The 72,089-nt window shown below is 39.4% G+C and overlaps 3 protein-coding genes across 3 annotated transcripts; 1 reads left to right on the top strand and 2 right to left on the bottom strand.

Annotated features, from left to right (window-relative positions):
• Positions 1-29,084: 29,084 nt before the first annotated feature.
• LOC146557078 (serine/threonine-protein kinase pim-1-like) lies at positions 29,085-33,021 on the bottom strand. The gene is made up of 9 exons (XM_085249903.1): positions 32,662-33,021; positions 32,064-32,306; positions 31,777-31,929; positions 31,561-31,655; positions 31,388-31,435; positions 31,066-31,284; positions 29,874-30,054; positions 29,617-29,787; positions 29,085-29,527 (listed from the first exon to the last, which is right to left on the bottom strand). The coding sequence occupies exons 1-9, from the start codon at positions 32,720-32,722 to the stop codon at positions 29,436-29,438; spliced, it is 1,263 nt and encodes a 420-aa protein (XP_085106029.1). The 5' UTR covers positions 32,723-33,021; the 3' UTR covers positions 29,085-29,435.
• LOC146557079 (uncharacterized) lies at positions 32,169-44,847 on the bottom strand. Its single transcript, XM_085249902.1, has 7 exons — positions 44,720-44,847; positions 41,865-41,984; positions 41,156-41,573; positions 40,578-40,737; positions 34,743-34,816; positions 33,626-33,751; positions 32,169-32,306 (listed from the first exon to the last, which is right to left on the bottom strand). Exons 3-6 carry the CDS (start codon positions 41,495-41,497, stop codon positions 33,680-33,682), a joined length of 648 nt encoding a protein of 215 aa, XP_085106028.1. The 5' UTR covers positions 41,498-41,573; positions 41,865-41,984; positions 44,720-44,847; the 3' UTR covers positions 32,169-32,306; positions 33,626-33,679.
• On the top strand, positions 39,030-39,882 carry LOC146557080 (zinc finger BED domain-containing protein 4-like). Its single transcript, XM_085250079.1, has one exon. It carries the CDS (start codon positions 39,042-39,044, stop codon positions 39,438-39,440), a length of 399 nt encoding a protein of 132 aa, XP_085106205.1. The 5' UTR covers positions 39,030-39,041; the 3' UTR covers positions 39,441-39,882.
• Positions 44,848-72,089: the final 27,242 nt, after the last annotated feature.

A 72,089-nucleotide genomic window follows, 5' to 3' on the forward strand; every position in this document is an offset into this window, starting at 1 on the left:
TGTAAACCCAGTAGACAATTGGCTGTGCACAAAAAACCCACTCAATATAACAACCATGCTTCAGTTCAGCCCATTTTGTGCACTATAAACACTAATAGCACCCAAAACTCCATTAACAGGATGTCAGGGTAACAGTTAGAGGATTATTACATATGGTAAAGTGCCAGGGTGATGATTTTCTGATGAAAATATTATACAATTATTATAGTTATGATTCCTGAGTGGGATACCGCTGGGAGAACTGGGAGAAAAAGACTATCGGGTAGAGTAAGCCATCTACTAATCAGAAGGCTGGTGGTTGAATACCTGGGTTTTCCAATCTCCAGTCTGTATGCCTAAGTATCCTTGAGCAAAACAATAAACCGAAGTTCCTCTGTTATACTTTAATTGGAGTTTGAATGTTAGAAACCACTGAGGTGTAAAAATTAGAGATGGCACGATACCACTTTTTTATGTCCGATACCGATACCGATATCATAAATTTGGATATCTGCCGATACCGATATGAATCCGATATAGTGTTTTTTAATCAACAAAACTGTTTTTTAAAATATCTTGCTGCATTTTGCAAGTCTGCAAGTTCATACTCAAGTTTAAAACAACAACTACACTAAAGCTATTCTGTTATACCTGTATACAAAAAAAATATTTCATAGTTCAGCAATACTGATCAATCTAATAAACTTAGACCTACACCATCCTCCCTATTCTGGTATTTTAAAGAGTACTTAGCGTAAATATTAAGCAACCTAACTAATAGGGTTCCAACTCCCAGCAACAACAAACATAAATAAATAAAAAATAAGGAACCACCCCTCACGCGCCACCTCATGATGCTTAATCGACGTAATCAACCTTAATTTGATGCAGTGTGAAAAAAAATGCACAGAAATCAATTATTTTTCAAGAAATATTAAATAGATTCAACATCTTTCTTCAACAAAATTGCAGACTGCACAGATGGTACCTTCCCAAAGTAAAAAGTACTATAGCTTACTAGGGTATATATTAGACTTAATAGTCACTATATACAGTAATTGACTTCTATTCATTTTACATCAAATTAAAACTTTGGGTGTCAGATAATTATTTATTAAAAGCTCGACATTTTAAATGAGAATAAGAAAGAAAAGTATGTCTTTGTGCCCCCTTTTCCCTGTTCATGCCCTATCGGCCCCCCTGGCTAAACTTTGCTAGATCCGCCCCTGCACAGTTACCAGCGTCAGCTACGTAGAAAAAGATCCTGGTGTAGAAAGAAATATTAAATAAATTCTAACAACAGCTTATCAAGCTTAAACGTGCTGCTGTTGTTCAGCCGCTGGTTTCCTCTTTCTGGTGCAAAGTGGGCCAAAAACAAACAAGAGAGACTCACGACAGAAAAGCCGATCAGCTGATCATTTAAGCAGTTTCACGATTGAAGTAGCAGCCGGAGAGCGAGAGGCAGTCACTTGTTAAGCTTAACGTGGGAATGCTTTACAAACATTCAGAGATGGACTTACACACTTGCTTTACTTCTCTCGGGGATAACTTTGTCGGAGATGAAATGCCAGGTTGCTAGCGAAGCTCCACATGCTATCCAGACCACCGACAGGTCCCACATGCCACAGCTGCTCTATCACGTGATGCATACTGCTCCGACTGCTAACGTTCTGAGGTGAGTTACGGCGTGTTGCAAGTTTTGCGAGGTGCTTTCGTGATATTTAATGGATCGGATTACATTTTTTATTTTTCTCCGATATCCGATCCAGTAATTTAGGTCAGTATCGGACCGATACCGATACGTAATATCGGATCGGTCCATCTCTAGTAAAAATGTTCTGTAAAGTATTGAGTGCAAAGGAGAGCAGAAACGTGCTATATAAGAATCTGTCTATTTACGGAATTAATGACTCAAGGCCCACTCACCTGTCATTCAAATCTTCTGCTTGTCAGGGACAACCAATCAAAACAAAGATGGGAGGAGCTAAAACAGCTGAATAGTCCCACATTAACATCTCTTCAGGTTTTCTGATACTACCAGAGATATCTTATATCTTTTCAATCAAAACCCAGTAGATAACACATTGTTTTCCCATTATGCTGTTAATGACTAAAAATATATCAGGTAGTCTTCAGATTGTTCCAGCCTTTATAATTCACTCTAACTGTACTGCATCAAACTGTAGTGACTGTTAAACCAGTCAGAACCAATTTAAATATATAACAAAAAACATTAGCTAAAGCACAAAGTTCACACATAAAGGCAGTCAAAATAGCAAACATTACAAACAGAAACCAAGAGAAAAGGCAGAAATCCATATCTACACATTAACAAAAGAAAGCCCGTCTTCGACCTGTGTCTCAGCTATGGCAAAGGTCAAACACAAAATGAGCAGACAGCTCAACTATTACGAGTACAAATACATTCTTGCAAACACAGGAAGTACACAAAAACTGGGATGCATGGAGATGAGTGATTTCAAAATAAAGCAGGAAATAACAAAGTCTGATCACATAATCGTACAAGTCAAACACTGTATGCAAACTGTAGCCATGATGTGGTACAGTTACAGTCAAAGGTGTAGAAAAAGTGTAGGAAGCTAACTGGCCAGTTATAACTAATTAGCTAACATTTGCTTATATTAGCTGTAATTAGCAGAAAAAGATTTGTTTCATATTAAAAAAAACTAAACTACTAGGAGACACTTAATAAAAGATAACACAAAAGCAGCATGATGGAAATGTTTTTTCACTTACAACAAACAGCATACATGAGGTGTTAACAGTTAGTTTGTGTTTTGTGCCACTGTATCAATTCTTAAGAAAGAGTAGTTCCTGCCCTGCTGGATTTAATGTACAACCAGGATAACCGGTAATTACAAGATCTTTTTTGTCATTACGAGATAGCAAATTGTAATTAAAATGATAAGGAGTTCTTTGTGGATGAAGTGTGAGTCAACTAATGTTTCACCTTTTGCAGTAATTTAAAAATATATTTTAGGTTTTTTTTTAACAAGTGAAAAATGAATGCAGTCACTCTAACGTCTTTGAGCTGAGTGTGAAGCTGAGGTTTAATTGGTTGGTCATGACGATGCATCGATAAAATGTATGTATGTATGGCAACAGATACCTGTTAATTAACACCCAAGTAACATTCAAATTAAATCAGAAATTTCATTTTGAGAATAATTCTGAGAATCATGAAACTCGCAAAGTAGCAGATTTGAAGATTTTGATGCCTTACTAAGTTTTCTCTCGACTTGTGGTCAGTCAGTTGAAAAGAACAATTTGTGGGGGTTTTATGTTTAATCCCCATATCTGATTAAGGATTTTAAAGTAAGAAGAAAACCTACCAAACTTATATTTGATTCCCAAACTGTAAATCACAGTGAAGGACACTAGTACATATTCCTATCTCTGCATTTACTGAAATCAAAAAATGTCATAAACCCAATTTTTTATCTCTTTCCTCCAGCTGTCAGCAGAAAACAACAGTAAGTATTTTTGTATCAATTTTTGATTTCTTCTGCTGCCTTTAAATAACTCAAATCCAAAGATTAAAACATGCATCAATTAATCTTTACAGCATGTCGGCTGTGTTAAAAGAAAATGCCAAGAAAAGCATACGTATTTAAGGAAATAACCCAAAGTACCCATCATGGCTATCAGCTGTGTACTGACCTGTAGGATGGATCTTTCAGTAAAGTGCCTGTGACTTTATGAGTGGTGTCTGGCAGGCATGTCAGAGTGCCAGATAGCATCAGTCTGATTTCCAGATTTGATATTGTCTTTTCTTGTGGACACTCTTGGGATAAAAACTGTTTTCAGCTATCAGCTATCTCACAGAGACTGCAATTAATCTCAATGTCTAACAAATCCAGATGAATTTAAAGGGAAGGTCTAAAGAGAAGCAGTAATAACTGTATTTATCGTCTCCTTCAGCACCATTGGGGTATTGCTGTAAAAAGGTGGTGGGGAAAAAAACAAGAAAAAAAACCCACTCAGCCTGAGAAAAGGCAGAAAGTTTGTTTCTTGTCTTTTATTTGCAGGTCCAGCCTTCAGGCTCACAGGCCTAGCTGATCTTGGAACGCAGCCACCGTGTCATTAAAACAGTACAGTACTTTGCTCGTCCTGGGTGGTGCCATCACACGAATCATCCTTTGAGGCCTAAAGAATAACTAAACAGTCTCTACAGTGGTTGTTATTGCTTTTGAGATTCATTTGCCATAGTGTGACGCAGGAAGCCGTCCCTGTACCCCTGACATACTGCACAATAGTAAATCTGCTTATCGCTCACTGCTGTGACATCTCGTAAATAAAGCGTGTCACATCTAGAGAATGTTGATGCATAACCTTATATTTTCACGCTTCATGCTTGGCGTAGCAATCACTATTTCTCAAGGCTGGGCATAACCAGCTCTTGACTGTTCTTATCCCGTTTGCACACAGTCATTCACGCTGGACTCAACTGTAAAGATGCAAAATGGCTCGAGTCATAAACTGTAACTAAAAATTTGGATAAATACATCAATCCAGTTTAGGTTTCCTTTAGCTGCTCACTATCCACACAGTGTGACATCTTAGATTTCTGACGGAGGGGAAAAAAGAGACAAGTCCCTTTTTGGAAAGAGACTTTCACAGCTTGGCTCTCACAGAGATGAATCCAATATGACTGCATCTGTAAAACCAGTTGAACATCTCATGTTGGGTCATGTTGTGTACGAGACTACAAATCCAACTGGGGCATGTCACCAGAAATCCAATTTGTTGTACTCGACTAGATAGGACTTCTTCCTGTTCCAGCTTGTCACAATAAAAGCCTTTAACATATACACTGTATACTGCTACACATAAGCAGTAGAAAAAGAAACTCAACTGAATAAAACAACTTACAGATGTTATCTTAAATGATTAAATTAATAGTTTTTCTTCTTTTTTTGTAAGAATGTCTAGTACACAATAAAACTATAAAAGAGAATTACATTCGCTCAGTTATTCACAGAACTACGATTAATCAAAAATCCTTAGTTATTACATGCAACAATTTTTAAGTATGATTAGTTGGAGTTATCAGTTAAAGTCGGACTTTAATTCAAGATTTCCTTTATAAATCTCTTCATAATCAATGGACCAGAACGTGCTAGAACAGTCTTTTGGCAAATTCAGTTAATGAGTTAATAAACCAGTTAATAAATCTAATAAACAGATGGATTGCAATATTACTTCTGAATGAGTTATTTGTTCTGTGTGCTGCAGCCACGCATTTGCTCAGTAATAAGAAAATAATGACATCTCACAGATCACTTCCATCTTCAGCACATCCCTTTTCATCCCTGTGATGCATTCATGGTGCAGACATAAATAACGTTGCTGTCATAGTCACTACGGAAGAGGAGGGAGCATATCTTTTTTCAAGTGGCAAGATAATTTCAAATGCAGCTTTTCAAACAGCTCAACAAAAATATCAGCAAACACAAACTGCTTTTGTGCAGTGAGTTAAATGTACAGCTGCTGTATTTACGGGGAGAGAAAAAAAGTTGATGTGTGATGCTGAGATGGAAAAAATGTTACGGGGAGAGAGCAGGAGAGGAAGATGAGAAATTGTTTTTAGAAATAAAGACTCCTCAGCAAGTGAAATTTTGTAAACTGTAATTTTTTTATCTTACGTGTAATGTTCTCATTCATTTAGACTTTTTAAATCTGATTTTGAATCTATACGTGATGTTTTTATGATCAATCTTGGAAAACAAATTGAAGTATACTAATTTTGTGTGATTTAAAGGTTGCATGAAAATCTTCTACTTGGCTACACTGGTTAGTTTGAAGTATTGTGTTGATCCATTAGTGATTGTCTGTGTTACATCAAGGACAGAAGACATCAATTTATGTTTAAGATGATGCTGATTAGATTCACTCATTGAATTCTACATGTGGAACTAGCTATGTAGTGTCTTTGCATTGAAAATCATCTATATAGCTTGGGCAATATCTTATATTTTGTTGAATTCAACTGGGTAGATCAGAGAATGTTGGAGTAGCTGCACAGGTCAGCCGATAACAGTCTGGATCAGTATCAGTCCATTTGTAAGAGGGGAAATACCTTCAAGATTGTTAGATTATTAGGAGTCATCACATACTGATATAGCATGTGGTCAACTGTATCAGGTGGTGATTCTGAAAGCAGAACCAACGAGCATCCAGTGAGAATCGATAAGGAATCATATTGACAAGTGATATCTAGAAAGGAAATGAAATCACTAATTTCTCATCAATTCCCATCCCTAATAAAGACATCAACTTAAAAATAAGTAGAAAAAGTAGCAGACACTTTCTTGATTATTTTAAAAGCTTCCAAGTGAGAGTGTGGAGGAGACCAAAAGCAGAGCAAGAAAAATCAGAGCAATGTTCATACGGTAGCCAAAGCACTGCCAATGCTGCTCTGTGTATGCCAGCATTAAAAATGGTCTAAGGACTTCAAACTCATTCATAGCATTTGATACAACCCACACAAGCCTTAAAATGAATTTGTATTTCCAGTGTGTTTTAGATTTTGTCCAGTTTGCTACCCTTAACATGCATATCAGAAAACCCACCAAAAATGATGCTAAAGGATGGAATGGAAATGGGAGAAGAAATGCTCCAAGCATCAGTATGTGATGACTCCTAATAATCTAACAACAGTTAACAGATAAAAATTTGCCTTCATTTACATTCTTTCAATATTCACGCGGAACTTTGGCCATACTTCCATGAAATCCAGCTAATAGGGAAATATGGATGGATACTTTGTGAGAGAAAGCATCAAAACACCGAAGCAGTCGTTCAGGTCATAGTTTGTGAATCCCATAACTTTACACTCAGACAGAAATATGACCATGTTAATGTAACATTTGCTCCTGGATTATTTACAGAAACATTAACTTCTGCAGATAAACTGAGACATTTGTGAAGCCGAGCGTTCCCCTGAAGGAACATGATTATGTGAGTTTATTTGTTTGGCTTTGCTAATGATGTAAAGCCAGTGACGCTCTCTGGCAAAGCCTGGGACATTTCGGAATAATTCAAATCAAAATAATGTATTCCAATGTCAACTTAATAAACCATGGCCAGTGGGGCTCATTTATCCTCTGATTTGTTGTAAGTGAATACGTTGTAATTGCGACACAGTCGTGTACTGTGTGTGTGTACTGCTTTCTTGTACCTCTTTCTTCTATAAAGTATTTAATGGAAACATGCTGGGCACATTGAACAGGAAACCATTTCTCTAATAATAGGAGACGTCACGAACTGAATGTCAGGCCATAAATATGCATACAGTCAGCGGCTGACTCAAACAGCAATTCAGGCTGGGACGGCATCCAAGGTCATTCAGGACCAAAAAAATTCACTAGAAGGATATTATTGGATTTCTAGTAGAAGATATTTGAAAACAGAGAGACAAGAGAGTCCATAACTCTATAGACATTAGGATTCCTTTTACAAACAATATTAACTAAGCATCATCATCAATATCATATCAGTGGAATATAGCTAGCCCTATAAGGCTGAAGAGTATCTATTGCAGAATTTCTGCAGAATTTCATTTAAATATTATTTCCCACCTTGTTTGTTTGCAACTTCGTATCATAGAGAAAAAAGGGACGTGCTGATATCTGTTCTGTGCTGTTGAACAGTGGTGAAATAAAACAATTCATCAAACTAACCAGTATTTCTGGTGGTGATGGGTGATGGTAACAAAGTTTAATCATACGACTTGACTAGTTATACACATCTCTGCTAAAAACTAACACTTTAAAGCATGCCATAGAGTAGTAGAGTAGTAATAGAGTAGAAACTAGATCGCTGCATGCAATTGGGCTTTGCACATACAGTGCTGTGCAAAAGTATTGAGCCTCCCCTCATTTCTTTATATTATACTATTTTGTACTTAAAAGTGATCTAAAGTAGTAGTTCTCCAGGCTTTCAGATGGTTTTTCAAAGTATTTCTTTGGACTGCTTTGTCGCTCACTTTTAGTTCAAACCTCGCACCTGAACACATTCAAATTAATGTGTTTTGTTGTTGTTGTTGAACAAACATTTGAACCATTCCAACATAAAAAGTGGATTGTGTCTGTTGGATGTTGATCCTCTATGAAAAGCATCTGGAAAGCATCTGCTTGGAAATGGTGTCAATGTACGACAATAATCCCAAACACACTGCAAAATACAGTAAAAGAACACACACAACATTATCAGTCATGGATTGGGACTGTGTGGGACAATCTTGATAGAGAAGTGAATATACTACATCATTAATACCCACAAACACGTTACATATTAAAATTTGGCTATATTATTATGCTGTATCACCTTGGCCCCACATTATACATACATTATATATACGTAAGATTTAAGAAAACAATGTTTTCAAGTTAATTCATTTATAAAGAGGTTAAGATTAAAGCCACACATGTCAGAAGGACAATTTGTGTTGCCAAATAATTAACTTTGGCCTCGTTACATTATCTTTTTGCATCTCATGCTAAAAAACCTGACCTTTCATGGAAATGAATGGGTTTTTGGAGGCATTTCAAGCACTGTCAGGTCAAAGAAATCAAGCTCATTCTTGTCACCACAAACTGCATCTTTTGGCTTCCAGTGACATTATAGTCCCTCACATTTTGGCAGAAAAGGTCCAATCTTAATGAACCTCAGCTTCAACTCGCACCCTTTGTCCTCTCCTCTCTCTTACCCTGCTCACGGATTTCCACTGACCAGCCCATGATGAATGATAGGACTGGCTACAGGGTGAACAATTACACACGGCAACTGGCTGTGGCGGGGCTTGGCTGACTCGACATCATTCACAAGTCGCCTAATGGCTGCTTCTGCTCTTCATTTGGAAGATTCATGAGTCACCAGGGCAAAGAATTCCTCCAGATTCACAAAAAGATGAATGAATGAATCCGAATTTGGATCACAAATCACCCACAGAGCCAGAATGGTGCTTTTGAACTTGTTTACAACAGTAACAGAGGTATAACTCCCTAGCGTCCCGCCAGTTGAATGCATTAATGTCATTAGAAAATCGACCAACAAGTATCGATGATGTTAAAATAGAAACGGCTGTATGACTGTCCAATAATTTGGTCAGCACAAACATCAGACACGCAGCTCTTTGCCTCTCCTTCGCAGTTCTTTTGGTGACTGTCGATTCGTTTCACAGCTGTCTCGCTGTCCTTTCCCTCCTCTCAGTGACAAACCTCTGGGGTGAGCTGTAACCTTGAGCCACTTTGGAGAGACTGAGACTTTGTCTGTCACCTTCAAACTCCACCTCCCACTGCAGATATATATTTATATACATACATGTGGCTGCAGCTGCCTTTAGCCTCTGCATTGCATGGCGGCCCCAGGGAGGAAATAACGAGCTGGGGTGTTGTTAGGAGTTGGCTGATGTATTTCTGAGCGGCCTGTGAGGCTGCTCGGGTCACTCTGCTAGCACAACTATTATTGATCACTATCATTGTGCTGCTTCTGTATACAGAGCTTGCACGCCCACACAGGAAGATGTACCATTATACATGGACATGTTAAAGTGGTGGTGACAGTCTTCTGGGAATCAATCACCTCCTCCTATGCAACTTTCACTAGTTTGCAGAAACATAGCCGTGCGTTTTTCATTGCAGGAAACAGTGTAAAGGCTGCAGTATGCCTGAAAAACCAGAGTCTGTATGGAACTGCTGGAAAGTGAGATTTTAAGGACAGTCCATGTATTAGAACTACTTTGATTTTAAACACAACTGCAGATTATCATGAAAACAATTTTAACTTCAGATTAACCTCAGTCTCACAGCTGGTCGTAATACAGTCATAACCTCAAATCGATTTATTTCATACTTCCCATTCAGCAGCTATAGGGTATTTGCAGAGGAACACTTCCAACAAATAAATGTGAAAACCCGGCTAAAGACGCAGGCCCAGAGTCTCGGCTGTGCACAAAATGATGCACAGCAATGACACAATCAAGAATCACAGCAATCACACATGCCTGTGACTGCAACATGGTGGAGACTTCCTCTTTAGGTTTCTAAAGAAAGTTGGGCTCCAACAAGGTGGCATCCCTGGTTAGCCTGTCATGGTACCTAAGTCACCTATACAACTCACAAAGAACAGTGGCTGATTCTCTGCTCTCTTTTTGAGCATGATCCTCATGCAGCTTTCTGTTTATTGCTGGCAGTTTTAATCATAAAGCACAAAAATCTACATAGTCTTCATTTGACTTGCAATTTTTCACTCTGTGCAAGCCTTACTTGCAGCAAAAGATGTTAAATAAATGCTAGACTTTAGGATAATGTCTCTCCTACATGGTTGACTTTTGCAAACTAACCAACCACAATGCAGGACACTGTCCTAATATGAGTGACAGGGGGACAAGAGGACATAAAGGCTGTGTAGTTGCACTACTAAAATATTGCACTTCTGTAACATTTTAGAGCAGAGTTTCATGGATCGTCTTTTGTTTCACAAGGTCTGAAGGACAAGAGTCTTTGTTTCGATCCATTTTATATTAGAAAAGAAAATGGCGACATGTCAGTTCACAGTATTCAACTCTACTCCCCTCAAAGAGTGAGGCGAGAAGTGTTGAGTGCCACAAATGGCCATAAGAAGATATAATTTAGGACAGTCCTTGCTTCAGGTCATTGCTAGTGTTGGACTTTCCGTAAACGTTCTCACTTCCCCACAGCTGGCCCATCACTCTGTAAGTAGGTGCAATTTTCAGGTTGTCCACTTTGAAAGGTTACAGAAATTGTCGGATGCAGCGCTCCCACAACCCACATGGGGAAAGGTGTCGGGGGAGGCGGGGTCAGATGCTGTTAGACAATCTGACAATCATAACGAGGCCTGTAGCTACAGCTCGCAAGAGCTCAGAGCTTACCATCACCTCCTGTGAAGCATGCAGCTCCTCTCCACATATCACCTGATTTGTTTTATCATCCTGCACCAAAGGTTTGTGGTAGAACACTTAGACTGGGGACAGGCAGCTCTTTCAAAGGTAGAGCTGCTGGTCCTGACAGCAGTATAAGCAAAAAATGTGGACTGACAGGGAATGTTAAGGAAGAGATGGTTAGCGACAGGGAAACTGAACTTGGTTGTGCAGGTTTCACCAGGAAGGTCCCTGTGGTGTTTAATGCTTTTATCAATAACTTGTAAGCTTTCTGAGAAAAACCCAGTCTTGATAGTAGAGATGACATCCATCTCACTTTGGGTAGAGCAGCTCTCATTTCTCGAAATCTGGCCAAATTTATTGACACCCCACTCCCCTACAATAACATATATGATGATCCATTTTTTGGACCAATAAGCAGTGTCACTGCAGTTTCTCCCCACCTGTCATCCCCTCAAAACCCCATCCCCACAGAGACTGTGTCTGCCTTCAGACCATCAAAAAATAAGTAAAAAGCTAAATGTGGATCATTAAACTCACCTTTTTTCACTCGCCATGTGTTTATACAACACTTTTCATCATTTAACCATTAATCTCTGGCCCTGTTCCACAGTCCTTTTTGTCTTTTCTTTCTCTCCTCACCCTCAGATGGCAGATGGCTGCCCCTCCCTGAGTCTGGTAAGGTTTCATCCAGTTAAAAGGGGGTTTTTCTTCCCCGCTGTCACCTAAGTGCTTGCTCATAGGTCATCTGATTGTTGGGGTTTTCTCTCTAATATTGCAGGGTCTTTACCTTATAACATAAAGCACATTGAGGCTGTTATTGCGAATGCTGTGATTTGTTGCTATATAAATGAAAAAAAATTGAAAAATTAAATTAATTTCAATGTTTCTTGTTTGATATTTTAAGCTTTAATTCTATTGTAGTTTGCTGATTTTTAGTTTAAATCTACTTGAATCACTATTATTGTAGATAAAGCTAATCAAGAATACAAATGCCATTAATATGACAAACATTAGTGACACACATGAATCCATGATTATGGCCCAGTAATATCACGTATTTGACTTTAGCTACTTTATGGGCGCTAAAACTTGAGTACTATCACTAAAGAAGGATTAAAACTTTTATTGAAGTAAACAGTTGAAATACTCAATTCCCAGAAAACAGTTATAAACTCCAACAAAATCTTGTGCAGCCATTTCATGTTTTACCATCTGTATGAGGCTACAGCGCTGCACCACACTGTCATCCACAAAAGCCAGTCTTAAGTTGAAGCCTCAAAATCCAAACATGTCAGTTATAAATTGCTCACCCCCACATAGTTATAAAGGAGGTACCCATCCATACTAACAAAAATATTTTCCTTGTCAGACTATGAACGTGTTTCTTTCTGAACTCAAGTACCGCTGGTGCCTCTAGTGGATGTTAGAAGAACTGGAGAGTTTGGCACTAAGTGTTGGCTTCATTTTTAGCCCAAGAGGTTTGCACTTGATGCAAACATACACAATACATTTTTTTTTCCGACAAAAGCTACGCTGGAGCCCTGGAGGTTTCCACTTTGGTTACACAAGCATGTGGATCCCGCCTGTGCCAAGTCCTTTCATTGTGAATGTGACAACTCAGTCATAGCCTGGTGAGGTAGCCCAATTGCCCCATCCATGATTTAGCAGGCATCTTAACTAAGAGTTTAAATGCTTTCCTCTGAAAATATGAACTTAAGTTTCAATAAATGTCTTCAGTGAGTGCTATGACCTGTACAGAAACTCCATCCTTAACATTTACTTAAACTCCACATACCAAAATCCAGGCAAAATCTCTGAAAACCGCAGCAGCAGCTACTGCAAAAAGTAAAATAACCTCATGTAATTGCTTAAGATTAAACTTTAATGATCACAACCAAGAAATTGGGCCACCACAGTTACAAACAGGCACAGAGGAGCCCGCAAGACAGAAAAACATATACACAGCTGACACGCAGTCATTTACACATGCTTCACACCCACACAAACACACACGCAGACTCACACCTCCAGATCAATATTCATGACATCCTCAGCTAAAGTGTGCAGTCAGTGTGAGCACATTTTAACATGCATGAACCCAAACACCCCTTAACTCCGTCTCACTCTGCAGTCACGCTGCTGGGATGCATCAGGAGGCGCGTTCGCACTCGCTGCTGATGGAATCCACCTCTGGCTATGAAAACATGTCATCCCGCGAAGCTGTGAAAGCCCCGACTTTATCTAAACACCTAATCTGACATTTCATCCCCACCATCACCGCTTCCCCTCAGTCGGTGTAGTTTAGAGGTTACTGCCACCTCAGTGCTTGGCAGGGTGTGAAAACAACGTTCTGTTACTGATGTGAAAGACTTGAATCAGGTGCAAGTATCTGTAACTCTTATGTTGTACCCTCATAGGTTTTATGAAGCAATACCTCAGCTCTGACTTTTACACAACACAGCGCTGGAGACTAAATACAATAAATAAACCATAAAGAGACAAATTGCAATCAAGTAATAAGAGAACAATAAAGGGGTAATTACACCGCCATCATTTGGTTTTAATGCCCTTAACAACACTCACTTAAAGCGATTTAATAAATGTTTAAATTTAAAACATTTACACACTTGACAAAATGACCAGCTTTTTAATAAATTGCCATTTTATTGACCACTTGACTACAGGACCTTTATCAGTCTGGATCACAGTCACAGAAACAGTGTAAGAACTGTGAGGTCAGAGGACTATTGGCTTAGTTCTTTAGGAAATGGTTGACTATGGTATTTTAAGTTGATATTAAATCAATTAATTAACAAATAACACAAAATGTTTTAATTAATTTCATTAATAAATAAGATTTGCGTACCTTTCATAAAGACTAAATACTTCCTCCACACCGTGCATGAATTGGGTTCCTGGATCCAAGATGTTTTCTTGAGAACATCAAGATAACATCTCCTGTTTTTCATGATTTTCATGTGGCCTGAAGATATTGGAATATTTCCACTTTTGCTCCATCTCACATGGATATTACAAAAATTACTTTGCCCACCAGTTCATAGGAGGACATCTCAAAGCGCTTTCTATTGTAAGAGAGAGAGTACTCCAACAATCTGGTGATCTCCTATGAGCAGCACTTGTTGACAGTGAGGAAGAAAAATACCCAGGACCTTAACATTGAACAAAGATCACGGAATGACCACAGACTGACCGTGTGAGTTTAAATGGCACTTTTTGCCCACTAAGAACCATCACTGAATTGAATCTGGATTTGTAAAAGACTTCTAAAGGTGATAAAAGTCTTTAGGTCTGCCCATTCCCACTTCTCAATTGAAGAGTCTTCATAAGAATTTATTTTAAAATATTTTTCTTTGTGGTCTGAGACCTCTAAAAAGCAAAGCCTTAGAGTTGTTTCTTGGAGCCAGCTTTGGGCATGGAGGAGGTTTAGGACACAGTAACATTAGACTTACAGGGAAATCGGGAGCGAGGGAGCGAGAGAGAGAGCGATTGCATGTTTGCATATTCTCATTAGCTACAGTTGATTAGGATTAGTGTTGGGATCACCAGTGATCACTGTAATCACTGATTACAACTTTGACCTGAGAGAGTTATTGTTCATCCCTTTCTATACACCTTTTAACTATGTGAAGACAGCCAACTGGAAAATCTTTCACAAAAAATATGTGATGGCAAAATATACCGGAGCCTTCATTTTGAAGTGTAACATCTGCTAGTTTCTTAAAATTTTTTCGTTCAGCATGTTGCCAAAACTAACCCTAACTGAAGGGTTAGTCTGGCTCTCCAGTATGTAACTGAATTTTTCTTCCTTCATTCTTGATATACTCTGACTGTAGGTATAGCTGGCCTAAATAAGCCTTTTCCTCTGTGGCTGAATGTGTGTGCGGTTCCTCTGGGATACGTCGAGGCTCTCACACAGACTGATTTTACACGTTGGAACAGATGGCTATTGGCGGACTTGTGCATGACAACTAGTCACTCTCTGCTGTCTCTTGTTCCACTCGTGCCTCAGTAATCACGGGTGCTTGCAGTAGCTTATGAGCTAATCATCAGAGCAAAACAGTGGACAGTGATCTAATTCAGGCTGTTGTTGAGCAACAAAAGGCTGCAGGAAACAAAGACGGAGGAACACAGTGACTGGGAGCTGCATTCATGGATTGTGCACATCTTGGCTGAAGATAATAGCAACATCTGTTCACTTCCTCCCTATCACGGCATACTGCATTCATGTCCCATCACTGAGTACCAAAGAACGGCTGCTTCAAGTAGTTAAAGGATAAAATCAAACATTGCTGCACACTTTGCTGTTATTCAGCGGAAAACAGCAGAGATCAGAGCCAAGTACAGACAGGATTCTTCACCATTGTGAAGATCGACACAAGCGACTGAGTAAATTCCTCCAGAGAGTTTCTCATCGATTACTCACATTCCTCCTTTGTTCGTTGTTGGACAGACCCTTTAAAAAGGCAGAGAGGAGAAGCGGCAGACGTTGGTGGAACACCGACAAAATTAATAAGCCCTCAGAGGCCGCTGTATAAGCTATGCACTTGCCCCCTAAGCACAAGGAGACATTCATCTCATCCCCTCCTTCTGTCTGATCTCTTAATGACAATGAAACAGGCCGGCAAGAATTCAAGCAATTTTCTAAATTGATTTTTCTCCTCGGACGATTTACTTTGCCGTTAGAGCGTCATTCATAACTTTGCAGGGGATTTAACACGAGCTCCTCTGTTGAAGTCTCTGTTACTGAGGAGACACACAGCTCACGCTGCTCCAAACGCTTCGATATAAATTTACTATTTTCGCACATGTAGCTCAGCATGAGCTAAATTTTCTGGATAATGCTCTGAGATCATGTCAACAAAAATCTGCCCCTAACTGCGCATTTTCAGGATATCAGATACTGCCATCTTACCAAAGGTCACAAAGGGAACGGCTTAGAAAAGACACGCAGAGACATTATTGTGGTTTCCGACCATTTACTCCTCTTGGTTCTCCTGTGTCTCATGAAAATACAAGAATTATCAGAGACCAAACAAACGTGTGGCTCTAAACATTCAGGGTGAGAAATCAATGAAGAGTTACAGGACAGAGGCATAGTTTTGGTATTCTGCGCAGAGCTTTGAGACATCCACCCCAGCAACTACAACCTTGTTCTCATAATGACCACGTCGGGCACAAAATTAGACTTTTCTATGTTCAGTTCAACACGATTTCTAGTAAACTGTGTGCTGCAGACTTTAGTAAATTATATTTGTGCAGTTCATTTAAATATTTTCCTCACAAAATTGTGTGCTCTGAAAGGGAAACTCCTACAAAAACATATGTAATAAGAAAAATATCTGTGTCCACACCTTTCAGTCGCAAAGCTGACACTGTAAATCCCCACAGGAGCATTTTAGAGGCAAAAGGTTTCGTGTTGGTGCAGACTGTTAGTAAATCTGACTCTAAGAATCTTTTTCTCATGAGTATTGTAAGGCAAGAAAGCCACTGTTTATGCTTTATGTCATGGGTAGAGCAAGATACTCAATTATCCAGCATCATTCTGCATTTATCTAGCAGGGGTCTGGATGCTGAACTGGTCCAACTGCGGTTCAAACCTTTGACTGACTGAAAACATTTGGAGAATTAAGTTTTTAAAAAAAGAAATAACAACAAACAAAGAAGACCCAGGACTGCTGAGCAACTACAATCCAGTATCAGACAAGAGACATGGGGCAACGTTCCTTTCCCAAAAGTCCTACAGCCAGTCTCCTCAGTTCCCAGATGTTTATTCAAACTGTTTGGAAGTGTGTACACTTCTGGTTATTCTGGTTCTTTATAATGGTAAGAAAATCCACAGTGTGCAGTCACATTGTGCAGCTGATAACTAAGTTCTTGAACCCTTGGAGCCTTCTCAGTGCTAACCCTGATAACAAAAAAAGTACCCAGCATATGGTTTCTCAAAGATCAGCTTGGAGCATACTTCATGTGTTTAAGCGCGCATTAGTTTCACAATCACTAACAACTATGATGCATCGGCAGAACTTGCACTCCCCCACACTGCATACTCCAGACATATGGTCCAGTACGTGTTTGTGCATGTGCAGATATGTGTCTGTGCTGGTGTGGGCCGGCACCAAGAGGGTGTTGTCCACTATGCAATCAGTGACTGACTGAGAAAAGCTGCCCAAACATGAAGACAAATGGGGTGCAATAGGAAGGGGGCTGGCAGGCTGCACCGACGGCCGGGGCGCTCGATAAAATGAAAGATGAGGAGACGGCGTTCAATAAAGCCACTGCGCCTTGCCAGGCTACGATCTGCCCGCAGGGACTGCCAGAGATGAACAGAGGGAGGAAGAGAGAGAGAGCTGGGAGGTACAGAGGTGTGAGGTGGCAGGGGAAAGAAGGAGAGTGATTGCGAGGAGAAAACGGCTAGAGACACAGGAATTACAGCTCAGGCAGAGAGATGGTGGTGATACCGACAACTACGACAGATTAAGTTCTTCCGGTTTCATTTTACATCTGTATGTGATACCTGGAGGAAGGGGTTTGGTTGTGGTCGTCAGTAGCTCAAACAGAACGATGATGCTAACACAAGGCTAGGCTCACTCTCTGTCCCCTGAGCTGTCAAACTCTGCAGTTTTGTTTTGCCCACGTAAACCTGTTATTAAATTTCGGTGGTAAGCATAAAGTTGTTTTCTTCTTCATGGTGCTTGTCAGACTCCAGGGACAGGAAATAAAAATGAAGGTGAAATAGAAGCTTCCAGGGGATTGAATGGAACTCTCCGTCGGCCGAAGGGCTCTCCTTATAAATGCTCTGTTTTGGCTCTGGTTAGCCAGGTGTAATTAGGGTTAAATCCCAAGCTGTCAGTCAGCTTGTCATTTACAGCCACTAAAGGGGCCATCTCCGGTGCCGAGGAGCGCAGGTCTGCCACTCCAATCAGCTTTACGATGCTGGGGCCTGTCAGATAAGCAGGGGCCAGGCAGAAAGAGGATGATCTCTTCTTTCAATGAGCCAATCAATGAAGGATGGAGGATGCAGTGTCACACAGCTATGAAAACACTCAGCATTGTTAAGGGACAGAATTGACAGAGGATTTAATCCAATGTGATGGTTAATCCCTGGAATTACACATGCCAATATGAATTGGCTGTGTTTGTAGGAAGCACTTAAAATTAATTCTAGAGTCAAACTTGAGGGAAGAAATTACTTCACTTCTACAATGACTAAATTCTTTTACTAAATTCACCCTGTATGTCTTATATCTATGTATGTCTTAAGTATGCTGTACAGATAATCAGAGCATCAAACCAACTGTGAAACAAAATTCATTTTGAATATTGATACCTTCCATCACTGACGTGGTCACCCTGACGTCACCCATACGTGATGTGAGCATTTGTGCTGCCAACAATTTGTTGTTTTGAAAGTAAATCTTAGATTAACCCTCCTGCCATCCTTTAAAAAACTCACACCCATCACCCTAGGGACCATTCTCAGCCACGCCATAAAAAGACCATATATCCATATTTTATTCCACTTTAAATTAACCAACCTTGTAAAACTACTTCTCCCTGAAATATTCATATAAAGTTTTAATTATATTTTCGTTGTTTTAACCCTTCAAATCCCAGTGTTATTACATGAGCGCCCTGTGTTATAAGCCCCAAAAACCAAAAAACGAAACTAAATATTTCCACAAAAAACCAGTTGAAGTAATATGTGATTGTCATTATAAGTAGGCCTTTAGATGGACCAAAGATTGGCACCAACATACATTTTGACCTGCCATTATTTTTTTTGCATTTTTTTTGCAATTTAAAAATTAAAACTTCAAGGCCCCGAGTCTTCATTGACATCCAAGAAAAGAAGAAAAAATAAAATCATATGATGATAATTTGGGGTTGAAAAATAGCGTTTATAATGGAAGTCAATGGGCAGAAAATGGTCCCCAGGGTGATGGGTGTGGGGATTTCTGCTGCTCAGCCATTTTAGGCTGATTTAAGGAATTCACACTGGAATATTAACATTGACAGGTAAAAACTATCCTGTGGCAAGTTTGGTTATATTCCACTGAACACAGTGGAAATGGCAGCCATTTAACACATAGCAGTGGCACAAAAAGGTCCCAAGAAGGCAGGAAGGTTAAGAAACTGAGGTACACTGTATGATTATAAGCTAGCTACTTATCATTCACACTGTAAAGCATGCATCCTGCTTTTTTACTCTATCGGTACCTGTAATGTTCATCATCCAGAAGGATATCTGTTTTTTCTTAAGAATCAAAATGATGTCCCCTTATTTTTCCCCTAATGTTTTCCACTTTATATTCATTGGTGAACAGGATCCTGACCTCTTTGAACTCTGAATGGAGGAGCTTTCAAACACAGTCGCAGACATAAACAGCTGAAATAAGGTTCATCCACTCGGGCTGTCTCTGCTGGGCCTTAGAGATAGAGTGAGCACCTCAGAGTAAATCAAAGTAGAGTTGTTGCTCCGCCACGTCAAATTATTTAGTTCAAGAATCTGGTCCTCCTAGTCGTCTCCCTTTGGAGGTTTTAAACTCACACCCAGCTAGAAGGAGACCCTACAGTACACCCAAACATCATTTGACAGATTACAGGTCTCATGTTGACTAAGACGGTGTTAGAATCCCCCAGGAGGAACTGGAAAGGATATTCAGAATACCCACTATGACCCAACTTTTGATTAGCAGGTTGAAATAGATGGCTGGATTTGTCAATATAATTGCAAAATGTCCAATTTTGCTCTATTTTGCAAAAGTAAAGAATCATTTAAAACATTCCTGGATAAAGCTTGACTCCAAAAGTAAATCACATCTATGCTAAGCCAAGAATAAAATTTATAAACAAATTAAATCATAATTTTTTTAACAATGCATGTTCAGACAGCAGTGACTTGATCATTTGAAATGATCATCACATTTCATTCAGTTAGCGACTGAGACCATAAACTCATCAGGGAAGTAGGAAGCTCATTTTCTAACACACTTCTATACAATCAGACTTCTTTTCACAGCCAGAGGAGTTTCCCCTGCTGGTCACTCATTGGCTTCACTTTTTTGATGTGGAACATACTTTCAAGTTTGATTTTTTTTTAAGTTCTTTTATGTTACTTTTATGGAATTTTTGATACATTCCGTTCAAGGCTACACTTAAATTTCACAGCCAGCCAGTGACATTTTGATTCAAATCTTTCACTTATTGATCCCTACAGTCTTAACCAAGAGAGACACAGACCTGCAAAGAAATGTATTCTTTTCACCTGTTTTTGCCTGGTTTAACTCAGCTCTTAAGCCAAAGCAGAGGCTTTGCCCTAAGAGCTCCTCATCTCTGCACAGGTGACATAGCCCTGTCTGCCCACTTCAACAGGGGAAAACACAGCAACCTGATAATCTTCTTCTGCCCTCGTTCTGAACCTTGTCAGATGTTCTGGCACAAGATTCAGTGCTAAAAAGAACAGAGAACAGATAAAAAATAAGTCATAATATGACAGGCTGAGGGGAAACTAGCTTCTCCTTTTAATGATGGTTTAGCAGCAGAAACATCTTCGGCGGGTCCTCGCCGTGATGGTAGAAGTCCAACTCGCCACCAGCGGCACAAGTTAATTAGGCAAATGTCATATGTTCCTCTCTTCCTGCAGACAACAGCCTGGCCCAACCACTGAAAAATAATACTGTTAACCAACCAAAATGGCTGACCTCATTAATTCTTCTAGACGTCTCCTGTCGTCGGCTCCAGGTTCTCCTTTTACTTTTTTTTTTTTTTAGCCTAATAAGGTTCAGAGGTAAAAGCAGAAAAAACATCCAGAAACTTGTGACATGGAGCCTCTCGGTGTCACATCTAACGAAGCCCCACTACTTTTACCCTGTCGTGACTCACCGCCTGCCAATGTGACATTTGCTGTTGTAGGTAGGTATGCACTGTCTGTGGACTATAATTAAACAATGGTAATGTGACCAATGGTGTGTTCACACCGAACACGATGGACGTGAATAGAACGTCAGGTTTACATGTAAAGTCAATGGAAAAGCGTGATGACCCGCGATTGCGGCTCCCGCGAAAATTCGGAAGCAGATTTGAGTTGCGAAAACGCCTGAAACATGCGTCGGTCTGTTTGACTCGCGAAAAAAACCACGCGCGTGAGTGTTTGTGTTGCATTTGTGCATACGCGCGTTTCGCGTCTACCGCTCGAGTTGGAAAAATCTAAACTCCAAAATCTAAACTGTCAAATCACGCCACGACAACCAATCAGGAGCCTGGTGACGTGGCTGTGACCTAGGTCAAAGGGGCAGATCCAGCCAAAGCCCTTCATACTTCAATGGAGGGAAGGCTAATCAATGCCGTAGCAAACAACCTGGAGCTGTACGACACCAGCTGCTTTCTGTACCGAGACAGGAATAAAAAGGACCGAGCTTGGAGGAAGATATGTAAAGAGATCGGGCAACCTGGTAAGTTCATTCATTTCTCTTTTGAAAGTTTTCGCTGACCCGGGGAAGCCGCACAAAAGCTAGCAAGCCACCGCTATTTTCCCACTGACGTACAAATACCGTTCTGCTTTTATGCATGTTGTCATTTAGGAATATATTTTATTGTTTATTAATAAACAGCACACAGTGGTCCCGCTGTTCATCCGTCACTGCTTTGCTTTTTCTGTGATTTTTTATTGCACAGTACAGCATTGCATTCTGCAGCCTGATTGACAAATCTGCTCCGTGTCGTGTCTCCTGCGCTTGCCAAATTTATCATGTTTGGTTTTGATAACCATCACGTCCAATAGAAAAAACAGCACAAAAACACCCATAACTATGACCCTCATTCGGAAATAGACACCTGCACTGTGAGGGGAAAAGGCGCACGAAAGTGGCAGGCAGATGAAGACAAAACGCGGCATAATAATACTTTTACGTTTTGCAATCTACAAAGGTTTGCACTTTGAGAATCAATTGTGAGAACTGTGACCAATGTTCATGTGTGTGGGGAAAAAAGTGTATAAAGTGTGTGGCGAGGGGCTAGTTATTCTGAGAACCCCTGCTGCAATAAATGAGGGACCACTGTCTACTCTATGATTATTATATTCAACCTGTTAACATTTAATACTGTATTGATAGAACCAACTGATTCTGCAGCAGAGCATCCCCTGTTGCTTCTCCTGCCTCCCCAGTCCCTGAGCTTCTGCTGCTGCACCACAGGTATGTAATAGTGATGTTCGATTCATGAACGAATCGTTCAATACTCGAGAATCACTTTACTGACTCGTGAATCATGATTCACAAGCCCAACTGACTCACTGACTCATCCCTGTTTCTGTTAGCAAACTAATTCGCTTAGTAGAAATATATCTAGCTTATAATTAAAATTGTGTGGGGGGGGACAACAGCCAGTTTCTTAACAAAAGCATTTCTGCTCTGAACTGGAAGAAAAAACCCTGAGTAGAAGCTCACATCAAGAAAATAGCTCCTTGGTTCACAGTAGCATTGCTCTGCTAACAGCACATTTGAGCTACACACCCCCTCCCTCCTGTGCTGAATCATAGAGCGAACGAACGAATCACTCACTCGCTCACCCCCTCCCTCCTGTGCTGAATCATAGAGCAAGCGAACGAATCACTCACTCACCCCCTCCCTCCTGGCTCACAGCTTCTTCTTCTTCTTCTTCTTGGTTGGCAACCAATGTTAAGGCGCATTACCGCCCCCTGGTTCAGTGGACATTTAGATGAGAATATATATATTTAACACATTTAAGGAAAGTGCTAATAAAATAAAAATAAACAAAATAAATGTTTATTAAGCAGTTTTGATAGGAAATTGCTTGATTTTAGAAATGTTTTTGCTCTATAAAATAGTTGTTTTTTTAGAATCATTCATCTTAGCAGTGGGATTTACATGAAAAGAGAAACAAATTAAGTTTGAGTGAAAATGTAAATTTTTTGCACTCTCTGGTCAACTGACCCAGTGAATCAAATGACTCAAAAATCCGATTCACTTTGGTGAGTGACTCATTAAAACTCGATTCAGTAAAAAGAATCAAATTTACCATCACTAGTATGTAATTGTAGCATCAGATGTACAGCAAGCACTGATAGCTTTTTACTCAGTGGGATTCCCTTGTGATCACCTTTACTAAATGTCTACAACCAATCTGATTATATCCTGTTTGTTTGTTTTTTTCGATGTTGAAATTAAAATCTAGTAGCAGCCTTCTCATTTCTTTGTGTTTTGTGCTGTTTTACAGGCCCACAGAGGAGGACAGCTCCGAGGCAGATGAGGGACGGGTCCCAGGACGGTCCATCGGCGGTGGAGCTGGCCATCCTGGAGTCCCTGAAGAGGCCACACCAGTCTCCAATGGAGCATTTCCTCCTCAGCCTTGTTCCTGCTCTGGAGAGCAGCTGGGTCCTTTTTATTCCTGTCTCTCTGTAAACACTTATATTTTATATATTTATGTTTAATGTTTTTCTGTTTGAGAATTTTAATATTATTTCAAATAAATTTTTATAATGACTAATGTCTCAGTTCTATTACACAGCAAATGTTGGCACATGACTTGACACATGTAGAATTTATTTCATATTATACTAATGACAAAATATACTAATACAGTGGGATGCAAAAGTTTGGGCAACCTTGTTAATAGACATTATTTTCCTGTATAAATCGTTGTTACAATAAAAAATGTCAGTTAAATATATCATATAGGAGACACACACAGTGATATTTGAGAAGTGAAAAGAAGTTCACTGGATTTACAGAAAGTGTGCAATAATTGTTTAAACAAAATCTAGCAGGTGCATAAATTTGGGCACCACAAAAAAAGAAATGGAATAAATATTTAGGATATATCAATGTGTGTGTCTCCTATATGATATATGGGGTTCCTTTGGGCGTGCTTCCCATCCAGAGCTCCACAGCACAGAGGGAAGTTCCAGCTCTCCTGGAATCCCTCTGTGATGGACCGCCAGTCTTCAGTTGAAGGCACAGCCATGAAATCGTCCACTAGACAGTCCCAGATGGCCGTCGCTACCTGGGGGATGATCTGACTAGTGATGGGTCGTTCGCGAACGAAATGGCTCTTTGAGCCGATTCTTTGAAGTGAACGACGCGAGCCGGCTCGTGAGGTTTTTTGTTTTTTTCTTTCTCTCACCCTCTCGGGCCCTTTTTTCCGCTAAACTCCGCATGCGCGGCCTGTACTTTGCGCTGGGCAGAGGGGGGAGGGGCGTTAGTTACACTCGCAGTAGCACAGGAACAGAGCCAGAGAAAAAAAGAGCGCGGGACAACAACGTCACATTAGAAAGGTATAGTAGATTCAGAAATCATGCAGGCCCATATGACAGAGAATTTGCATCTTCTTTTTGTTTTAATATTTTAATTTATATTTAATTGTGTTGTGGTTTGCAGTGTTTTGTGTTGTTTCACGTTAAATTTGTTTCAAAGGAAAAAGCTGAAAATTTAAATAGTTAAAAGTTTAAAATGTAAATAGTTGTTTTTTGTATTATATGATTTATTTATTACATTTTATGTGGAGTGAATAAATAAAGTATATTCATGGTGGCCATTAGAGACAAAGCACGTACAAAGTCCAAAACACGTACAAACTCAGAAACACGTACGAACTCAGAATACGTACAAAAGACAACAGAAGTGCTCCAGGATGCTAGGGCGCAGTGTTGAGCTTTTGTTACCTAGTGGCTACACAAGCCAGGAAGTATCAACAACCGGATTTGGTGTGTGGTAGTAACAGGTAAATGAACTTTTTTTTTTTTTTAATTATTTGAATAAATATGAGTGCTTGTCTATAAATACACAAACAATACACACATGCTTTCAATTGTGTAATTTAAGTGATCTGGGTAGCTCTGTTTTGGAAGTTCGGTTAACGCTAGAAATGTGTTTTGGAGTTTGTACGTGCTTTTTGGAGTTTGTATATGCTTTAGAGTTTGTACGTGCTTTGTCTCTAGGGGCCATATATAAACATATATTAATAAAATCACTTTTTTTACATTAGTAATTCCTTTTCTGCATAATTTTATATTATTGTTAATGATAAATTAATTAAAGCAACAAAACAATCTGAAGAGCCGGTTCGGAGCCAAAAGAACCGGCTGTTTTTAGTGAGCCGAGCCGAAAGAGCTGGATCTCTAAAAAGAGCCGGAAATCCCATCACTAGATCTGACACACCAACTCGAAAACTGAACGCGATGGTCCTGAAGGAGTCCCCGGTGGCAAGGAACCTGGACAAAATTGTTTAAAATGAGTATTATGTGTACTGCAGTTACAAAATACATTATTGAAATTCCAAAATTACAAATTACAAAACATAAATCTTACATAAAACATTTTGTAATTATAAGGATAATTACATGATATATATTAGATATAATCTAAAACAGTCTGCGGTGATTATATACAAATATTCAACTATCCCAGAATTAAACCAGGTCTAAATAAAAAGGAGTGAGTATCACTACAAAGGTTAACTCAGTGGTCCTAATGCTACAGTTTGATATCAGCAAACACCGAGCGCATACATTGATATGACACCACAGCCATGCTGTCATTGCAAACACTGATAACAGCATAAATCGAATTAAATCAGGACTTCATGAGACCGTCTGAGTATCACTAGAAATATTATAAACAGTCGTCTCTGTACCACAGTTTGCTATCAGTAAACACCGAGAGCATTCACTGTTAGCATAGCACATCCATGTTAGCAGTGTATAAACAGATGGTTTAGCATATATTAGCACAGGTATCAATAAAGGACTACTGTATTAAATACTTTTACTAACCTCAGGCAGATGGACAGGCGCTCTGCAGGTGGGATTGAGCGCCTGTAATTGGTGTCTAGGCGGGCGATTCTGGGACCAACGCGGGCAAGCAGGTCATCAAACTGGCCGAGTGAAAGACGGTGATATCGCTGGAATTGGCCGTCATCCAGGCGCAGCTCCTGGAGCAAATGGTGAAACTCACCAAACTGCTCACGCCTCTGGAGGACCTGATGGACCCAGGTATGGCGAGGACGTCTTTTACGTCACTGCTCTGCTCTCCACAGTACATAGAGAAGGGAGACTCTCTCTTCAAGCGCTAGCTCGACAGCTGCCATCTTGCAAAGATACCGTCTGGCAAAACTTCCTCCCACATTCCCCGTTCACGCACGTCAAAATGGATTTTTCTTGGACACGCGTTGAGGCGCGAATGTGCACATGTCAAATTAGGGGCGTTTGGGGCGTTTTTGTTCGCGTCTATCGCGTTCTAGTGATGGGATTTCCGGCTCTTTTTAGAGATCCGGCTCTTTCGGTTCGGCTCACTAAAAAGAGCCGGCTCTTTCAGCTCCGAACCGGCTCTTCAGGTTGTTTTCTTTCTCTAGTTAATTTATTATTAACAATAATATAAAATTATGCACGAAAGGAATTACTAACGTAAAAAAAAAAAACGTTTTTATTTATATATGTTAATATATAAATATATGCGGTGGCCCCTAGAGACAAAATGTACAAACGCCAAAACACATTTCTAGCATGAACTGAACTTCCAAAGCAGAGCTACTAGATCACTTAAATTACACAATTGAAAGCATGTGTGTATTGTTTGTGTATTTATACACAGGCACTCATATATATTCAAATAATTTAAAAAAGGTTCATTTACCTGTTACTACCACACACCAAATCGGTCGTTGGTACTTGCTGGCTTGTGTAGCCACTAGGTAACAGCTCAGCACTGCGCCCAGCATCCTGGAGCACTTCTGATGTCTTTTGTACGTGTTTTGAGTTTTTATGTGCTTCTGAGTTTTAACGTGCTTCGTTTGTACATGTTTTGGAGTTTGTACGTGTTTTTACTTGTTTTGGAGTTTGTACGTGATTCAGAGTTCGTACATGTTTTGGAGTTTTTACATGCTTTGTCTCTAGGGGCCACCATAAATATACTTTTATTTATTCACTTCACATAAAATGTAATAAATAAATCATATAATACAAAGATCAACTATTCACATTTCAACTTTTAACTATTTAAATTTTCAGCTTTTTCCTTTTACAAATTTAAAGTGAAACAACACAAAACACTGCAAACCACAACACAATTAAATATAAATTATAATATGAAAACAAAAAGAACAAGCATATTCTCTGTCATATGGACCTGCATGAATAAACTTTCAGAATCCTTTATCATCTGCAACTGAATATAGTTGTGGATGATTACTATACCTTTCTAATGTGACGTTGTTGCCCCTGGCTCTCTTTATCTCTCTCTCCCTCTGGCTCTTAACACCCACTCACATCCTGGGCTATCTGACCAGTGTTGCCAACTCCTCAGTAAGGAAAATCGCCATTGGTTGTCCTAAAAGTCGCTAGAAGTCGCTAAATGACGTCATCGCCTAATTTGCATAATTGGTCATGCTAATCTAATTGTAACCTATGTTGTTGGAGAGAGAAATAACATCGTGGAAGAGACATAAAGTGAGTAAAAAATGTCCTAAATGCATTTAGAGTTTATTTAGAACTACAAATTAAATTTATTTTAGCAATTATTGTTTTTTTTTTAATGTCACAATTCCAACCTTGCTCCTTTACCCGGGCTTGGACCGGCAAAAGTGACCCGAAATAGGCACTGTGGTGGAGCTACTTTGTGTGTGTTTGTTTATAAGTAGTTTTAAACCTCGTGATCCACAAAACAGCACAAGAGTAAAAGAGTAAAAGAAGAACTGACTGCGTTATAGCACCCGCTGCTTGTTGAGAGTAAAAGCGATACGCGCTTTCACGTCTTTTTGTAGCGCCTTTTTTTTTAGAAAAAAAGTCGCTAAGGGGTCTGAAAACTCGCTAAATATAGCGACAAAGTCGCTAAGTTGGCAACACTGCATCTGGCCTCAGGAAATCACATGATAGGGTGGGGCCAGGTTTCACAATGAGCTCACCCGAAACCCTGGCTGATTGTGACCCACACCTGTTTTCACACCTTGGCACATGTGATTAGGTAGAGGATCATCAGGGGGTCCTTGTCCCTCTTTGGGGGGGTACTCTCACTGGGTTTAAATCTGGGACTCTCCACCATTTGACTCTTAGAACTGAAGAAGCCTCTCGGATGAGAGGTGAAACGCCTTCAAGCAACTAAAAGAAGTCCAGACGCTTTTCTTTCCAAGCTCCTTAATTTTAAGCATTATATTTTTGATCTAACTATTACAGAAACATAAAATCATATTTTGAAATCACCAGTACTGTTAATCTAGGGCAACTGTTGCATAAAGCTTAACAACAGTGGTTCTGTTCCGTTTTTAAAAAGTCACACCTGACTTGACTAATTCAGTGAACGGACATACACGCAAATTCAATCCAAGCTCAGATTGAGATATAGTTTTTGAGATTGTTTTTGTCAATCTCTGCAGTCCTCAGTGAGGATGTTGAATATTTAGGTTAAGTACAAGGAACAAATGTGGAATTCACATATATATATATATAGAAATATTTATAGAAATAAATAAATAAACACAGTTTGTTAAATTATTACGTTATGTCTTAACAGTAGCTTAACCAATATTGCATGAATTACATCATTTTTAAATCCGGTAAATTGCCTCTGCTTCTGCACATCTCCGATAAATTGCAGCAGTAATTTTATGGCCAACCTTTGCAGACAGGTAAGAGAGCGCAGACTGTCATTAGCATCACAGCGCATTCTTTTGTCACACATTAGGTGATCAGTCAAACAGCTCACAGTTCACACTGAGCATAGACGGATATTAAGAAATATCAAACTTTCTTGAACGGACATTAACAAATAAATTCAATCGTAACTATAGCATCAAATCACATCCGTCGCTTTACATCGTAAGGTAGAGATTCCACCATATTAGAGAAAGAATCCCACCAATCAGACAGCCCACTATGAGCAAACAATCAGCAACAGTGGGAAGGAAAAACTGCTGCAACCTCTGCTAGAATCTGTCAAGACTGGTTGGGGGTTAGGGCAACAGATGCAAGTCTTCAGAGCAGTGGCAGCGTGACTTTTTTGTATATACCTGAACCTGATTTACCTTTTAATTTGCTTACTTTTCAAAACACATCGTAGGTAAAATACAATCCTTGAAATAGTAATAACACAGTATCCTCAGCAAAGATGAATTAAACAAGTTTTATTTTAATGGAAGTTTACTTCAAGTCTTCAGATTTTTACTGTCTTTTATTTGATTACTTTAAAGTATATGATTACATTAGAGTAATTAAATAAAGACAGTTTTGATGGAGCTCCTGACCCAGCCCAAGCTCTCTATGAAGACGAGGAAAAACTCCCCTAGGGGGGCCAGATTGACGGGAAGAAACCTCGGGAAAGCCCATTCAAAGAGAGATCCCCTTTCCTGGGATGGCTGGGGGGGTTACAGGAATTCCAAAACACTGAAATTTAAAGTGGGCCAATTAAAAAAATTATTTCCTGAAAAAAAGCAAGGTAATTCATACATCACACATAAATGATAACGTCTGAATTGTGTGTGTTTGTGTGTGTGTGTGATATGCTTATCTCAGCCACGTGTGATGCTGTAGCTCCTCCAGCGTTGGCCGCGTCTCCGGGACTTTGGTTAAACACGCGTCCAAGAAATCCCGGCAGTCTGGAAAGAAAGGAAAGAGAAAAAACATGAAGATGATAGTTCCAGTGGTCCAAGCCATCAGTCAGTCTTGAAGTGTGACGTTTTCTTACTTTTGGACAGATGTCTTTTGAATTTCAGGCGCTTTTTGAGGAAGCTCGTGGTGTTAAAGTCCCCCGCATGAAGCGCTTCGTACAGAACCACTCCCATTTGCCATACCGTGGTGGGTCCACACCTGTAGCAACTGCGCCCGTACCACTCGGGAGGGGAGTAAATTTCTGTACCTAATAAACAGAGACAATTGCAATTTCTTCTAAAACAAAAGGCGAAAATTGTGACATCTGTGAAGAGCAAGAGCAGAATATGTTACCATAGAAGACGCGGTACTGCGACTGCTCCTTAACAAAGCAGCTCAGTCCAAAGTCGATGATACGAACACGCGGTACATCTGAGCCGGTCTCAATTAGAATGTTCTCACTCTTGATGTCCCGGTGAAAGATGTGTTTATCCTCCAGGTGCTTCGCAGCATCAACCAGCTGCTTCAGAATGACCTGGAAATAGAGCAGGGCGATATGACCAAAAATATTTATCAAGATATACATTTGAAAAGTTGCGATAACGATATAACTGACGATATAATTGACACTAGACAAAATACTTTACAACTCCACAACTTTATTAGTGCAAAAAACCCCATCAATGTATTTTCACTTAAACAAGCAGCTGTTTTTTTATGTCCATTATAGTTATATAAAAATGTAACAGTGCAAATTCCTTGCTGACAGTTTAACCAAAAGGCATTTCCAGTGGAAATTGGCCGACATATCCTCAGCATAACCATGTATAATATCCACAAAACTTAAAAAGAGGTTATACACACACAATACGGTAATATAATGTTGAGGTGCAGTACGTATCACTCCGCGAGGCGCCTGCCTACGATAGCCGTAATGCTCCGACAATCCATCGAGCGGTGCAGCTTTGTAGCTTAGCAAAGTTGCCGTGTACATAAAATCGTTTTGAGGTCAGTAAACACAACCAGAATTCATCAATAAGTCACACGGGATTATAAGGGGCACTGTCGAGTTTCAGAAAAATCAAAGGATTGATTTTAAGTGTGCCGTATTTTCCAAACAACACGGTAATAACGACGCCCCGCTAGCATTCGCTACCAAAAATTGTGCTTTGTTGTGTATCTGACGGACAAAAGCTAAACCAGTTCCACACCACTAAAGTTGCAGCATTTTTACAAACCAGTTCTGGTTCATCCGTTTCATTCAACGATCCACTTTTGCTCTTCTCTTTCTGCGTCACCGCCATGTGCGTATGTAAACAAGGGCACTGCGCATGCGCGTTTTACCCATATTCTATCGTGATATTTCATTTTCCTATCGTTGCCCAAAATTACACCGGTATTACCGTGAACGGTATGATATAGCCCAGCCCTACCTGGAAACGATGAAAAAGACAATAATCAATCAATGGGTTAATGTTTCTCTAACACTCTGTGCTTTGATTGAATGATGTAGAGTCTAAGACTCTTCTAAGGCAAGTCAACTTGCCTTGGCCTTGTCCTCTGGCAAAAATCCTCCATTTTCTTCTATGTATTTATCCAGGTCCACAGCGGGGACAGGTCTCTCCATCACCAGGATCAGCTCTCTGCCAAAGTCGAACCACTCCAACAGAGACACTGGGGCTGATGTTTCCACTGATCCATCTGCTTCAGCTGCAAGCTTCAGCATGATGGCAACTTCCACTGACACATTCTTCCCGTTATCATCCTGAAATATTTCAACAAAGTGGATGATGAGGCACAGACGTTCCACAGGTGAACGCTGCATGCAATCCACTAATGTAAAAGCAATTCAAGTTTTGCATATTTACCTTCACTTTGCAGTACACGTTCCCCTTTGGGATGTGTTTGATGGCCACCTAAAAGACACAGGGCATTGATGAGCATTTCCTCAGTATGACATAATTAAAGGTGTAAAACAGCTTACGCTATTATCCCTTATCTGCGTTACTGCCTGTCTTACTACCACCATCTGAACACTTACTGGTAAATGATCCTTTATGCGGTAGCCAGCAAAAACTGCTCCGCATCCTCCTTCTCCAAGCCGGTGCTCCTCCACGTATCTCGCTTGGAAGTCACCTAAACAGACAAACACAAATTGGGTTTTACTACAGCTGTCACACAAATTACTCTCTGCTGTACCCTAAATGTTCATTTTGCTCTTCACCTGAATATAAAAGCCAAGCTGCTTGCTACTTACGTTTCTGTTCAGCCACTGACTTTTTGGCAACAGTTTTGGTTTTGTCCTGGTCCACTTTCTTTTTCTTAGGTGGGTCCCTGGTGTCTCCCGCAGCTTTCCTTTTGCCAGCCTTTTTGTTTTTACTGCAGCTCTCTGAAATCTCTATGCTGCAGTCTGCAGATGTGGAAAACACCAAAAGCACGTCAGCTTATTAGATAATAGACACAAATATCTCCCAAACACTAATATCTTCAAACTAGCAACCAGATGTACACTTAATCTACCTCTCACTCAACTAATTAGCCTACCTTTACCAGTGTCCAACCAGGAAGATGCCTGCCCCTTGTCACCGCTCACATGGTCAAGAAGTTTACGCTTCTTTGCTGTGTTGGCTGTCCCCGCTTCATCTTGTTGGACCTTTCGCTTGACTCCCCTGACCACATGAGCAACTGAGCTGGTGGAAGGACCAGCCTGCTCAGAGACCCTCCTTCTTTTTATGGGGGTCGTTTTTTCAGGACTGGCCTTTCTTTTAGCCATCCTGCTCTTACAATCTATAAACAACAACAACAACAACACATTAGTGAAAAAGAGCGCTCGACATCAGGACTATCCTTTTGCTAAAAAACACACCAACACGAGTCCAAACTAGGTCTACTAAGTCTAGATACTGATGACACTTGTTGCTCTGTTTTCACTGCTCAGTCCAAGAATAAACTTGTCACATTATTTTACCAAAAGACAAAGTGCCCCAGTAACCTTTCTTTGATTAGACATGTTGCACTTAGGTTAGTTTCAATCAAAACCAGGATTTAAATCCTCTAAAAATGAATCGTTTTATACACAGAGCCTCAACATTGTTAGAAATGTACATTCTGTTATTTGGGGGATTTTTTTTTTTTTACTTACTTTGATCTCCTGGATCTTTCTTATCTGCCTCAGTCGTAACTTTTCTTGTTTCCCTTTTCATCTTAATTTTTTGAGAACTTTTAAAATAGAAAATGTCACCTTAATGAGTGAATAGTCCTTCAAATGTCTGGATGCTTGACTTTTCTAACTAAGCTGTATAAGTCAGTTCTGTAAGTGAGCTTTAAAAGTAAACTCCGGAGACTATGGCAACACAACATTAGAACCTTGCCTTTTAGTGACATCACTAAAAGGCAGTGTCCCAAGTAGTTTAAAGAAAAACACTCTGGCAGACAAAGCCATAATATTTCATATAATTCAGTAATTTCACATTAAACTTTCTTTCATTATCCTTTCATTATTTGTTTAAAGACTTGATGTGTGGATGCTACTATGAAGACTTCTAGTTGAGCAAACACTAATAAACACTGACTAGTTTATCTGAGATAAAATATAACACTTTTTTATTAAGTCAGTGTTAACTCTTTTTTTTCTGTTAGGATCATTCAATAGTACAAAGCGAGGGTAGGTCCACGCAGCAGGAAGTGATCATCAATTTCTATCACTTTGTCAAAGGCTGAGCGTAGGGTGTCACCAGTGGAAAATCTTCTGTGGGGCGAATCATCGGAATCAGCGTCGGACAACCCTGCATCACCGCAGAGCGCCACGCAGACACTACACACTACTTAATATCGTGATCAGAACCCCACATACTGCCCCAAAAGTTTATTAAATCCCTGCCAACGTGTTCCTAAAATTAGAGGACGCCACAGGTACAAACTGACTGCAGCCTTTATTCCATGTGTTTTGTCTGTGAATGCCCCCATGTACACATTTAACCTCCACCCACTCCAACACCAATAATGTCCCGGGGCAAAGCGGGGTTTGGTGAACCAGGAGCTGTGCGCAGCCCGTGTCCACCAAAGCCTGGTGTATACCCCCTTGACACCTTATTAGAATGCTGTACCTCCATGACTGCCTGGCATGCTCTGCTCCTTCTGCCCTGGCAACCAGATGATCCTCAGCCAGGGTGGCTTGCTGGTTGATGGCAGGGGACCCCTCGGGTGGGCCACTTTGTCCAGCAAACCAATGACTGTAGAAAACATGGATGATCTAACAGTTCTCCAAAAGTATATAAAGTACTTACCTAAAAAGCAGTTAATGTCATGTTGCATTTATTTATTGTTATTACATTGTTTTACAGCAGCTAATTAAAAACCATCATCTTAACTACATGTTTTGTTTTTTTATTCTTTGTTGTTATTGTTTTGTTTTGGAAGTTGTCCTGTAGGTGATGGTGTAGCACAGAGACTGAACTAGTGGCTAGCTAACATAAGAAGGATGTACTTGAAATGTACTGTATTTGAAACTTGCATCTCATCTTTGCAGCGTTCACTTTGAAGAGAATGTCTTTACCAAGGACTCACAGGTTAAGTAACTTTACAATTTTCCTATTACAATATATAATTTTAGAGCACGATTACAGCTCTGCCATCTTGATTGCAAATTAAATACATCTGGAATACGAACAGCTGATCGGATCGGCAAAGCGTGTTTCTGGAATATTATGTTTTTGTTACTGCAAGCGCTTTTTATGCAATTTTTGCAAAGCTATATGTGGAAGGAAACCGTGACCTAGGACAAGCTGATGGCATAAGATTTAAGTACAACTCTGGTTTCATATGCAAAAAAAATTATTGTGCTAGCTTACGCGGTTCCCGGTTCTACAGGGATTTCAAAATAGTTACGCAAAACAGAGCGTGCCTGCTCCGACCGACTTTAAAGGGTTAAACATGTAACAATCAAATTGCATCTTTCCATTGCCAGCCTTCTCATTTTGTACAAATCCAGCCAACTCTTCCAAGTTTGTGTATTTTTTAAACCCTTACAAGAATTGAAATGTGTCCCAAATATCTGTATCCCATCAGAGGCTAGTTTCTTAAAGGAGAGGTAATAGCTGCTCCACCATAGGACCAGTAGGACCTCCAGCACACAATGAACACTTAATTAACATTAACACATTTATTAAAACACAATTTTAAACAATAACCCTTTTCTTTTAGTGTGTTTCAATTTGTTCCTACCGCTCCATTGGAACGGTGTACTATCCAGTAACAGCATCCAGCTGGCAGAAGCATACACCTGCAGCAAGGAGAATCTACCAGGCAGGATAGCACAGCGGAGTCATCAGATCAGGATTATCATGAAGTGGTTCATCCAGCAGGAACAGGATACCAAAAGGGGAGAGAAAAAACACAGAAAGCATAGTCATGACTAACTCAGTGTCACTAACAGCTCATCTAGCAGTCTTAACAACTGCTAGACGGGCGACCGTGGCTCAGGGGGTTGGGAATCGCATCTGTAACCGGAAGGTCGCCGGTTCGATCCCAGGGCTCTCTGTCCTGGTCGTTGTGTCCCTGGGCAAGACACTTTACCCTACTTGCCTACTGGTCTTGGCCAGAGGGGCCGATGGCGCGATATGGCAGCCTCGCTTCTGTCAGTCTGCCCCAGGGCAGCTGTGGCTGCAACTGTAGCTTGCCTCCACCAGTGTATGAATGTGAGAGTGAATGAATAATGGCATTGTAACGCGCTTTGGGTGCCTTGAAAAGCGCTATATCAATCCATTATTATTAACATCATAAAGATACAGGCTGGCCTATATAAAAAATATTAACAGAAAAAATAAATGCTGTTAACCAAATTTTTTTAGGCAAAAACACATAATCTTGATATTTGACCTTGTATCAGCCGCCATATTGGAAAGGTAGCCAGGTTTCTTTAGCTGCCAGCTTGCTAACAGTCTGCTATCCAGCCCGGTAATAACTTCATTCACATATTTTACAACATTTAGCTTTCTTCCTTAACAAAAACATCGCAGTTGTGGATTTGAATCTCGCTGCAGCATAATAAGACCCAGAACATTCAATTTGAACATGTGCTGCAAGCTAACTCCCCAGAGGAGTTCATGCAATGGCCTGTCGGATTCGGCTCATGACTTCTACTACCGAATTATGTGTATGTATCCTCTCTTGATTTATTTCCAAAGTTTACTCACTTGATTTGGATTACTGAATGGAACCTAATCATTTTATTAATCTATACACACAGAAATAGCCACACAAACTAAATTAGTTGGTCAAATTTTATTCAGACACTTGGTGAAATAATCACACAATGTGGTCCTTCTAATGACAGCAACATACTGTTGTTAGGAGGTGGTGGGATTGTCACATGCAGTGAGCTAGCATGATTTACTTAAAGCTGATGTGATTCCCAGATTGGATGAACTATTTGCATTTTCCTCATCATTATTTTTATTTTGGTTTTCTGATTGCTGATTGGTAGTGGTTGCCAGAATTATGCTTTCGCTTAAAATACAGTGTTAGTCACTAGTGCCTCAATTTCTTGGTTGTCTAAGAAAATCATCCTATCAGAGCCTTCAAAAACAAAAAATAAAAACAAAAAATATACTTTACAAAACATAATTCCAATTAAAATAGTTAGCTGGGTAAAATGCCACATGTTTTATGTCATGGTACAGTTAGTGCGATTCTTGATTCTTATGATAAAATGTAATTATATTTTAATCCCACAAATTTCTTTTTTCTTTTTATGAGAGCTCACACACTTAAAGGATAACCCAAAGTCACACACTTTACAACAGCAACCTCATTTTATAAATGCAATACACTAAAAAACAAGGGGAATAAAAGCACAACATTAAGAGCTTTTTACAGAATAAATTGCATGACTGCAGTGAGAAAGCAGTAACATCACGACAATGTCAGTAGGGACTGGGGAGAGGGTTTAAGGAAGGATTCGAGTGCCGGTCTTACAACTGCAGCACAGAGCAAATTCTGCATCTTCAAGTTAGGATTTTAAGGGGGATAAGGGGCGGGGACACCAACTGATGTGCAACTTCTACTAAAGCTTTAGCATAGGAGTAATACTAATGATTCTTGACGCCAGCGAGGCTGACAAAGTGGTGTAATTGTTTTTTGTTAAAGATAGAATTTCCTATTACTAACATCATTTAGAAACTAGGGTTTGACTCGTGTGTGAGACCGTAATTTTCTTTACTTTTCTTTATTTATGTAACTTTTGTTTTCACTGGCAATTTAGTGTTAGTGGACAATCACAAGGATGATTCAAGCACCTGTTTTCACACCATAGGACTGATCGTGGATGCAAGCTGCAGCAGAAATCTGAGCAGTCTGCTGATCGAGGGCTTAAGGAATCACTGAGGTGTGTAAAATTCACATTGCATAGCATCTGCTCTCAATGTACAGGACAGAGCTCATAAAGTGGATCTTGTGTCTGCCTCCCCAATGAAAAGGGCGCTGCCATGTAAACGAGTAATGTAATTCAATCTGGACGACACAGCAGCTTTCATGTCTGGAAGCGGACAGCAACCACATCTGCAGGTTCCATCTCTGTGTAGCCTAGCCTAATTTGTTTATCATTACTGGGTTGGCTTTCATCTGTGGGTTCGGAACAAGTGTTTCTGGCAGCCTCAACCTCCACAGTAATGACCTACTCAGTCTTCCTCCAGACGCCGTGGGATCCAGTGACCTCCCTGTCCGGCATATGACTGTCCCCTCTGAAATCACTCTGAGACAACACACACAATGACGTTCTATGGTTTAAAACAAATAAGAGACGCCTTTTTGTTCAAGTCAGGGTTTTGTCAGAAAAGTAAGGTAGACTTTAATGATTTGAGATTATTTGCGTTGAAGACATTTTTATTTCTGATCACTATGTTATTGTTTTTAACTTTGTTAAGAGAGGATACATACAGATACATCCAGCTCTAGATAAACATGGCATTTACGATAAGTTTCAGTCCGGTTTTTGTTGATTTCACTGCACAGAGACAGCTCTTCTTAGGGTCTCAAGTGATATCTTGATGAATAATGATGCAGGAAAATGCTCTGTTCTACTCATGTTGGACCTCACATCAGCTTTCGACACAGTTGACCATCACATCCTCATTGAAAGGCTGAAAAATTGGGTTGGTGTATCTGGAACTGCATTAGAGTGGTTCTCCTCTTATCTCCATCACCAATCCTTTTTCTGTGGCAGTCTCCAATTTTAGGTCATCCTCTACTTCCCTTACTTATGGTGTCCCTCAAGGGTCAGTTTTGGGGCCTTTATTGTTTTTAATATATCTTCTCCCCCTCCAGCATACAATGGGCTCTTCTTCATTTCTTATCACTGTTATGCTGATGATATTCAGTTGTACATTTCTTTTATCCCCAAGGATTTATCTAAGCTTCAGCGTCTGTATGATTGCTTAGATTTGATCAAACGTTGGATGGCTGCAAATTTCCTCCAACTCAACGAGGGGGAAACCGAAGTCCTTGTATGCGCCCCTGATAGATTTTTATTGCAGATAGTGATATCTGCAATATACACTCAACAAAAATATAAACGCAACACCTTTGTTACTGCTCCCATTCCCCATGGGATGGACGTAGAGACCTAAAATTCAGTCCAGATACACAATATAACCATCCCTCCCAAACAGTGGTCACAAATCAGTCCAAATGTGTGGTAGTGGGCACATCTGCCATATTGAGATAATCCATCCCACCTCACAGGTGTGCCACATCAGGATGCTGATCTGACATCATGAGTAGTGCACAGGTGTACCTCAGACTGCCCCAAAAAAGTGGTCAGCACCTTTTCATTCAGTTGGAAAAAAAAGAGAGAGCTGAAAAAGGCACAGATAGACCTCAAACTGCCAGACCACTCCTTAAAGACTGAATGTCCAACCAGATGGGGATCTAGGCAGGCCATGGTTTCCAGAGTCCTTGAGCAGCAGAAGGCCATTGCCCATGTCCTCTCCCAAGACAAAGGAACCAGGCACCTCATCCCCTCATGGCAGGACATTGATGTCCTTGAGGCCATCAACAAGACCTTGGGACCTCTGGTTGAATTCACTGATGCACTTTCTGGAGAGAAATATGTGAGTGTGTCTTTAATAAAACCAACACTCCACCTATTTAACAACTCAATCTTGGCTGAGCAAGATGATGACACAGACCTCTCAAAATGCATCAAGAGGAGAATACTGGAGTACCTAAATGAAAAGTATGGTGACTCACCAACACAAGAGTTGCTTGACATGGCCACTGTCCTGGACCCAAGGTTCAAACTGAGATATGTAAGCGAGGTCAGCCAAGAGACAATAAAAGCCAGACTGACAATGGAAATGAAGTCCGTCATGGTATTTATAAAGATACTAAACATCTATCTATCATTATTTATAGTAATTATTTAAGGATTGTATTTTAGAATGCCAAACCCGAGACAGATAAAACTGGTTCCTCATTCTGTGTTGCTGTCATTTTATATTTGTCCCATTAAAGGAGGCTGCAGTGATGGGGACACCCGTTGGTAACACGGAGGTTGCTGATGATGGTGCATCAAACCAAAAGAAGAGGAAAAAGGGCCTAAGCAGCTTCTTTAAGGCCCCTCACAGCACAGCTCCAGGTGCAGAACATGCTCTTCAACTGGACCGGGCCATAGCTTTTGAGCTTCAGGCCTACCTCCAGGCAGGGACCCTGGACACAGAGGAAGACCCACTGGGGTGGTGGAAGCTATCACAGAACCTCTTCCCACGACTCTCCATCCTGGCAAAGAAATATCTTTGCATCCCAGCCACAAGTGCCTCATCAGAAAGGGTCTTTAGTACTGGTGGAAATGTTGTCAACTGCCTGCGTGCATCCCTGAAGCCTGATCATGTCAATAGGCTGGTGTTTTTGGCTAAAAACCTTTGAAAGGTTGCAGGAACCATGTTTTGTTGAGCCATTTTGAGATTGTATGGGACTCGGGCCTACTAGTTTTTATTTATTTCTTATAAAAGGTACTACTTTCAGTGTTTAATTTTATTTTTGTACAGGCTGCAATTTTAGTTGACATACCTCAATGTCAGTTTGATGCAATTGTGCATTGTGTGGCTACACAGCTTGCCTTGATGTTTGGTTATTTGCATGCATAAATATTATGCAGTAGTTTGAAGTTCACTAAACATTAATGTTTACATTTTTTTATTTATTTTTTTATATTGCAAACATTTGCACGGTTATCAGAATTTGCACATTATTTTATATTATTTTTTGACAATCTTTAAAGCAATTATTCAATGCATTGTTATTGTTAAATAAATATCGTGAAATAATCGTGATCTCAATTTCATTGAAAATAATCGTGATTATCATTTTTGCCATAATCGAGCAGCCCTAACAAGGGCTACATCTACCAAGGAGAAAACAGATTCCACTTCTTGAGGTGTGTGCCAGGCGGGCGCCAATAATTTTCATGTAAATCAAAAATAGGGCCATCAGATAAATCAGTGTGTTACTAATTACACTGGAAAAAATAGAGGCTGGCTCTGGAGTTCATGGAGCTTATTCACATTCTGTGAGCAACCAAAAAACTGTTTAGTGAGAGACTTCTTCAAGTATGCTACAAGCCAGAAAGAAACGTGGTCATTCCTGCCAGCAGCCACCAACCTCCAGAACAACATGAGCTGATGGTTTCATCTCCACAATTTGTACAGTCTATCTAAACCACGTGTCAAAGTCAAGGCCTGCGGGCCACATCCGGCCCGGCATACATTTATATCCGGCCCGCAAGATCATTTTATATAGATGTACTATTATTGTTATGCATGGCCCGGCGATATGAGGCGCTAATAATATACAAACTACAGATCCCATAATGCAGCGCTGAAGCCTCCTTGCTGACCGCTAGGCTAACTGGGAACATTCCCGCGTCAATCAAGTCAAACTTCTGTTATTGCGAAGCTAGCTGCTCACAATGGTGGAGAGAAAAGTTGATTCTGAATGACTGCAGCTGTAGTGAGCATCCGTTATTCAAACATCAACAAAATATCTTACAACTAATGAACTTACCATATAGCACTTCAAAAACTTTAAGCCCTCGAAATTCCCGCTTTCCATGGCACCCAACGAAGTTATATTGCCTAAAAAGAGCATTGTCCATAATGTAGGCCATCATTCTTCTTGTGGCTTCATCAACAGTGCTCCCTCTGATCTCTGCCACAACAGCAACCTTAGGACACGCAAGGACAATAATTTTACTGACAGTAGTACCATCAGTCACACCTAAAAGAAAGCAAGCACAGCTACACAGTAATTAGGCTCTATAATATTGATGCTAATTGACTGAGAAAGAGTTAGGTGTCAAAGTCAAACACTGTCTGATGTGAATGCAAAGAGCTAAATGATTCACCAAAAGTAATTTCTTAAGTTTTGGGTTTGGCATGGCACAACTTATAACTAGGTAATGTTTGGAGAAGTTATTTTATTAACAAAAATAGCAACTTTTGTTCAGCTCTCCTCCCACTCCTTCATTGCACTGACCATGTTCGAACAAACAGCAACTTTCCTTGATCATAACTGCTAGCATGAAACACAGACTGATTGAGGCATTAATCATTGAATATTGTTATTACATCATTATTATTTACCACTTCTTTTAGGAAGACAGGGTCTGCCAGTTTTTGCTCCAGTGCTGCCACATCTGCTACTGTCCGGATGGGAAATACAGCACCCTCGGGTAATACTGCAGCAACTGGTCCATCACGTTGTGTAAGGAGAGACTGTAGCATTCGACTGTGGATCCTCTGAGTGTCCTTAATGTCTTCCAGGAGGGTTAGAACACGTACAAACATGCTCGTATTGGTGGCTTGTAGAAGTTGTCTTGGAACTGTTTGTGAAACCACAGGTGAAGGAGTTGAGGGTTGTAGCGGCTGAACAAATGGATGAGTGATGTTCAGGAAGTGAGTTTCACTTGAATGTCTATTCTCCATTGCTGATGGTGGTGAGGTCTCTGGCTGTTCCGCAGTGTTGTCCCAATCCTCATCAGAGCTCGACGGGATCACTGGCCTTAAAACAAACAAAATACAACAAACATACACACACAAATAAATAATAAACCAAACACATAATTTAGGGTACTGGTTAGTCCTACAAACTAAAAACATTAATGTATATAATGGCATCAAAAAAAAAGTCTAAAACAGATTTTTAAAAGTCAACAACTTATAAAGCGCTATTTTGAAATCATATCTGAACCTGATGAGCAGCAAGGGTCTGCTAAAGAAACTGTCAGGTTTTTTTTTTTCTTATAATCTCAATAATAAATTTTTGCTTTTAAGGTGTTTTCAACATAATTACCTCCTTTTCCGCTTCCCTTTCCCAATCTGCTTCCAGAATCCAAATAAATTCCACCAAGGAAGGTTTCTAATGGGAAGCAGGAAATGCTGTCTAAAGGGCCAAACTTCCGTACATCTTGAGCTAGGTGTATTAAAGAATGTATATTATAACCAACAAAGTCAAGACCATAAATCAAAGCAAAATCTTTCACAAACTGCTTCAAAACATCCTCTGCATAATCACAGTCAGTTATCAATATACAAATCAGGACTTAGAAGAATTCTTGTAGATACAGATAACAGTATAGAGTATCTATACATTTGGCTTGGTATATTATTCAGTAGAACTGGGCTTGTGTAAAGCAAAACTTGTCTCAATTCAGTTGCTTTCTACGTGCTAATTTCAATGAGAGCCCTTGGTTTCCTTGCAAAACTTTAAGGAAGATATTGCCTGACAGAAACCATGAATGCTGAAATCAGTTAGAATTTGCATAGACTGTCTGCATTTTCGGGGACTTTTTAACCAAAGATAAATAAGCTTGCGCATTACCCCCATATCCCACACCCAGCTCGTTCAAAGTGACACCCCAACCTGGTGCTCTTTGTTGGCCATAGCACAAAGTTTCATCAGTCCTTTAGTCAACAGAAATTTCATGATAACATAATCTTTAGCATGTTCATCGCAATCGTAGTGCTCTTCCTCAAGTGTTTTATTCTCAAAAGAATCAGAGTACAATATTAAGTCCTGATGATGCTCTGACTCATTTTACTGTGAAACGAAACTAAAATGTTCAACAACTTTCTGAGCTCTTTGTCCTCTGAGATTGCTCCATTGCTTTCTGAAAGACAGCTCACAGATTCTGAAGCTCCAGGTTTCATCACTCTCCAATCAAAATTCAAAATTAACTGAACCAGCAGCAAAAGAAGATCCAAACTACGCTTCACATTTGATAAATACTGTCATTAATTCCCTCTTCCTGTCTTGTTTCCACCACGATTGAAAAAAAAACAAACAAAAAAAAACAAAACATCATACTTCTTGCACAGCTCTCTCGTAGTATACTTCAAGAAAAGTTTCCCCATCTGAAATATGTTTTCCACATTATTCCCTTGCTTATTATACATCAGTGTACAGTTGTGCTTAGCGCTGTTGTCAGTTGTTTTTTGTGCCAAATTATGCCAAATTGCAAAAAACTCACCTTGTTCACTAATAAAACCTCTAAAAAAAATTTCTGTAACTTTGCTCTGCTTTACTTCAGCAGCATCAGGTAATGTTCATATATTGATTCATGGTTTTCTTCAGTTTTTGTTCAACTGCAGAATATTTCTAAGGCTATCTGATTTAAAAAGCCACTCTAGGAAAATCTCCTTTTTTCTGTGTTTTATCCTCAGTTACTTTGGCATAAAGACATCTCCTGTGATGCTTACACCAGCCTTAAAAGCTGTTGTTTTACAATAAAAGACCCTGACATCACTTTATAAAGTAACAATTCTAATTGTTACAAACTCAAAAAAAGATTCCTACAAGTATATTTCTGGCATGCATCAAATTTTAAATAGAAATGAATTTTGAAATATACACTGCTTCTTATGTCAAAGTCTGTAAAAATAAAGAAAGAAAGAAATCACACATAACCCTTGCTACTATTCACTCCACTGTCCAACAGCAAAATCAAACCAATATACAGATATTAATAACATATTATTGTAATAGTGTGACTATGCAATTTATAAGTAGCCATAGTCATAATCAAAACAACAAACATCTCAAGTTTTGAGATAATTGCAAACCCTCCTGGCCAATAACCACACAAGCTGTCCATGCAGGAAGGCTGATAAAGGAGCATGCACAAAATTCAAACAAATTTAAGCCATAATGAAGCAAATTAAAATAACAGTGCGCATGCACAAATAAGGCATCAGACAAACACTTAAAGATCACAGATCTTTAGGACCACATCCAAAGAGCAATTGCTTTTCTTTTTTATAAATAAATAAATGTGTAGATTCTAGCCAAATATACATTACAAAAAGGAAAAAAGGAGGGCCACAGCAATCATAGTAACAGGAGTTGGCACTGTGGCCCTAACAAGACCGACCAGTTCTGCTTAAATAATCAGTTTCCCTCATGTACAGAGCTTGCACAACAGTAAGAGGCAGATTCTTGAGTCAGTACAGTATTTCTGATGAAGTTCTCACTAAAACAACTACACATATAAAGTTGCATACTAAAGTGTGTATAAAAAAAAAAAACCCAAACAAATCAAGAATACCTATATTTTCTTTTTTGCTTTTTCTGGAAAAATGAGAACAATGGCAAGAAAAATGATGATTATGTCTTCTACAGAAATAGAGTGCTCACTGATCTGCCTCTCTGACTGCTGTGCATGCTCCTGACACAGGGGCAAAAGCTGGGGACTAGTTGCTCATGGCCATGGCCTACCCTCCTCACTTAGCCGTTAGGAATGAAGCTAATAAAGACAACACCAAAGCAATTTTGGTTGCTCTGATAGTGAAAATACCCTCCCATATTCCTCCTAAAAAACTAGAACTTTGTTAAATTGGTCTAATACAGTCCTTTATTAATACTAATCATAGAGAAAAACCAAGATAATGTTTAAGTACAACTTGATGTTAAGTACATGCAGTCATTAATTTTGGTGCTAGTTAAGCAGTATACAGGACACCAGACAATGCTTTCAAACTGTGAAAATTGGCTAAATCCAACATTACCTAAAAATTTAAACTAGCTTAGCCTTGCGTGAGTGCTAGGAAAAAGTTCGCCAGCACTTGTGCCATACATTACTTTGCAGCATCATAACTTTGTAAACATTTCATTTATACTTAGGGATTCAAATTAAGTCAAAAAGTTCTTACCGTTAGTGCAGAAAATAAGTCCGTAGCTCAAAGATGAACTTAATCCAAAAATTGCCAGCTTAACTGTCAGCTTTGTCCAAGGGCGCAAAATGAAGAATGTTCCAGAATGGGGGGACGGGTTTGAGAAAACCTCGTGATATTTCATGAAATAACGCGAGATTTCGAAAAGCACTCCTACATGGAGTGAAATTTTTTTCCCACTCAAATGTAAAACCATTTGTTTTATTTTATTAAGCGTCTTACAATTTTAAGTCACATCTGTTCTTTGTGTTTCACTTATATTAATATATTTTATATGTATATTTTGTTATTAATTAAATATACATATGCTGCCTCTGGCATAATTTATTATCAGTTATTTCATCTTAATTCATGTTTATACTTACACATGACTAATAATTATACTTAACTAAGATCGTTAAACTCAGTTGCCTGTTCATGCAACTTCCCATATGTTACCCATATGGTGCCCATAGAACATAGCCCATCTGGGCTGGCTCAAGTGGGTCCTACTTGGCTAACCCAGGTGGGTCCCAGATTGGATGCCCATTGTAAGCCCATCCCCACTTGGAACCCCCATAGCCCATGTGGGGCCCACATACTGGTGTTTACTGGGCTGCTACCTTAGATTGTAATTCCATTCCATAAAAACAAGGAAAGTGATATTAGTCTGCACATCTTCCCTGTTGGCAAGTAAAAAAAAAGAGGCAAAATGCTCATGGACAATGTCAACTAAATGCATCGAGAAAGGAGCAGAGAATACAGCAGACGCTCATTTGGAAGTTCTCTAAGTGTCACAAATGCTGTAAGAATGAAAAAAGAGTGACTAAAACCAAATGCCATACAGACCATTTTCTCCCAGGAGGAGTCCAAAGGCCCCCTGAGACTGAATCAAAAACGGTTTTAGAAATGTGAAAGACTGGAAATATTAGATGCTCTCAAGCTGGCAGGAAACAATCCATTCTGAAAGTCAACCAACGGTCACGAGCCTGGTCATGGAGAAAGTGACAACCTGCCAGTAAGCCCAGGAGTCTGTATATTGACAGATGCAGCTACAGCAACCAGTGTTTGAACCCGTGTTTAAGAACAGTGTTTACGTAATATAGATAAAAAAGGCAAGGGGAATTATATGATGGTGGCAGATGCTAATCTGTGAAATTACTGTTCATCCCCATGCTAAGGTGATTGATCTTGATCCTGAATAAGTATAAAGTGCGTGTATCATTTAATAAGGTCCACAATAACTGAAGGGCATCTCAGTGGTTTCACAAGGATAGTCAAATGCTTGTGTGTGGGAAATATGATGTGTGTGTGTGTGTCTATGGTTGTGTGTGGGTTTTATTCTCAGATATTCAGCTGATATCGGTTGACTCATGTCTACTAACTACTCTAGGCCGAGGCATTCCTCATTGTTCTGTCAGTGGTATGGTTTACATTACCTCCCTTTCACACAATAAGCAGATTCTACTTCCAACTTGCGTTCTGCATGTCTTAGATTTTTAGAAATATTATCTTCATTCCTCCCCCTCTTTCGTGTCTAGCCAGCCCTCATTAGTTTCGGCTGATGTGGATCGCTTCACCTGTATCACATCACTAATCACCCTTGTGTGTATAGTCCACTCTTTCTATGTTTCTTTGCCAGTTTGTCTGTTTGTGGTCTTTGAGTTTTCCTGGGGTTTGCGATTTCCTGCTTTTGGATTCCTATGCTACTTTTTTAAATTTGGTGTTGGTTGGTCTTTGCATTAATCCTTTTTTTCATTTAGACTACTTCCACATCCTGTGTTTGAAAAATCTGGAAAAGCAGACGTCTTCCATGCAGAAAGCATGGGAGCTGACATTTCTTTATTGTATTTATATATTTTTTTGTTTTTAGTTCCTTTTGTTACTATGTACAAATGTCTTTCCATCTGGGTATCTGATGCAATTTTCCATTTTAGTTTGTACACACATAAGCTGGTCATGAATTGGCAGGCACAGCATACTGGGTGTAAATGAACCTTGGGGCTCTGCTGGGTCTCACCTCCCACTTCTTAATGATAGTTTGCTGAATTGTTCAGTATACATTACACAGAAGAATAAAAATTTATAGGCATATCAGTAACAGCCAAGAAACACACTTAGTGCAAAAATAGTGCAAACATATATATGTTAACTTAAATTTGTAATTGTGTTTTTGAAATGTGGAGTAGGAATTAAGTGTTTTAAAGTCTCTGAGCTGCATAATGGGAAATGAGTGTTCACATCTGCACAAATAAACTACACCAAGGGGGAAAGAGTTTGATTTAAACTGAGTAATCAGTGCAGGTGTGATAACACCCTTAGTTTCTATTTCTTCAATTTTGAGCTTTTTTCAATTTACCTGGTACCCAAAAGCTTTTTTACATAAGCAGTCCTGTAATATGATGTTGCTCAATTCAGTGTTTTGTATGTCAGCCGCTGAGTGAACAGTGTATTTACAGCACACTAGAGTATCAGTGTAATGCCTATTTAAGCTGACATGGACATGAGGAACCTACCAACAGCAGATGCTTGCTGTTTCGCTACGTTAATGTTAAGTTAACAAAAACCAAATGATCCCTCCATAATTTAGAAGTCCCGCATATATTGATAACAGGTTTCTGCTGATGGTAAAATTGCTGTTTAAACACGCAGACTTCATTAGATAAACCTGGCTTTGTTTTGGCTAATGTTGGCTAACATTAGCCTACATGGTTAAAAAAAAAAGTAGTAAAATCCAAGCTAGCTGGCTAACTGTAGCTTGCAGCTTGATGTTATTCTCCTTTAAATCGTCTGTGAAGCCACATTTGTGTAATGGTTTTTAATGTGGATTTCATTTCTAAGAAAGTGTTACCTTAAACCAAGCATAAGTGTTGAGTTTATAAAAATCTCATATTTTAAGATAAATCTAGACAGTAGCAACAGAAAATGTCCTATAATCAATAAAAGATGCCCTTAGTTTAAAATCAAGTTACAAACCAGAATTTGTAGAAGGATAGCAGCGCATCTAAACACTCTGAGGCCCATGTAATAATAGTTGGCAACCCTAATCCTACATAACTATTTTTGAAAAAAGGAAAAATGAATACAACAAATTAATAAAACAAAAATCACATATTCTGAATGTTTAGGGCAGGGGTCGGCCGCATGCGGCTCTTTAGTCCTTATAGTGCGGCTCCGCGTGGTTTGGGAAAATAAATTAGAAGTATTTAGCTGAAGTGTATTTTATTTATGTTAGTTCTTTTTTAACTTGTAGTTCTAAATTGGAAGATTATTGTGATATTGAAATATAAAAATATAATTATATTCTATTATTTTTTCATCGCTCAAAATAAGCGTCACACTCGTGGAAGCCAGTATACCCGCCGACTTTCAACCCCAGGTAGGCCAATTATGGATCTTCAGATCCACATTATGTCAGCAGCTGTTCTCCACCGTGAACTATGTTAAAAACAAACACCGCTCACACCTCACAGATGACAGCTTACAGTTCTGCGTAAATCTGAAAGTGACTTCGTATAGCTCCGATTTGCAGACGCTGTGCGCAGAGGTTCAGGAGCAGAAGTCCCATTGTAAACATATCACAGCAGACCCGACGATGTTTGCATGAACATGCTTTACAGCTTCTCTTTATTGACCACTTTTCACACATGGCTGCTGTACACACACAGCCAGCTGTAGCTTTGCAGCTCGCAGCCCGACACATACCAACACAACAGCATAGATAGCACAGACGTTAAGGCGGCGAGGCGTGATAGTGGGTGCCGCTCACGTGCGTCCGCCTCCCCTGCAGCGGCACTGCAGACCACGCCCCGCCACACACATTAACCAGGTAAAATACATATCTAGGCAGAATTTTGCAAATATCTATTTTTCATTTTTCCGCAGCATAGTGCTTTTTTTTCCAATTATTTTTTAAAAGTCAGGTCAAGGCTCCAAAAGCACAAAGGCGATATAAGGGTGGCAGCTCACAACAGTTTTTGTTTGCTACATGGATCATTTTAGTTCAGCTGGGTGTCTTTCCTTTTGTTATATTTCTTTAAGAGTTCAAAATGTGTTAATTACATAAATAAAATTAAATTTTCTCTGTAGCACTTCATGGATTTCATAAGCAGCACACCTTAGTTGTTCACACAAAGCATAAAGGTAAAAAACAACATATACAATGTTATCTTCATTTTAGATGTCAAAAAGTATTTGCAGCTCCAAGTGTTTTCTTTTGCGTGGAAACTGGGTCCAAATGGCTCTTTGGGTGTTAAAGGTTGCTGACCCCTAGTTTAGGGTAAGAGTTTCTCAGCTCAACGTTGCTTAATTTTAATGTTAATGTAATTTAATTGAATACAGAGACACAGAGATGACTGTTCTACAGACAGAAATTGCCACAGTAGAAAACAGGAAGGATAAATAGAAGCTTCATATTTCCTGGAGCTGTTGCACAGAAACATAGCGAGGCCTGACAGAGTTACTATAGTAACAGATGAAGGCCCGTGATTACATTGTCTAAAGAGAAGATTATTTGGTGATAGGGATAAATTTAGTAGCTTTTAAATTAGAAGGCAGACATTCAGGCAGATCAGGTTCATTAAAAAAAGTCTGGCCTGATATACATGCACTTCTTCTTGAATTATATTAAACATTGTTACAATCATTTTATTTCTTTGTCCAGTCTTAAAATGATGTTCCCACATCTGCTCACATCAAGGTGCATGTTTCCACTCCATCCCTGAGACCCCTTCAAACAATTTATTGCAACATCCTGTGTTTCATTACTAGTGACAGATTTATGACCCTGGGCTCTAACTTCTACCAAATTTCAAGATACTTTCTGCATAATAGAGAGTTACTCTATCAGCTCAGTTTCTTGTTTAAGTTCTCTCTTCAAAAGCCTCCCCTGCTGTCCAGCACAACTTCTAAACCTTTGCTGCACTGTGAAGTACAAAAGCAGCTCATTTTGGACGTCCATCACTCTCCCGCAGCTCTTGGAAGTGCAGCTCGGAGGCATTTGTGGCCTGTTTTCAACCGAGCAGATTACAATTAGAGGTCCTGGCACCGTGACGGCAGTTATTTCCATATCACTTTTACTGTTTTGATTGAAGTCTAATTTATTTCTTATGAGTCTAAGTTTAGCACTTCATAAGGGGGTCTCCTACAAAAATGGATTCTTTGAACTCCGCGGGACTGACTATCCAAACTAAATTGCAAATGAAGAGTGTATATTTCATGTTCTGCTGACATAAAATGGAACTTGTTGATATTATGTTATTAGCTCATGTTGAAAAGTAAAGACCTAATAAATGTTTGTTTTCCAAATAATAATTGATAGTTAATATGTATAATTAGGCCACATGAGAAAAATGCACAAGTAAATCATATCATGAACCACAGAAGTCTTATAAGCCATGAAAAATATAACCATTCACTGTTTGAGGCAATGGGAAAGTGTCCAAGCAATGAAGTGAAAGAACTTTAAAAAACAAAGTTGGAGACTGTAGCGTTAACAAAATCTTAAGTAATAGGAAATAATGCATTTATTCAGAACTGTTACTCAGTGTGTGTGTGTGTGTGTGTGTGTGAGTGTAAGAAAAAAGTTCCTTCAAAATGTTTTTATTTGTTGTTCAATTTCTTTTTTTAATCAAAAAATGAAAGAAGTAAAGATAACATCTTAAACTTTAATGTTTCCTGGTTGTAGTCCCATCCTTTTAACTTTAATCCACTTTAATTAAAGCTCAAAAGCCAGTTTTAGTTTTGTTTATTTTTTATTTAAAGGCTTTTCAAAGTTAAACAAAAAGGGAGATGTAATGTGAACAGATAAATTTGTTTAGGTAAACCTTTAAAAGTTAAACTCCTGAAGTTTAAAGTCTCTTTTTGTTCAGATAGGTGGTATTAACCTAGCATGTTATTATGCCCACTTTGGCCATGTCCACTCTAATACGTTTTGGCCTTTCGTCCACACTGAGACGTTGTTTTTGGTCAAGGAAAACTGAGCTTTTTGAAAACGCTCTCCAAAGTGGATACATTTGAAAAAAAAAAACTGTTTTCGCGCAGCAGTGTGGACTGCGAAAACGGAGGCTTTCGAAAACAATGACGCATTTTAGTCATATAATGCAGTCATGTAGGGCTGCTCGATTATGGCAAAAATGATAATCACGATTATTTTCACTGAAATTGAGATCACGATTATTTGACGATATTTATTTAACCCTTTAAGACCTACTATAGAACCAAGTCCACCAGAGCTTATATTATTTTTTTACATGCTGTAGTGCCATTTGTGGGAGCATTTCAAGTTGCTATACATCAATACAACTGCTATAGCCCATATTTTAATAATATGTATGCATTAAGTCCATAGTAATTACATAAATTGCAAAAAAGTGCAATAAACTACAAAAAAAATTGAAAATCGCTTTTGTTTTGTTTACATATATTTCTACTTGGAGAAATTTAAGAGGTTTATCCCTCAAAACTTTAAATACAATAAAGTTGCAAAAAATAGTTTCCCACCACAGGAAATTTATTTTGAGTGTCTTCATAGTTTTATTTTGGAGATACAGCAATTTTTATATACTGCAGGAAAAACAAAAAACAATCCTATGATGCAAATTTGCAAAGAAAACAGCATGTGCATCATTTCACTGTGGGAAGTGTTACGAACAGCTGATAGGAACGGCAAAGCGTGTTTCTGGAATATTATGTTTTTGTTCCTGCAAGCGCTTTTTATGCAATTTTTGCAAAGCTATATGTGGAACGAAGCCGTGACCGAGGACAAGCTGATGGCATCAGATGTAAGTACAACTCCTCTGGTTTCATATGCAAAACAAATTATTGCGCTAGCTTACACGGTTCAGGTTCTACAGGGATTTAACAATAGTTACGCAAAACGGAGCATGCAGCTCTGACCGGCTTTAAAGGGTTAACAATGACTTTAAAAAATAATATAAAATAGTGTGCAACACCACTGAAGTTTTTTTTTTTTTAAACTCTCTTTTCAACCAACGGCAGTCACTCTCCAAATAACTTCTGCTTAGCTTTCCGAGCTTCCCTCTGGTCCTCTTAATCAGCGGTCTCCACCCTTTTTTGCGCCACGGACCGGTTTATGCCCGACAATATTTTCACGGACCGGCCTTTAAGGTGTCGCGGATAAATGAGGGAGGGGCTAATAATCGGCTCAGTCATTTTTAATGATCATTGAAAGCCCAGATCGTAATCGTGATTAAAATTCGATTAATTGAGCAGCCCTACAGTCATGTGACCATATCAACTAAGATGGCGGACGGCATTGTACAGCAGTTGTTTTGTTTGCTCTCAATTAAACAGGAAGTACACAGAGACGCAGACCAGAGGGGAAGAGAATACAGACAGGCTGGGCAAAGCATGGAATAAAACACAAGGAGGAGAAACGAGGCATGGGGACACACAGATACGTGGAAGGGGACACGATGGGTAAAGACATGAGGGGAAATCTAATAAACAAAACTGAACAACCTAGGAATCATAGAATAAATAAAGAACAAAATATAAAAACACAAGAAAACTAAGAACGCTGGGTCAAAATGACCCAGGACCATGACACTACAGAGTTCTTGTTTTATCTTGTAGTCGTTTGGGTTAGTGTAGAGGTTCATCTGTCAACTGTCACATCTCTGTTGGAGAAATAATACTCACCTTCTAACAGCTTCACTCAGTCACTGGAACTGCCACAGTCGTTACTGTAACTGATATTCTGCTTGTAATGTGTTAGTTTTCATCATATTCCATAAATATCATAGCTTGTGGCTTTGTTGTAACTTGTAAAATTCCACCTTGGGCCTATCGCAGACAATAAAAGAAGCCGCTATATAAATAAAACTGAAGTGAAAAGGGAATAATTTAGAGTAACGGAACAAATCAAAACATGGGAAATTCACTCAGTATGTGGGGCAGGAGGACAAGGAGTAAAAATGCTACATAGCCCTACATAAAGAGACCAAACTTACACCAAGAAAATATCTGAATTGCTCCACTGACAAGAAGATAATTCATTACATGTTGCTTTGCGGTTTGGATTAATCACTATGAAATGTCCAAAGTGAAATCCCTTGATCATGAGGTCAAATTTTTAAAAACTCAATCTAAAAACATGCCACACATGAATAGTGCTAATAAAAAGCTGGAGAAGCCAAAAATAGAGACACTCCGACATGAAACACTATCATTTCATTTATTTTGGGTATATCATTTTCGAGCAGGAGCCTGAGATAAAAGCCTAGAATAAGCATTTTGTCATGGTCCTGGGCCATGTGGGCCCAGTGTTCTTAGTTCCTTGTATTTTTGTATTTCGTTCCTTATTTAGGCCATGTTTCCTGAGTTGCCCTGTTGTGTTGTTCCCTAAGTGTTTTCCCTTCATGGCTTTTACCCCCTGTGTGCCCCTCTGTGTATCTGTGAGCCCTCGTCTCTCCTTATGTTTTATTCCATGTTTCCCCTGCCCGTTATGTCTAAGTTCTCCCCGTGCTCTCTCTCCCCCCTGTGTGCCCTATGTGTATTTATGAGCCCTCGTCTCCCTTTGTGGTTGTTTCATGTTTCCCCAGCCCGTTATGTCTGTGTTTTCCCCGTGCTCTCTCTCCTCCTGTCTGAACCTCTGTGCACTTCCTGTTTACTTTGTGACTCTCACGCCTGTACATGTCATGTTCAGTTCACCCCGCCCTGTCTCGTTATGATTATCAGTGTCACCTGTGTTCCCCGTGTGTTCCCACTTTCCTCGTTAACCCTCTGTGTATTTCTGTCTGCGTCTCCCTCTGTTCGGTGTCGCGTTCTCCCTCATTGCTGTGTGGATTTCCCCGTGTCTCCCTACGAGTGTTAGTTTATTGATTCCCAGTTTAGTTGAGTTCTGTATTTCCTATGTTCTGCCTGTCAGCAATAAAGCTGCTTTTGAGTTCATCCCCGTGTTTGTGAATCTTGCGATTGGGTCCTCCTCCCGCCTGCCACGCAGCCGAACCATGACACATTTAAAGTGGCTTTAGGACATAAACACAAAGACTGAAAATTATAAAAGTTAAAGATACATACAGCTGAATCCTCAAGAAACCTCTTCCTTAATGTAGCCCTGCCCACTTCACACACAAAACTTGATGTTCAAACAAAAATAGTATTCACAAAATAACACACTTACCTTTTGTTTTCTCCCCCACACTACTTTTCAAAATAATAGCATTCTACCAACCACCCCCAGCTGTTCCCAGCAGGTAAAAGATTCTCAACCAGTCTGATCGTCTCCAGCCCAGCGACAACCCAGTGATTACACTTTGTGGTAAATTGTCATGATGCTGCCCACAGTAACTCTACAGTTTTGCTTCTTAAAAGAATCAACTGCAGCCAACTTCAAATCTGTCTGAAAAGCACAAAAAGATCAAAACTCTTTCTGTATTATTTCCATCACCTCATCAAGTTTTGCTTGGAAGAGATGCCTGGCATGTAGGAAAACTCATAAACTACATTAGAAAATTAATGATGGATAAACAACATCTTCTCCCTCGCTCTCTGAAGCTCTCTGCTGGCCAAGACCACAGTAAAGCAACCCTTTCATCCACTAAACGAGGCCATAATTAGATCTATTAAGCACGGGCAGAAATAACTCAGAGGTAGAGAAAAATCCCATCAGAGCTATCGACCACCCATCCTGGCTCACAGGCCCCACTCAGAAACGGGATAAAGTATAGCTCGTCTACACACTAGAGCATAAACCTCAGTCTCATTCTGTGACTCATCAGGTAATCCTGAAATCAAATAAATGCACAGTTTTTGCGGATATAAGTCATTCTTTCATTCTTCACCTCCATAAAGATTTTCTAAAATAGAGCCATACAGTTTTTACCTCAGCTGTGTCAACTAAAGCCAGATATTGTTATTGCTGAAAAACACAGTGACCTCTACCTTTTTAAGACATGCTGATTTCTGCCTTGAGTCTAATAGTGTATCTCAGATCATATATTTGTCCACTTACACTTCCGATTTTTAGTTTACACTGACAAATATGAATACTAGAAGCTCTACTGGTCAGAAAGCCGACTGTGGAAGGCTGGACACTTCGCACCATCGATGGTCTCCATCTTGACAGGGGACCACAAGGCAACTGTCCAAACTTGGAGCATTCAGTTAACCACAGATTTAGCATATTTTCCAGCAAATTCATTCACTTGGATTTTAATCTGTAGAAATAGCTTTTTGGTCATTTTCTAGTTTCTTCACTTGAATTTCACTCTCATACAATCCTTTAAAACTGGGTATCTTTAACTTTTTATGTATAGTAAAGTAAGATTTTGTTTGTTTTTGTTTCCCCCACTACATCCAAGAGAAATGTCACCCCACGGGACAATGTAGTAACTTTACTCCATTTAAGTTTGCAATTCATTAAACTACCAGGAAACGTGATACTGTGCTAAGGTTTAGCTGAAAACGAACGAGTTAAATTCATGTACATTAGAACTGCTGCTTGAATCAGGCACAGAAAGTATCTGTAACGGTGTTTGTGTGGGAAACGGTGAGTGTTCAAGAGCAGCCGAGGCCAAATGTTTGCGACTGAGACCAAATCCAAGAAGTGACACGAGTCGCCTCAGGGCTGGACTCCATACACGCTTTTAAAATATTTTTTCCTTCTGCAGCATGTTGACAGGCCACAGTGACGGAGAAAAAAATAAATAAATAAGTAACATAAAATATACTGTAGATGTTTGCACTGGCTGGCCAACAATAAATAGATTTAATTTCACTGGAAACTAAAAGGCACGACACAGGGATGTTGTGATATTTTCTCTTATTGTTGGGCTGTTTGTTGGCTCGGCCTCACTTGGCTGGATCGGGAAACAGGGAGAAGCATTGAACTGCCCTCATGGAAGCCTTAAAGAAATTGCTCATTTCTCAGCTGAAACTTATACCAATTTTAAACATTTGCAGTACACCTGGATAGATAAGCTTCTTGTTTCCTCTGGACATTAACATCATTAAGTAGTTAAATTTTCTTCTACAAAATCTGAAAATTCTCCCTATCAGACAGCAAAAAAGACTAATTAGCAGCCTAACATAACAAGCCTGATTTAAATCTCATTACTGTACCTGCTGGACCACATATGCACCACTGGGTAATTCTGAGGACTCAACTCATGTGAGACACTTGTGGTTTGGTCATATTCCCAAGATGTAGTTTAATATAGCTGGTGGATGCGGTTAGGATGCAGGGAAAATGCACACATAGCATACCAAACAAACTTTGTAAAACAGGAACAGATTCTATTCATTCAAGCAGTCCTGAAAAATAAGCTAAAACTGCACTTACGCTAATGCTCACTTGAGGCAGTTAATCAGTATAAACTCCCATGTTAAAATGTCCACATTTACAGCAGAAATAAACATGCTAACAGACACTCCCAGCTGGTGCCAAATTCTGGCTTCAGTATTGTTGCTGATATTTAAACGGCCTGTAGGTCATCATTACCATAATTCAGATATGATGTTAATAAGAAATGTATGCCACGCAACTGGCTGTATGTGGCTAGTGGTAGCTAAAGCAAACTTTACCAAGCAGTGTCTTTTTTTTTTTTTTTTTTTTTTTTTGGCCTGTCCCGTTTGGCTCTTTTGCCATCAGAATTGTTGTCTAAAGGCAAAGAAAGATGCCCAACGGATTTACTTTACCAAATTGACCATCCCAGCCTTGCCGTAATGGTCCATTTGATTCACCTTTTATTGTTTATTTTATTTTCACTTACTGAATACGGGACAGACTTGACTGGGGGAAAGAAGGTGAGAAAGAAAGAGGGAAAGAGAAACAGCTGAGAAGAGGGACGGGGGAGAAGGGCAAAAGACAAAAACCAACAGAATGGGCAGAAAAAAAAAAAGAAATAAAAAATGCATATATCGATCACCTGGATCACCTGCTGAGAAAGAAAAAAGAAAACAAGCAGAAGAGAACAAGAGTAATAGAATAAACAACATCACAATGATATATGGGAATATGACAGTAAATACTAAATATTAAACATTATGTGTGTGCTTTGAGGTAGGAGCCAAAAAGGGTGTAGTTTGTGGGTGTGATCACCCGTGTGTACACCTGTGAGCATGGACGCGCTTGTTTTTTTTAAAAGGTTCCTTCATGTAATGATCTGCTAGAGGGTGTGGGGGGGCCACAGCCCCGTCCTCCAGGGCATGAAGCAGGTATGGAGGAGATCAAAACTCCAGACATCCAGAGGCCCCCAGAACACAAGAGACCAAGGAAGACCAACAGAGGGGCAGCCCCGCCACTGTCCCAGAAAGAGCTGAGGAGAGTCCCAGATGAGGGCTCACTCAGCAGCCGCGGAGCAGAAGCCAGGGGGAGTTGCAGTGACGCGCCCGTGAGCTCCGCCGGCAGCCAGCCGTGCCTGAGTGACCGAGCCCCAGGCCGAGAGGCCGGGGGCACCCCACCTCCGAAGTGGCCCGAGCGAGCCCCAGGCTCCAGGCCCCGATAAGCGGCCGCCAAGGAGTGAGCTGGTGTGTACCTGGACGCCCATCCCCGGACACAAAGAACCACCAACGCACCGATGTCTGAGGGAGTCCGCCACTGGCAGGAAGTGGTGGTAGGGGCAGTGTCTTACTAAACTATGAGTAAAACTATGAGCACTGAAAGCTTAAACCACACAGCCTGAAGTTATTTTGTAATGTTTCTAATCTGATTTGCCTTGTGACCATTTAAATTAAACTTAATTTAGAAAATGCTTCAAAATTCTGCAAACACTCTTAAGTTCCTTCTAGTCAATGGCAAAATGGCTGCCAAGAAGTCAGACTTCCAGAAGGACTTTAGTGGTACTGCCCAACTGTTACAAGGGCATCTTGACAAACACTGATATGCTTTTGCCTTCCAACACCGCCTGTTTTTCATTCATGTCTCAGAAACATATCTGTTAACTCTACTGAATCGCTGGTATCCTGAAGAATTACAGAGGCTCAGATAAGGGTTTTTAGAGGTTTCTTTTCTTCTTCTAAAGGGTCGAGATCGATATCTGATGTCTTTAAGCTGCGTTTAGGCAGCCGGACATCAGTCAGGGTGGAAATCAGTTGTTTGTTTTCAATCTGTGTTGACTCAGTGAGCCCTGCCAGCAGGAACTGTTCTATCTGTTGGCTAAATCTCCATCAAACAGCAGCATTGCTGTAATCAGACTTTTTACTTTGCTATTACCATGAATCAGAACAGTCTGACTTCCACTAGTGAAAATGTTTCTTTCCAGAGGTCAAAAAAACAACTTTGCCATCTGTCCTGCCCTGTGATATCTCACCGCTGTCCCACAGTTCAGGTATAAATTGGAAACAATTGCAGGAGTGCAACAGATGAAGTGTTCTTCACTGTGTCTCTGACAGCAGTGGTTTCACACGCTTCAAGTTCTGACACCCAAGTGTCAACACAACAATTCCATGGCACGGAATCCGCTGCTGTGTGACACTGCAGTCCTGGTTTTCTTTTACTGTTAGAGATACATTCATTCATTCATTCAAGCAGAAGTAACTGGGGCATAACAAGATACAGCCACAGCTGCTGAGGGGCTGTTTGGCAGGTAGGCTGCAGGAGGTGTGAATGAAAACTTCCAACAGAATTCGTACCTGATTTTAATTTGACTGATCTCCCCTTTGTGATCATCCTCTTGGACATCTCCAGACAGCTTCCAGCTCCTATTTTTAGATCTCTCTTTGGAAGTTCTGTTCACACCACGTTCTCTTCTCACTCAAAAAAACCCAAAACTTGTTATATTTGTTCAATGTAAATTTTCCTTTTTTCCAATAACTTTATGAAGATCTGTTTCATTCTGTGTTCTGGTCCAGCCTCATTGAGCAGCTAGAATGGCTACCTTCTCTATTCAAACTGTGTTGAGTGGACCGTAACGTTTAAGCTTTAATGCCATCTTATTTCAGCAGTAACACTGAACCACAACACCACCGAGGCAGCAGAAGGCAGACTGACAGTCCCAGCACACCCAAAGCAGCCCACTGGCACACACTGGTAATAAAATCAAACACTTTTCGTATTTTGTAGACGTGTTGTGGGCTGTGTTCTGTTGTATTATTAACTAAATAACAGTCTGTTACTGCTGAAGGAACCGGCTGAGCATGCTGTGTTCAGTGCATTGATTATTCAAACACTGAGGGTGAGTTCATGCGGTGCAGGATTTCTGGCTTTCTCGCTGCCTGTTCTTAAAAAAGGAAACCACAGAGGCTGTAAGTGAGCCAGAGGCATTTCATGCATACACACAGGACAACAACAAACTGTTATTATGCATGGCTCTTTATTCTACAACAACAGCTCCACAGAGTTCAATACAGGAAATGCTTTGTCTGCAAACTTTATTCTAATTTAAAACAAAAATTCTGCTGGGGCGCCTTCGCATTATAGAACTGAAACGATGAAAATCACTGATAATGGTGTGCTGTTTATTTGCTGAACACGCCAAGGTGGAATATTTTCATATTAAGCAAAAAAGTGAATTTCTTACATCACAATTAGAAGCATTAATAATCAACTCTGAAGCAACTGTGAGCATAAGTAAAACATAAAATATGTGAAACTGTGAGTTTTACATTTGATTTTGACCTGCAGACCTTCCGTGTATTAAGCATATGAAGTTACGTGTTTCATTTTATGATAGAAGGTATATCTGTCTGCACAGAGCTGTCCCAGATGAGTATTTGTACTTCTTTTTGAGTCTCACGCCAACTTATTTTATACACAGATGAGCTCCTGCAAATGTAAGTGGAATTAAACTGTTTACAGAATGCCTCCAGTGCTGTCATCTGTTCTCCAACCAGTTCATTTGCAGATGGCTTTTTTTTATGGCACTCTTTAGTTAAAGCCTTCAGGCCTCTGAGATAGCAGTTGTACTTATTGAATGCTTTAAAATATACCGAACGCTCCTCGGCAGCCAATCTGCTGGTGATTGTGACGCTCTTTGCTTTGAATTTGTGATGTACTGATTATTATTATGGCTGCAGTGTGACATAAAGCATGTTTAAGTTCTTGAATTATTTCTTGTCTTTTTGAAGGTTTTCCACTGAAGGCCAAGGTGCAACTTGATGCTTTCCTGTAACCCATGCAGCATTTTTTTAATCTGTGCTCTGCAGCATTCACTCTCCCCTCAGGATGCCTGTCAAATATCGTTCACACACGTTTCAGACTGCAGAGTGAGCGCTCCAGACCCTCAGCTGTCAAAGAGAGACCTGTGTTTGCCTCATTTGAAATAACTGCAATCTAAACAATTAGACTATTTTTTTCATTTCATGTTTAATCATCTTAATAAAACAGAGAGCCACAGAGGGGGAGATTCTGGGAGAGGTGGTAGGTCACGTCTAATAACCGTGTTTTGTTTGTACAATCTCCCCCTCACTTAATCGCCTTACATATTTCAGTGCAGCTTGTACAGAGAAAAACTCCAGTAAATGAAACACATTTAAAATAATGAAAAGTTTGGTGTAATGACACCGAGCGTCACAGAGGCGCCTGGAATATCACCGCTTCTGCGTGGCGGGGAATTTCAGGCTGAACTGTGAAACTGTCCATAAACCATAAACAGAGCGCCTCTCTAAACACGGGGCCGTTTTCCTGCCCCTCGCTCGCCAGCACTGCCTGGAAATTGTGATGTTTGTGGCTGGAAATTCAGAGGCCGCCATGTATCGCTTCCAGCACCGCGACCTGAGGCGTGATTAGTGTGTGTTTGGGACTTCTGGGTGACCCCAATCCTCAACTCTGATACCCCCATCTATTCAGACTGGTAACCGCTGGACAAGTGGAACTGAACTGCTCCGACACATCCAAGGCTCTATCATGTTTCCTCATTCACAGAAAATAATTTTGCTCATAAGAACAAAAAAAGACGAGTCATGGGGGATTACTAGATATCAAGATCTGCTAGTGTAAAACCAGCCATTATTTTCAGGTTCAAGCATCATGTCTTCTTAACGTGCTTCAGTTTTTTCCCAGCAAACACTGTGGCCTTGAATAACAATCAGTCTTTTCTCCACGTTAGTTGTGGTGGAAATTCAGTTTCATTAACATAGTGGCAAATCACAACAACCACACTTCCAATTATTGGCACTTTAGATATTGTATAGATAGAAAACCCCAGCAGTTAGATGACCACTTGGCGACAGTGGGAAGAAAAAGCTCCCTTTTAACAGGAGGAAACTTCCAGCACAACCAGGCTCAGGGAGGGGCCAATGGACCATCTGCTCCATTGAAGTTTGTGTCTAAGAATTGCTTTATGCTGTTCTTTTTATCAATCTGCATGAAATTAAATAAAAAGCATTATCTTTTGAAAAGTTAGAGATTCTCTTGGGTAAGGTTTAGTCCACTAAACCCTCAACAGGAACTTTTTAGGAACAGTTTAACTCTCATCCTCCTTCTTCCCTCTGCCAATGTGTTTATTTGAACTTCACCATAGCTCTGTGGCTATCCACTGGGAAGCATGTCATATGTTAGCTGGCCTGACTTCACTAACCCTCCAAATGTTATTTATTTTTACATTTTTGTTTATGTTCAAAGTTCAAGCAGAGCGGTACATTATATATTTTTAGTAATACTTGAGTCAGACCATCTTTAAATGGAAACCAGCCAGCTAACTCCCTGCTAACTTGTAACTTGGCTAACCTCCACAAATCCTTTTTCAATTATGACAGACATTAAACTTTATTTTAACACCTGGGAGAACAGCAACACATCCTTTGATTGGAGTTGGACGAATTTGGACCATTTTCAACTTGAGGAACTTGAGTATTTGGACCTAATGAAGTCAGGCTTATTCAAATTAGCTTATTCAAAGCCAGTTCAATTTTTTTGAGTCTGTGCTTTTTAAATGTATTTATTTCCTTTTTGTGAACTATTAAATAATACCTACTAAAACCTACAATCCTAAATATCCATACATACCTAATACTAAAACCTGTAAGTTATAACAGGAATTAAAGAACCAGACAGATGTTTTAAATTTCATTTCCACCTGTTTATATCATAATCGTCCATAAACAAGCAGAGCAGGATAAAACAGTTTTTTAATTTTTTTAATTTAATTTTGCTCTTTTATGTTTAATATATATTTACCATTGGGGCTTTTCCAAAATTTGGGGAAAAGTTGGAATTTTATCTCAACACAGTGCACAACAAAATCACTAGTAGCTCTATCCTTATTCCAATTTAATATTATTAAATTTGTTTCTATATTTTAGGAGCTCTAGTTTATTACACGATCAGATTTCTCAGGTGAAGAAATCAGTTTAAATCTCACTTTTTAATAAACATAAAAGTCCTTAAAATGGTTTGGGAAAAACAGGGAAATATGAACATCTATAATTCAATGAGGCTGATGAAGCTCATGTAACATAACTGAAAGCTAAATGGACCCCGGGGTGAGATTGCTTTGCCAGCTCTGTTATGATTATCACGCAGAAGTGGCAACACAGACGTTTTGTGCTCCCATTGAATTCATTCAATTACTACCACAATTACTCTGCAAATTACATTACTGTTGCTGATAAAATCAATATGCTGCTTAATGGGCTGGATCGAGTACAGGCTGCTTATTCCGTGTGTTTGTTTATTAGATGTGTGATTATTAAATCTGACTGGATAATGCTCATAAATGTGAGTGCTGATGTGCTAAAGAAGGTAAAGTATAGCAGCCCTCGCTAAATGTGCGAGGGTACAGTATGAAAATCTCTCATGCATGTTCAATAGGATAAAATGCGCTCATATCAGATGACTTTGGGTCCACCACAAAATATGCACCTTGGCTCAGAAAATGTAATTTATTGATTCAGCGGCTCCATTTGTTACACGCTGCAGCCCACAGGCAGAGGATGACAGGAAGCGGCGATAAATAACCGACGTGCTCAAACACAGAAACGAGTCCGAGGTTTGGTTTCATTCATTTCGAGTGTTTTGTGCTTGAAACTCAGTTGTCTTTCTGACAGTTTAACACATTATTTATAAAAGAGATTTGGCAAGAAGTTTGTATTTTAGAAAATTTAGACGTGTTTCATTACTCACCGATGACTTCCAAGGATAACTTTAAATCGTAATCTCCTAATAATCTATATTTACATGGATTATACATATGGATTTTGAAATATACACTGTATTTAGTGTTGAGGCTATTTCCAGTTCATATTGAATAAAACATTAAGTTGATTTTGTCAGTCAGAAAGGAAGGTTTCTGCAAGACCTTTGTTGGAGTTTTAAAATCAGATGTCTCGAGCAAAGAGAAAAAAAAAAAACAGTTTGACAACCAGTTAGTGATGGGGGGAAACCCAAAAAAGCCTAAATGGACTTTCTGTAAATACAAATAAAGAGATTTAGCTGATTTAATAGTGAGAAGTACCCTTCATGGTCAATCAGGTAAACAGTTATGTTGTAACTCTAGCAAGTTGCATGTAACCTGTATTATCTTCACATGTCTGCACAACTAACCTCCTGCTAACTTCTCAGTAAACTAAATCTCATAAATCGTCCTCTCATGGATGCCTGGATATTTATTAGAAGACCTGGGAAAACAGCCACACTAATCATTTTCTTGGAGATGCAACAATTTGGACTTATCTGGCTTGATGTCCTAGCACGGCCTTGCGCGGGAGTCTTTTCGTTCATCTTATTTTGAGGGTGTTTAGCTGATGTTCCGCAACTCCGTGTGTCTACTTTCAATTTATTTTTCATCTATTATTTAATGTGACTCACTTTAGAGTGCGTACTTCAGTAGAAAAAGCTCCAGTTTCCTCATTAACAGCACTAAAAGCAACCAGCAGTAAAAGTAATAAGCCGGCTGACATAGACATAGCAAAAACTTTCCACTGAAACCAGAATAATCACGCATGCTAAAACGTGCTGTGTAAGCAAATGAAACCCGAGAGCGGGGCTGGAATATTATTATAACAGAGCAGCTTGGACTGAGGTAGACTTGAGCTCGCGCTGCCTCGAGCCCTGAAGCAGCCAGCCAGAAGGTGCAGGGCAATAACAAAAGCTGCCACTTTGAAATGAAAAGTGGAAAAATGTTGCTCCATTATTGAATTCTTCTCACAGCTTTCACTCAGGCTTTATATCCTTTAGGTTCTGTGCCAGAGAAAGCTTCCATCAGGCCTCACTTGGGATTCATTTGGTACTGCATCCAAACCATCAACACAACCATTTTCTACCTCAGAGCATGCACAGTAGAGAATCTGTTCTGTTAGAGTTATATCTTTTCATCTGTCGCCTTTGGTTCCTGTAACATTTGAGTCACGTTCGATATCAACACAGCATCTGAGACCACAGATCAGAATGTTCTTTTAAAACATATGGAGTGTAAAGTTGGTTTTCATGCCGGTCACACTGGTTGTCCCCTTAACTGATTAATGAGGGGGGGGGGGGGGGGGGGGGGGAAAGAAACATTGTTCTACCTGACTATCTCCACCAATGACAAATATCATGTAACTGAACAAAAAAGAACAAAAATATTGTAAGAGGTCTTATATTTGTATCCATAAGTCACTGTCAAGTGTGAAGTGTTAAAGTAACAATAATAACAGCAACAACTGTAACAGGTAAAATGAAAAAATAAAATGTTTCAAAATCAAACTACCCAAAATTAAACTGAATTTTAAAAGACAATAATAGTTAAATATGAGCTGACTGCCAAACAGACGTGTTGTAAAGAATTTGGCATCTGTCAGCATCACCTAAACTAAAGGTGATGTGGCTTTCTCTGATATAGCCCTCTGCAAACTTGTGCCTTTCTAAATAAAATCCTGTCTTTAATTATATTTAGATCACTTCTAAAGACTTGTTTGCACTTCCTTTCAGAGAAGTCTGCAGTGCTTCATGATTTTTATCAAATCCTGTGTGAACATTTCTTTTAATTCAATTCAATTTTATTTATGTAGCGCCAAATCACAACAATCGCTTCCTCAAGGTGCTTTATATTGTAAGGTACACACCCTACTATACTAAAGAGAAAACCCCAACAGATCAGTCAGGTGACTGACTGTTAAGCAAGCACTTTGGGCAACAGTGGGAAGGAAAAATTCCCTTTAACAGGAAGGAACCTCCAGAAGAACCAGGGGTCGGGGAGAGGCAGCCATCTACTCAGTGGTGGGTGGGTTCTTTTATATTTTGAGAAAAGCCAGCTGAGCCTAATAATACATTAAAGGCCATGTTGAGGCTGTTATTTTCAGTGTCTACATGGATGTTTAAATGACCCGCAATAACTATTTTATCTGGGCTGGGCACTAAATTCATTTAAAGTCTGAAAAATCACATGGAAACTGAGTAAAAGCCAGGTGGAGAATAGATATCAACCAGTGTTGGGCAAGTTACTTTAAAAAAGTAATTAATTATAGTTAGAAGTTACTTCTTCAAAAAAGTAACTGAGTTAGTAACTGAGTTACAATATTCTAAAAGTAATTAATTACTTGAAAAGTAACTATTGCCTTACTTTAAAAAAAATGTTTAACCCTCTGGGGTCCAGGGTATAATTGGCCATTTTTAACTACTTTTGATTTTCCCTCCACATTTTACCTTTAAAAACTATTTACTTTGCCTTGTTTGGTATCGTACTTTTCAGCACAACCTCAGGTGTCTGAATTTACAGTTATGTTTTCATTTTGACATACTGTATTAACACAATTGATCTAAAACCAGACAAAAAACATTAAATCTGAGTAGAAAAGGTTATTATATTTTTTTTACTGTAACAACCACAAACATGTTTAATGAATCATATTTCATAACTTTAAATGCAAATATAAATTGTCAATTTTAAAATTATATGCACAAGTTTTGCAAACAACAAAGTTATTTGCATCCATTTACCGTTTACCTTGATTTTTTTAAATAACCATTTCAAACTATTTACAGAACAATCTGTTCTGTATTCAATCAGTTGCCACACAAATTATTTGTGCCACTCCAAATATTTCTGTCCACTATAAAGGAGAACATCACAGCCTGATACCTGCAGGTCTGACAGCAGCAGGTGTATCACTCCTTTTTCTACCTGGAGACAGCAGTCGCCTCATTGTTCTGACACACAACACAAAACTATCCACAACACTACACACTAACTACACAAGACAACACATTAACTACACACTCCAAACACGCTAAGCGTCACAAATCTCTCACATCTCAAAACTCGCTCTCACTTTTTTTCTGCTCTCTCTCTCTCTCGCCGTCACTCCTAAAACTTCCCGTGGTTTTTTGGGGGTTTTTTTTGCTCATAAGCAGAGAGTGCTTGCTGCGTTGTCCTTAGACAGTAAACGTGACAAAACTATTCAGGAAAAAACGCCTCGTATATATTGTTTATCGTGACTCTGGTTTTACGTGGCCTATCAACACAATTTAAAAACTGGTATATATCACCTTGTTGCTTTGTCATCTTGAAGTGGTCATGTGATTGTCTTACCACAACTACTTTATTCTTCCTCAGTCAAACAGCAGAACTCATGCGACTGTTTTGCCCCCTTAGCTCCAGGTGTTGTGCTAGAAAGTGATCGTGATTGGCGTCCGCGGGAGCGTGCGCAGCTGCTCGAAGCTGTAGCGTCCAGATTACTTAGGTAGTCAGCTACTTCCGTGCAACTGATATAAAATGCAGTAAGCTGAACACAGCTTCAACCGTCTGTTTGTTGAAAAATAGTAATGGACCGCACTGCATTTTCTTGTTAGTAACTGTAATGGCGTTGTAACGATAGGAATAGTAATTAGTTAGATTACGCGTTACTGAAAAAAGTAACGCCGTTATTAATGCAGTTACTTGTAACGCCGTTATTCCCATTACTGATATCAACAAATAAAACTGTTTTGAGTTTTCCAGTTAGGGTGGACCAGGCTAAGCATCAGGTTTAAAATGAAATTAAACTCTGCCTGGGTTTTAGTTAACTGATAAGCTGGTGTGGAAGACTGCTTCCATACCATATCCATGCTCTTTGGTGCAGTTGGGAATACTACTTTGTTCTTTCTTTGTGACTTTTAGAGAGGTTTTTTTTCTTTTTTCTTTTACTGATTTTTGGCTTGTTTTGTTGGGTCTGGGAGCAGACACAGTCTCTTGGGGCATGGAAGTGTACAAGACTTAATTCTGCTCTTTTAATTTGTTGTTTCTATTTTTAGATTTAATTAATTCTTAATTAAGACACTGTTTTAAAACTTAATTTCAAGGTTTTTCCATTATTTTTTTTATTTATTATAATGTAATGTGACATATTGTGCTCGCAGGTCACCACAAAGTCACATCTCTTCCACTCCGGCACCTGTAGATCAGTGAGGACATTGTGTAGTGGTATCACATGACTGCCGTCCCGTCATCTTTGGCCCGCCTTCTTCCTTGGGCTTCTCCTTTATTTCTTTTTACAGCACCAGCCCCTCCCATCACTGTTACTGGGTGGAGTGGGAATGAGCTGATGGATGAGGAGCGAGAGCATGTGACCCAAAACTCTCCTCTTTGATGTGAAGCTATTCCACCAGTGGGCCTTCTTCCCATCAGTCCCTGCAGTAGTAGCAATGAGTCACAACTTCCATCTGCACACTGGCCCGGTCATGTGACTCAGCAACTTTATACTGCTGTAAGCAGAATGCTTTTAATATTAAGATTAATATTAATATGGCATCCAACCACAACCAATAATGCTCCTGAATTAACTAAAAGGAAAATGAATTCAACCTGCTTTCTATTATTTGACTTTATATTTATTAACAGAAACATTATAAAGTCTGATTTTAAGCATCACCATGCTAACAAACATGTTTTCACACAATTCCATTGTTTCATTTTTTCTTAATTAATTTTTTCTTTCTTGAATAAAGCACCAAATCCACACTTTTAAGCTTAAATTTCAAAACTTACATTTTAACTACTGATTTTATCTATTGTTCTGATTTTATCTGTTTTGATTTTATATCCTGTTTTGTTTGTTTGTTTGTTAATTAGTTTGTTTGTTTGTTTGCTTGTTTTAATCAATTTTAAATCATGCTTTTATTTGTTTTTGTTTCTAATGTCTCTGTAAAGCACTTTGAATCACCTTGTTGTTGAATTGTGCTATACAAATAAACTTGCCTTGCCTTGCCTTGCCTTAACCCAAAATTATGAGACTGAATGCAAGTTGTAGCCTTACCCAACTTGCATTTTTAGCAATGATCTCACCTGTTGTAGCTGCAAGCTTCTAAATTGACCTGACATTGCTGCTAGTCTCTTACTGTGCGAAGGCCTCTTTAGCCCACTTGGAACAAGGTCCAATTTTCCTGCAGTGTAGCTTCTGGTGACTCAGACATATACTTCCTGTTTTGTGCATCTGTTGTCTATAAATTCAGATAAATCTCTAAAACAGACAAATGCTTGTTTAAAACAGACTGCCAAAGACTGTCCAGGCATGATTATTAGAGCTTAGACTAACAGACCTCAAACATGAACGAGAAAGCTTCCTATGTCCCCTGCCTCACAGGCTCTTCATATACAGACAAATACCTTTGCAGAGATAAATAAACATATCAACAATAAATTCAAGCTCTGTAATTTCAGAAATCTTTAAAAAACATATTTTACTTTATATAGCAGACATTACAAACTGAGAAATTACCCCAAAAATTCACCTTGGCCTTCAGAAAATTAGAGTGAAATTTAAAGCTTGCTAATGCTCTGGCAAAGTGCTCATCATGCCACAGATAGTTTCTGCTGTGTTGCCTTTTACCATCACAAATATGTTAAAGCAGACTAAATATCATTAAAGCAGAAATATTCTCCTCATCAACTATATGTATAAAGTATGTATGAACCTTAGTAAAGTAACTGTCCCTAAGGTTATAAATGTGTACATTTACAGCTCCTTTTAATCACTTAGGAATTTTTTTGTATTTCAATGTAAGAAAAGCTGTATTCATATCTCCCCTTACATTTGTAAATAAGTTCAAAATCTTAGGAATATAAAAGAAAGAGTCAAATATGAGCCTGGACTCCTAAACTGCTCCGTCACTTTTCAGTCCAAGCGTCTCACGTGTTAGATAAAGCTCTTGTCTTTTTAACATGCTTCAGTTTTTTGTTTTTTTATAAGTAACACGTCTTTAATTTTTAGAAACTTATGGTGTGACTACCGCCCATGGGCTCATGGGCTGACTTACATTTCAGTGTGGAGATTACCCTGAGGATCGATGTATTCATAGCGAGCAACCCAAACCACGCAGCAACATATTAATGACTCACCTGGTGTTGTGGATGGATCATCTCAGACGTTCTCTTAGCTGAAGTTTGGTTTGTGTTGTTTGTTGTATGATGGGATTTGTCTCTGCCCGTTGGGAAACACCAACACCTACTTTCACTGATACAAATTTTACTCTCATTCTCTATTTTCCTTTTGCTCATGTTTGTATATTAGCTTGACTACAGCTCTGAAGCTAGCCATCAGATAGTACTTAGCATGTGTGTATTAGCCCAACTTTACTAAACCTCCAAATCTTGCTGCTATTTTTATTTTTATGTTTTTATTTAACCTTTATTTAACCAGGAATGTCCCGTTGAGATCAAAGACCTCTTTTTCAAGGGAGTCCTGGCCAAGAGGCAGCACATTTCAAGACAAATACATACGAACAAACAAAGTTAAAATTACACAAAACAATTACACATTATTGAGGCAGCCTGTAGGCCTTTGAGTTTAGTTTTAAAAACATTTAAAGACAACAGTTCAGTCAGTTTCCAGTCTTTCTGTAACAGGTTCCATGAAAGAGGCGCAGAGTGGACAAAGGCTTTCTTACCCAGCTCTGTGCGGACAAGGGGAACAGACAACAGCAGCTGATCATTTGAGCGCAAGGAGTAAGAACCACTATTTGTCCTTGTGACCAAAGTACAAATATAAGGAGGCAGCAATCCAAGCATAGCTTTGTAAATAAAAGTGTACCAATGCCCCTGTCTTCTAATGGCCAAAGAAGGCCATTTTACTCTTAAGTACAAATCACAGTGATGGGTCAGGTATTTACAATTGGTAATAAACCTCAAGGAAGCATGATACATCGTGTCCAACATTAGAAGACATGAAGAAGAAGCGTTCATATACAGAATGTCACCATAATCTAACACAGATAAAAAGGTTGCAGTGACAAGACGTTTTTTTACTGCAAAAGAAAAGCACTGTTTATTACGGAAGAAAAAACGAAGTTTAAGTCTCAGTTTCTTTACTAGTCTCTCTATATGTGGTTTAAAGGTGAAGGAGTCATCAATCCAGACACCAAGGTATTTATATTCATGAACTATCTCTATGACATTTCCTTCAAGGGTGGACACCACTGGAATAGGCTCCGGGACCTTCTTTGACTTTGAAAACAACATTAGCTTAGTCTTGTCAGCATTGAGAACTAATTTTAGCTGAATAAGTGAATGCTGGAAAGCAACAAAGGCTTTCTGTAAAGTTTCAATGGCCTGAGCAAGAGATGATCCATAACAGTAAATAACTGTGTCGTCAGCATAAAAATGCAAATTTGTGTCTGAGACATTTTGACCCAAGTCATTGATATATAAAAGGAACAGAAGGGGACCCAAAACTGAGCCCTGTGGCACCCCCTTGTGGACAGCAACAAATTTAGAACAAAGACCTTCAAGTTTAATGCACTGGGCCTTCTTCCCATCAGTCCCTGCAGATTATTTAATAATCTTTGTTTACAAGAACCTTTTCAGTATTTAGGAATACTTCAGTCAGACTATGGTATATCAGCTTTACATGGAAACTAACTTGCTAACCTTCTTAAATCTTCTTTTTAATGGACAACTGGATATGAAACTTTATTGGAACACCTGGTAAAGCCTAAATATTTTGCGGCCTTCACAGCTTCAATCAGAGCCTACCACTTGTTCAGGTAAGGAAGGATTGCTATACAACATAAATAACCAAAATATAAACTAATATAAGAATAAAACAAATCCTGCTGACATAAACTTTAGATATGGGCACATGTAATGTATTATGTTGTTATTTTGTCCACTTGCATGTAAATGCAGTTTATTTTACTAATGTACTTATTTACATCTAAATGTATATACAACCTCACTACAATGATTTTGTCTTGTGCACTGACTACAGGAAACCACTCACTTGTGCCCCCCTTACTGCTTCTAATCGCTCACCAGTCAGAAGCTAATCAATGATTAACAGAGGATTCCCAGCAAACCCAGAAGTCCGTACTACACAGCAGGGTTTCAGGCATACCGAGGTATCTTCTTCTAACTCATAATCCTGAAAAGTCAGAGCAGGTTCCATAACTGTCATAACTTCTGCTACATACCTAACCTGTACATTGGTTTTAATACTTTACTTTCACTCTCTCTCTCTCACACACACACTCATGACGCCACATGCTGCTGTGTTGCTGGTAATCTCTTCATATTGCACTAATACCATAGTTTTATCTTCCTTTGTAAAATCATATGAAAATACTTCTAGGTGTACCAATAATTCACTGGGTTAACTTATAAGCATTAATGTGACTCCTTATCCTGGTTCCTGATATAGATATCCTTGATATGTTATAGTACAGGCTCTAGGTGAGTAGTGAAAAGCAGGCCTGTGGTAATTCTGTCTTAAACTGCTGACTTTTAAAAGTTTGAAAATTAAAATTACAAATTAGAATCTGAATTTAATGTCAGAACAGAAATGCTGAACAGACTTCATTTATAAGGAGCCCTTGCTTTAATTTTTATTGCCCACTCAAAGTGCTTCACAAGTACAGAACACAAGACCTTAAAAGTCCTTTTGGTGTTTAAAGGTAAGCATGGCTGGCATTAGGATGAGCAGATCTCATCTCCTCTCCTGTTTAACATCTCTAACACAGAGTTTTATGTTTCCTCCCTCCTCTCTCCTACTTTAATAAATCATCAACAGTCACTTCGGCAAAGTCAAATCAATATGACGTCCCACCAAAGTGAAGAATATTGTGTTTTCTCTTCTCTTCTGCTCCTAAATATATCAAATGCATGTTTACTGCGTGCAGTATAAATAAAATTCAGCCTAAGTGGTTGTGCCAGGTCATGGATGCTGGCACACTCGTTTGGCCTCGGATGGCCTTAATTCCTTCTGTCAGGCAGTAATCAGGTCTGTTTCACATAACGGGCCATTAGTTTAAAGAGCAAATCTGCTTTCGGCGCTGCTCACAATGGACCAAGTATATGTGTATGTGTCTCTGTGTGTGTGCATGGGCTATGGGAGGAGGAGGGAGGTGGCCTCTGTGTGCCAACCCCGGCCTGGCAGGGTTAGAGGAAAGGATGGAGATGTGGAAACAGAGGAAAAAGAAAGAGTGATGGCATCGCGGCACGCCATCGGATCCGCTCGAGAAAAATAAGGCTGACAGGTCAGCGAGTGCCCCGAAGATGTTTCCATTTTAGCTCCATTCATA

The sequence above is a fragment of the Mchenga conophoros genome, linkage group LG16 (assembly GCF_057382185.1).
Source record: "Mchenga conophoros isolate Kocher_MC1m ecotype Shallow Benthic linkage group LG16, M_conophoros_male_GT1.1, whole genome shotgun sequence".
Lineage (NCBI taxonomy): Eukaryota > Metazoa > Chordata > Actinopteri > Cichliformes > Cichlidae > Mchenga > Mchenga conophoros.

Bases quoted from the DNA above. Each gene is read 5' to 3' on its own strand.
- LOC146557078 (XM_085249903.1), bottom strand. From the start codon at position 32,722: ATGAAAAGGGAAACAAGAAAAGTTACGACTGAGGCAGATAAGAAAGAT. The intron at 31,436-31,560 runs GTAAGTGTTCAG...TGTGTCTTTTAG, and splicing joins GCATAAAGGATCATTTACCA to GTGGCCATCAAACACATCCC. The intron at 29,788-29,873 runs GTAACATATTCT...TCTGTTTATTAG, and splicing joins GCAGTACCGCGTCTTCTATG to GTACAGAAATTTACTCCCCT.
- LOC146557080 (XM_085250079.1), top strand. From the start codon at position 39,042: ATGGGGACACCCGTTGGTAACACGGAGGTTGCTGATGATGGTGCATCA.
- LOC146557079 (XM_085249902.1), bottom strand. From the start codon at position 41,497: ATGGAGAATAGACATTCAAGTGAAACTCACTTCCTGAACATCACTCAT. The intron at 34,817-40,577 runs GTAAGTTCATTA...CCTGCCTGGTAG, and splicing joins AGTTTTTGAAGTGCTATATG to ATTCTCCTTGCTGCAGGTGT. The intron at 33,752-34,742 runs GTAGGAACAAAT...TGTTTTCTACAG, and splicing joins TACACCGTTCCAATGGAGCG to TCATTGGTTTGCTGGACAAA.